General features: G+C 38.1%; 1 protein-coding gene across 1 annotated transcript; it reads right to left on the reverse strand.

Annotated features, from left to right (window-relative positions):
• Positions 1-9,014: 9,014 nt before the first annotated feature.
• On the reverse strand, positions 9,015-50,012 carry ntrk1 (neurotrophic tyrosine kinase, receptor, type 1). The gene is made up of 17 exons (XM_079836493.1): positions 49,523-50,012; positions 42,670-42,744; positions 42,082-42,153; positions 36,905-36,973; positions 36,563-36,714; positions 35,804-35,946; positions 35,401-35,539; positions 31,515-31,847; positions 31,408-31,425; positions 29,037-29,092; positions 28,839-28,941; positions 23,680-23,844; positions 23,459-23,589; positions 22,401-22,573; positions 16,074-16,314; positions 15,667-15,825; positions 9,015-11,583 (listed from the first exon to the last, which is right to left on the reverse strand). Exons 1-17 carry the CDS (start codon positions 49,699-49,701, stop codon positions 11,398-11,400), a joined length of 2,394 nt encoding a protein of 797 aa, XP_079692619.1. The 5' UTR covers positions 49,702-50,012; the 3' UTR covers positions 9,015-11,397.
• Positions 50,013-72,089: the final 22,077 nt, after the last annotated feature.

Consider the following 72,089-nt stretch of genomic DNA (forward strand, 5'->3'; position numbering starts at 1 on the left):
AATTTTTGTGATATCAATTTCAAATTTGGAACACTTGGTTAGACATATGGCTTTGATTTTATAGTAATTTTAGATTTAACATTTTTGTAAAATATATATTTTATATAAAATAAAAAATATTTAGTACAGTATTTTTTATTTACAGTAAATTTAAACTTCCATAACTTTTTCATACTTTCATATTTTGAATTGCTTTCACTACAGCAATAATCTGCCTTAAAGTGTCTGCTTTATAACAAGACCAAACTTTGGTCTATATTCCAAAGCATTCTTGAATTACAGCCCTTTAAGTTTGGATAGTGCATTTCCATGTGTATTCTCAAAAAGGGGGGTGACAGTTAAGGGTAAATCTCTTGACAAACTAAAAGACACAACATGACATTTGTATGTATTCAAAGTAAAAGATATAGATTACACTGAATGACAGTTTGCTTATTTTGCACAAGATAAGGATTTATTAAGTCCAAATGTCATGAAAACATGAAACTATGCTTCTAACCACAGGTCGAGAATATCGTTGCAACCACACAAGTTAGCGATGCTGTTTGCGAACGTTCGTTGGAACTATGGTTTTGGGAAACACCAATGCTTTTGGGAAAGGCACCCCTGGCCGAGCTGTGATATTAAACTAAACGCTATTGGCTATTTAAACAAATGGGAGTGGCTGTTTGATATGCCCCGCCCTGTCTTTCTGTTTCAGTGGAAATTAACAATTAAAAATTCTGCACATTTCAAGGCACTTCAGTGGACCTTTAATTTCAACATTTACTAATACATGATTAAAATCAAAGGTTGTATTTGTTAACATTAACGAAGATGAACAAATACAGTAACACTTATATTGCTCATGGTTAGAATGTCAGATGAAACCTTATTGTAAAGTGTTACCAACAAAATATGATGTTTGCATCATTACATATTAATGTTATCATAGCTTTAACTGGAAAATGATAGTAGCATTAATCAGGGATTTTATATTTGCATTAATATCATCATGAATAACACCATTAATCCAATTTTATGATGCGTGTGCATATCAAAATATACAATGGCAGAAAAGTATATATCTAGAATTACTGGCGTGTTGGTGAAATTCCGCCCCTTTAAATACTTGTTTTTGTAATGTCCCTTATTATCAATGGTGAATTATTTGGATTTACTGGAACGCCTTTGAATAATCTGTAACATGAATTAATTGTGGGGGGGAAAGGGCTATATTTCTAAAAACACATTTCCATTTTTACACTTTCGTACCTTGAATGCTAAATATTGTTTAGCTCATCTAAGCATCATTCTCCTACTAAACTGCATCTCATGGGAATATGGGGCTGCACTGGAGTCCTTCACTGTCGTTTAGATGTTTCTAGATATTCAGTGAGCAACTTCGAGTTTTATGTATCCTTCTCTGCATCAGGTCACATTTCTGTGGTATTGTTTTGTTCATTGCAGGTTTATGGCATACAATACAGAGTGTTTCATATTGAAGCACAAGGCTTTTGGTTTTATATTTAATTGCATTTTGTCAGTGCACTTGTCGATTTTGTGTTCCGGTGCAATGTAGTGCGTAGCTCAACACAGGTTCTTTGCTCATGCAACACTAGTTACGTTTTGTTCTTAAACCAAGCTGTTAACCTCCATCTCTCATTTTGTCCTTCAGTAGAACACTGCACTTTTTTTTGTCTGGCCCAACGGTGCAGGACAGGTACACACAGTAGTAGGCTTGTAATTTTGTGCAATTAATGCCACATAAAGGCAAAAGTTCAGCGGAACCTTTTCTAACAAGCTCTCAAGGTCGGTCACATGGTGGTAATGATATTTTAATGGTCGCTTATGAAAGGGATCTTGGGTTAAAAAGGACAAGTAGGTGTTTCAGTGGTTAGTGGCGGAAGGTTCTGCATTTTTCCAAATGCCTATTTGTAGTTCGACAGCAGAAATCCTCGCTCACTATTTGGTTTAAGTAGGTGTGTGTTTTTTCAGCTCCGGTCCTGATGGAGTCTGTTCTTCTGCTCAAAGAGGTTTAGATGTGAATGTGACTGGTGACAGTAGTATTTTGTGCACTAGCGTTAAATGAAACGTAAAAGGTTTTGGCATCCCAGTCCCTGTGTGTTTGTTGGCCCAAATGAATGTATTGCAGTTTTGGAAACTGTGTTCTTAAAGACCCGTTTAATGTTACAATGTAGCATTTAAAATTGCCAAGGAAATTCAAATTAGATGTAGTCATTTTATTTATTTATTTTAAAACCGTTCCAGAAATGTTGTTCTGTTTTTTTTTTTTAATGTTTTACTATAATGCTTCCCTTTAAATCCGAGAATTAAAATATGCAATCGTTATTGCAATGCCTTTTATTTTCCATTGTCATTTTTGAAATATTTTTGTAACAAATGTGAAAAATATGAAAGTGCTTAGAATTAAACTGACTCATTGTTCACTACAGTGTTTGTCCAGTGGTATCATTGAATGCGCAAATAGCATTATTGGCTTGCTACAAAACTGTATGAGCCAATTCTGTTCTTGTAATTCTGTTGTGTAACAGATTTTTAATAGTGTGTGTTTGCAGGATAATGAGGATGTGTGAATCATCAGCCCCCTGATAACGAAAATGTTTGGATTTCGTTCAACAACCCTTAACCCTACAATATTAAGTGTTTTTAAAAAAAATTCTAATGTTTGTGTAATTGCATAGTTTTATTACCTTTATTAATAATTTTAATTATTAATTATGTAATGAAATAAATAAATAAAACTAAAATATTTCTGCCTTAGAATTTGCAGTTGTCACACAGCAGGACTTTTAAAGTGAACTGAAAATAAAACATTTATTTATAAATACATACATGCCATTGTCTGTCTGAATACAACTGGCTGGAAAGTGAGCATTAAACGGTTAGTTCACCCAAAAATGAAAATGATGTCATTAATTACTCACTCTCATGTCTTTTCACACATGTGAGACTTTCGTTCATCTTCTGAACACAAAATTAAGATATTTTTGATGAAATCTGAGAGATTTCTGTCCCTCCATTGACAGTCATTGCAACTTCCAATTTCACGCTTCAAAAAGTTAATAAAGAGATTGTACGACTAATCCATACATATTTCATTTTTGGGTGAACTATCCCTTTAAAAACTGTTTAATGCAGGTAGTTCCAGTCAGTTTAATTACTGTTCTATATTAATGCGCTGTGCTTTCAAGCGGTGCTCACGCAGAGAAAAACATTCAGGGGTACAGAAACTTATCAACGCTGCCCCACGACTTTTATTAATAATAGCTTCGTTACTGAATCGCTAAATTATATTTCTCAGTAACATCAAGTAATTGAACTCACAGCACAGAGTTGCTGCACAGATGGAGGCAATAGGAGGGCGGAGCCAGGCTAGGCAATTTATACTCAGGTAACTTAATTCACATACGCATCTCTCTCTCTCTCTCTCTCTCTCTCTCTCTCTCTCTCTCTCTCTCTCTCTCTCTCTCTCTCTCTCTCTCTCTCTCTCTCTCTCTCTTTTTCAAATTCAAAGAAATACTAGAATTAATTCAAAGAAATGTAATCTCACCGCACTACTTTATATCTGTGTTTGATTCAAAGGAGCAACAAGCTAACGTTAGATCTAGCGTAAGTAACTAACGAACATAACCATACTTTTTTATGAGTGCAATCTCTATAGATATAGATAGATGGATGGATGGATGGATGGATGGATGGATGGATGGATGGATGGATGGATGGATGGATGGATGGATGGATGGATGGATGGATAGATAGATAGATAGATAGATAGATAGATAGATAGATAGATAGATAGATAGATAGATAGATAGATAGATAGATAGATAGATAGATAGATAGATAGATGGTATAGATCAGTGGTTCTCAAACTTTTTATACCAAGTACCACCTCAGAAAATATTTAGCTCTCAAAGTACCACCATAAAGACCAACATTAAAAGACATTAGCGTGGTAGGCTTTACTATTTAGCTACATCTCTGCACAGTTCAAAAACGAGGCATTTTATTCCTAATAAGAATATGTATTGTTGTCAACCACTTTAACATTGTAAATACACAGTTTGTACATTAACACTGCACTCTGCTTACATACAGGTAAATAAAATAATTGAATAATGATTAAATTAAAATGTGTTGTACCAAAAAATGTGTTGTACCTAAAAGTTAAATTAAAACTGTACTGTACTTAAATGTAAAAAAAAATTATTGCATTTTAACATTATTTTATTTAGTGATTCCTCTGCGTACCACTAGAGGCAGCTTGAGTACCACTAGTAGTATTCGTACCACACTTTGAGATAGATAGATAGATAGATAGATAGATAGATAGATAGATAGATAGATAGATAGATAGATAGATAGATAGATAGATAGATAGATAGATAGATAGATGGGGTCCTGGATACTGATTGGTCAAAACATTGTTTCAGGGAAACAAAATCTATTGTATGACTTCAGAAGACTTATTGTATTATTTTTATAATTAAATGTGTTTTTCTGTTTGAAGCTTGACAACCATCACTGTCCACATATGTGAAAATATCTGTATGAACATTTCTCTTTTGTTTCCCCGCTGAAAATAACGTTAGACATGAGGGTGAGTAAATACTGACAGAATTTTCATTTTGGGTGAACTGTCCCTTTAATTGTGCATCACAAGTCATTTTAGTGTATGAGGCAGGAATACACAGACTGCCTGGAAAAGGGGTGAAATGGAATAGTGGTCCAGACACACATGACCCGTGAGAATTGAGTTTAGGCACCGCAGAGGCAGTGATACCATTACCCAGAATGCATTACAGTTCTCTAGAGTCTCTGAGCTGAGGCAAAATAAATGTGTGGAAGCGATAGTAGGCCTATGTTGTCCCCAATAGCGATATACTGTGATAAGTGTTTGGCTTGCTTACTAAAGCACCCAGATATTTGTTCAGCACAGCATTCGTGAATAGCTGATTGTTGTCAAATGTTTACAGATGCCACATTTTAATTTAATGAAACAATTGCCTTTTTTCAGGCTATGGTACAGTGTGTTCATGGATGTATCAGTGTTGTAATCTGTATTAGCACTGAGGTTTCAACTTCACCTCCATCTGTCACCTTCTTCCAGCATCTCTTCTGTCCATCTGTTGGTTTCTGTAAAGATCCTCTTTATCTCTCATTACCTCTGCCATGTTATTTGCACTCTCAATTATGTCAGAAAATCTGACCTTTTATTCATAGAATCAATGTTACAAATTTGGGCAACACTTTATTACACTCTAAAAAAAAAAAGGTTCTATAATGCACCAAAAATGGTTCTTGGCTCGTAATCATAGGGGAACCTTTTTTAGTGCTATATAGCACCAATTTTGGTGCTTCAGTGGTTCTTCAGCGGTTCTTCAGAGGTTCTTCAGCGGTTCTTCAGAGGTTCTTCACCGGTTCTTTGACTAAGGTGCTATATAGCACCTCTGAAGAACCGCTGAAGAACCACTGAAGCACCAAAATTGGTGCTATATAGCACTAAAAAAGGTTCCCCTATGATTACGAGCCTTTTTTTTTAGAGTGTATAAGGTATCGTTTGATAACATATGTTAATGCATTAGCTATTAAAGGAACACTCCACTTTTTTTGAAAATAGACTCATTTTCCAACTCCCCTAGAGTTAAAGAGTTGAGTTTTACCGTTTTCAAATCCATTCAGCCGATCTCTGGGTCTGGCGGTAGCACTTTTAGCATAGCTTAGCATAGATCACTCAATCTGATTAGACCGTTAGCATCTCGCTCAAAAATGACCAAAGAGTTTTGATATTTTTCCTATTTAATACTTGACTCTTCTGTAGTTACATCGTGTACTAAGACCGATGGAAAATGAAAAGTTGTGATTTTCTAGGCCGACATGGCTAGGAACTATACTCTCATTCCTGCGTAATAATCAAGCGGCAACCTCCCGCAGTTTCTCTTGAAGCCAGTACGGAATTGATTTAAACTGCAATTCATCGACTGGCCACTAGAGGCTCCAGAAGGGAGCAAAATCTCATTGAGCTCCATGTTAAAATGGCCAACTTTACAGCGGGAATAAAACATGTTTACAGCCTGGTACAAATTGTGGTTTTGGTCCCATTAATTTTGCCCTTCATGACAACTGTGAGGGGGGTGAATTTTTTTTATAACTCATTCGTTTACATTATATAAAGCCTTAAAATTCTGCATAATTAAGGGCGTGGCCACTTTGAGTGACAGGTGGATAGCCATTTATCTGCTGTCTGTTAGTCATCGCGTCACCTCAGCTCCACCCACGTCTCGCCTCTTTGCCCATTTTCAATTATCCGGCCAGCTCGTCCCTACTTTACGCTTCAAAACTGCTCTTCAGAATCCTATGGGTGCCGTCACGGACACTACGTCCATATTTTTTTACAGTCTATGGTAATAATCAAGGAACTTTCCTGCCGTACCATGGGTGCAGCGGCACAATGATATTACGCAGCGCCTCTTTGGTCATTTTTGAGCGAGATGCTAACGGTCTAATCAGATTCAATGATCTATGCTAAGCTATGCTAAAAGTGCTACCGCCAGACCCAGAGATCGGCTGAATGGATTCGAAAACTCAACTGTTTAACTCTAGGGGAGTTGGAAAAGTGGAGTGTTCCTTTAACATGAACTAACAATGAGCAATCGATTTTTAAAAGCATTTATTCATCTTTGTTAACGTTAGTAAAAATCCAATTGCCCCACAAATGCAACTTTGGATTTTAAAAATGTATTAGTAAATGTTGAAATTACCATTGACTAATACTAATAAATGTTTTAGAAGTATTGCTTATTGCTAGTTCATGTTAACCAATATAGTTAACTAATTTTAACAAATAATGCTACTCAAATTTGCTTATTTGATTAGCAACCTAGAAATAGTGCAGAATCTCAAATATTTCTTCTTCATTTTACATCATAACATTACATTTTTCAAAAAAATATTTATTATTTATTTATTTCCAGGCCTAAATGAGATTTTGAATTCCACATTTTCAGTGTAGCCTCCGATTTCTGAGCGTCATATGATGTATAAGTAGTTTACATAAAACAACAGAAGGCATCTGCATTTGTTAAATTTGCATTGTACTTAATCATAAATAGAGCACAATATGAACATCATGCAGCAATAACGTGAGATAAACAATGAGGTTATGACATACAAAAAGCTGCCAAAAAAAGATTGCATAAAATCAGGTTTAATACAGCTACTGTACATTGTCCATCAACAAAGTCTATCCAAATTGTTATATTTATTTGTACAATGAAACAAATGATAGTGTGTCTGTCAGATGCTGATGCTCTGTGACCGTTATTGATGTTAAAGGAATATTTATCTTGACTTTCATCCTTTGAAAATGTACCGTGTTCTGATTCCCAACTGGAAACCAGTCGCTGTCATGGAAGATACATATTTTGTATTTAAAACACAAGGTAAGATTACAGTTGAATAAAAAATAGAAAATCAAGAGGAGAAAATAATTCAGTCACTAGACTATGTACAAGAGGCACAAGCCAGTACCTAAAAATGATGCACCCATTAATGAAATAAGAAAACGGTAAACAGTGACCACTGCAGCTTAACATGCTGTATGATAAATTAATATTCGATTGAGTGATTGATCTATGCCCTTGCACCAGTATTATCATGCTGGAATTCTGGCTGTGTTCGGAATTACATACTGCTCTGGTTTCTGCAGCATGTGGCTCTATAGTGGTTCGTCACATGGCAATTACAGCTCAAAATACATGGCCGTAACTGAAAGCACATGAGCAAAGATGGCATCATGCATGTTGTGTACTTACAGGCCTGCATGCGCTGGCTGAGCATTGAGATGAATGGGAATGCTCATGGAAAGCAGGTGTTATAGGTATTATAACTTTTTTTAACTAAGGCAAGATGCTACAGGCAAAATTTGTGCTTTTCCAGGCTCTGGTCAATTTCAGCAATCTCATGGCAATTCGTACAATTTACATTTTGGCGAATTTGTATGAATTTGTCTCTCATTCATATGTTTTTGTACGATCTGCTAACTGCTTATACCCCAGTGGCGGTTCGGTTGGGGTTAGGGGTGGGGTTAAGGGAGGACTTTCATGCTTACTTTTTTTTTTAAATCATACATTTTCGTATGCTTCACATCAAATTCATTTGAAATCTCCGCGTTGTAAAATTGTTGGGTTGTCACAATTTTGGGCTATTTTGCTTCCATAACGTGTCTTCTTCTGATAAGTGAAAAGAAAACATGAAAAAATATACATTTAAATGTTTATTTGTATTATTCTTTATCTATTTGTGTCTGTAGATTTCAATTACAATACATCTCTTTAAAGGCCGTTTACTCCTGCTGTCAGAAATGTCCACTTCAGTTGCACTACATACACCAAACTATATTCTGAATTAGGGCTGTGCGATATTGAAGAAAAATGCGATATGCGATATCCTTGTTAAAAATGCGATATTCGATATGCGATACGATATTGCTTTAAGTTTGTAAAATCTATTTAAATTATATTAAAAAAAAATATTTAAAAACAGAATGATATCATTTGTGTGTTGTTTCACATTCTTTGTGGGAAAAGAAAGCATCGGTTCTGGGAAAAGGAAGCATTGACAGTTCGAGTGTGTAACAAGACACGAAAAAAGAACGGCTTGTGCGCACATTTCGGTGTGTGTGGCAGACAGCACGAGACTGCAAGGAGTTGTTTTTCGCAAGTTATTGTGTTTAATAACTCTTTTTAACTTCAAGCAAGTCACATAAGTAACAGTCGTGCGCCCAGTCTTTTCTCTGCTATATGCGTCGTCCTAAAACATACACTTTTCACAATGTTGAAGTAGCCTATTAAAATCATTCAGATATTGCCTGCCCTTGCGATATGCATATTGCGATATTTCGATAATTTAGATATATTGCGCAGCCCTATTCTGAATCATTTTGTGGTTTGTTCATATAATTTCATTATATGAATAATTTTTATCTGGCTTTTGACAGTATTTTCTGATTTATGAAGTTATTCAAGAGATATCCAAAATCCTCTCTGTAAAAACCTTTAAAGGTGCACTGTGTAGTATTTATGAGGATCTATTGACAGAAATGCAATATAATATACATAACTATGTTTTTCAGTGGTGTATAAAGACCTTACTTAATGTACCGCTATGTTTTTATTACCTAAGCCATTTCAATCTTCATACACTGCAGGTCCCCTTATAGTGAAATCGCCATTTTGCGCCGTCATGTTTCTACGGTAGCCCTAAACGTACAAACTTCTCTACAGAGCGCTAGTCACTCTCTGCTCTCTGCGACGACGATATCTTTGTCCTTGTTTTGTATTACCCGTACTAAGTTTTACCAAGTTTTGTATTAAGATGTACTAAAAACTGAAAAGTTTTTCCCTTGCTTTTGTCGCATACAGACGACAACATTGTCAAAACGATCCCCGTCCACAACGATCCGCAAAACAACTAAAAACGCTGTATTCTGCTGCAAGGCCAGTAGTTGGAGATATCACTTTGCAGAAACACTACACGCCTATTGACTGAACATGTAATACGCATGTGCATGACACAGTTTTCACAAATTCACCTTTCTATTAGCCTGACAAGCCCACATCAAGATGTTGGGTCTGGGAACACACCATTGGCATTGCTCAATCCGAGGGGCGGGACAAACAGTTGTCTTTCAAATTCCCTCTGCACGCAATAGGATAGCGCTACAACCAACCAGAGCAACGAAACAAGGTGAAGCGGAGCTAGTTGATAGATTCGTATCCGGTCGGCACAACTCTGAACACATCTTCCTTTCTTAAGAATTGACTTCAGTGCCGTTCTTTGTTCTTTTCTCAAAGAAAAGCTTAACTCCAAGTCTTCCAGAGTCGTGGCCAAAACCGCTGTTCGTCAGCTTCTTTGTTTACAAGTAGCACGTGGAACCGCCGCAACTCTGCCGTCATTATGTTAAGCCCGCCCACCGACTCTATACACGATGTGATTGGCCTGACCAGAGTTTGGTTTTCCCAGTTCACAAGCCAACGGAGAGTTGCTAGACGACCCTGGCTGCAAATTACATTTGCTTACATGTACGTCTAGGTTTCTAGGCTACGTTTCTCTAGTTTACACAGAGACAACAACGGTATCGTTTTCAAAAACACGATTTCAAAAGCTTGCGTTTTCAGTTGTCGTGTAACTGAATGGCCAAAACGCATAAGTTTTCCATTTTTAGTAGAAGGCCGTCGTGTAAACGGCCCCTTAATGTGTTGTGATTAATAAACTAGGGAAAGAATGTTGATATCTATTATTTACAATTAGCATATTCACCTGTAGTCTCTTGCCTTAAGCATGCAATTCATGTGACAAACTACTGCTTGAAATGTTTACCGTTCCATACAACATACTCAATTAAAAAATAGTATGCTGTGTGTTAGTACTCCATTCCGTACACAGCCCATGTGTTTCCACTGTTGTTGTGTAGTTGCTGGCCTTGCTGATGCTTCTGATTTAGCAAATGAAGCAGAACTCGGGAGCCATAACAGGAAGCTGCTGTTAAACACTCAGAGATGTACAATACATGCATGTGAAGATCACGCATAACATGTTGATGTAATATATTCATAATCGCAAGACATTGAAAAGAAATGCAGTCAGCTTGGCACAACGTGTAAATCAACAACTAAAGAGTCTTTGTTTCGGGGACACATTATTTAGAATCTGCACATGATGGTTAAAGGTGAAGTATGTAATGTATGTGCCATTAAAGCAGCAAATGATAAAATAATGACCAGGAGTTGTATTACAGAAACTTCCAACATAAAAATTCTGTTGACTAAGTTGGAATGATTCTGTAATACAGGCCCAGGTTTCCACTTTCCCCGTCTCCCATTGGTCAGACAAAACAGCAAGTCCCTCCCCCAAAGTCACACCATTGGTTTAGGCACTGTTGTTGGGTCAGGCTGGGCGGAATGCTCAAATAAACAGAGCCACACTTTTTACATATATCGGGGAAATCAACTCTGAATATTAATCTGGATTGGGGGAAAATTACACACTTCACCTTTAATGAACTTTAATTACAAGACCTTGACATCAGTATCCTTATATAGAAAATCTAGTGTCTCTTCAGGGTTGAAGATCCATGAGCAATTTCCACTAATGCATGTTCAAAGTATCCACTGTTCATTTACTCAGTCCATTTCAAATTTAAACACATGGACACTATATTTACACTTTTAGTGGATTAAACGTACACATCACCAAACACCGTTCATACTGCACATCTGAGACAGTTTATGAATGCTGTCTGTCCACAACCCACCATTGACTTTCCTCCTCAGGCCAAATAACCTGCTGTCAGAAGCATGTCTTTTTTTTCCGTGCAGGTCCGACCGTGTGCCGCTACTCCAGGATGTCCAGATAGACAGGGGGGTTCTTGACGAGGGCCACGAGGCGGTTGTAGATGTCCTTGATGACGAGCCTCTGCTGCGGTTCTCTCTGCCAGCAGCCCTGCATGAGGAGGTGCATTTCCTTTGGGCAGGTACGTGGCCGTTCAAGCTCTCGTCCCTGCGTGATACATTCAATGGCCTGGAAAGAAGAAAATATTACAGTGATGCAAAAAGATGGTTAATCTGCAGTGTTTTATTCAATATTTCTAATATTTAATATATATTATGCCTGCAATATATACATCGAACAGGCATAATATTATGACAGGTGAAGTGAAAAACACTGATTATCTCTTCATCACGGCACCGGTTAGTGGGTGGGATATATTAGGCAGCAAGTGAACATTTTGTCCTCAAATTCGATGTGTTAGAAGCAGGAAAAATGGGCAAGCGTAAGGATTTGAGAAAGGATTTGCCAGCAGCTCTTGTGGGGTGTTCCAGTGGTCTGCGGTGGTCAGTATCTATCAAAAGTGATCCAAGGAAGGAACAGTGGTTAACTGGCGACAGGGTCATGGGCGGCCAAGGCTCATTGATGTACGAGGGGAGCGAAGGGTGGCCCGTGTGGTCCGATCAAACAGACGAGCTACTGTAGCTCAAATTGCTCAAGAAGTTAATGCTGGTTCTGATAGAAAGGTGTCAGAATACACAGTGCATCGCAGTTTGTTGCGAATGGGCTGCATAGCCACAGACCAGTCAGGGTGCCCATGCTGACCTCTCTGTGAGCATCAGAACTGCCCCACAGGGCAATGGAAGAAGGTGGCCTGGACTGATGAATCACATTTTCTTTTACATCACATGGATGGCCGGGTGCGTGGCAACCTTGGGTCCTGCCATCCATGTGGATGTTACTTTGACACCTACCTAAGCATTATTGCAGAACATATACATCCCAAGTCCGATCCACAGAGGCCCCACCTCGCAACTTACAGGATTTAAAAGATCTGCTGCTAACATCTTGGTGCCAGATACCACAGCACACCTTCAGAGGTCTTGTGGTAGACTTTCCTTCTTTGACCTTTTAAATTAAACTCCTCTTTTTTGCAGCTTTGCCTTTAATATTCCTGCATAAACATCCTTTTCATTTACAGAATAGAAATTGTTGACATGTAAAGGTGGGCAGTTCTGTAATAAGGTATTCAAGATGTTGGGAGCGGATACTTTCTGTCAATAAATGCTCTTTTATTTAGTGTGGAGGAATTTTTGAGTTCTGAAAGTTACAGTAAAAATAGATTTCTAAAGTTATGACCCCTTTTACTCTATTTTCTTCTGGCAGCAGCTTTCACTTTCTTCTCTCCAAGGCTATTCCTGGTGGCTATTTAAAACGCCAGTGACTTCAAGCCCTTATAGCATTGCCTCTTAATCAAATGAGGTGAAGAGACTGTCAGCACCACACAACATCATTCTGAAACGGGCTTTCAATCACTGCAATAAATTAACAAAAATTCCCATTGACCCCTCTGAAAGTCTGGCACCCTCTTTCCTCGCAGATGGAAAGTCACGAACGATCCGTCTCTGTCCCGTACAATTAGGCTCCCGATAATTAGCTGTGTCCATCATGGCTCGGGAAGGATTAGGTTAACAAGGTTAAACAACGTCGGCCCAAGGCGAAGATGAGGTTTAATCGGATTAAAATCGAGTCGGCGGGAAAGTGATCTACCTCTCTGTTGAAAGAAGAGAGGCCTCTCCAGCGTAATAGTGCAGTTGTGGTCACACCAGAGTCCACTTTTTGGTGCCTAATCTGAGAGGTCTGGATCACTCTGGAACCGAAAAATCTATTGATCTTCTGGTTCATAAGTGCTTAAGAGTGCAGTCTGATCCAGTCCAAAATGGATGTTCACATTACGATGAAGGTTGGGAATAGCTCTGTCTGTTTGCTTTAGCTCACTGACCAGCACTGATGCCATCAGACAGTCTAAATCACTTCTGTCATTGCAAGTAAACATTACAGGAGTCATTTACTGCCAAATGAAAATCCATTTACTCGCCCTCTAGTTGATCTAAACGGTTTTTTAGGGATATTTTGCAGAATGTTAAAGTTGATTTTTGTCCTCCAAAAAGGTACAAAACAGCACAAAAGCTTCATGAAAGTCTTAAATATAAGAACGTTACTATAAATAAATATGCTGGTTAATAAATTGGTTCCATAGCTTTTTATATGACAAATATTTAGATAAAGTTACAGATTTGAGGAGTTTTGTTTGAATCTACACTACCATTCAAAAGTTTTGGGTTGGTAAGATTTTTAAATGTTTTGAAAGAAGTCTCATTTGCTCACAAAAGCTGCATTTATTTAAAAAATACAGTATAATATTGTGAAATACACTCACCTAAAGGATTATTAGGAACACCATACTAATACTGTGTTTGACCCCCTTTCGCCTTCAGAACTGCCTTAATTCTACGTGGCATTGATTCAACAAGGTGCTGAAAGCATTCTTTAGAAATGTTGGTCCATATTGATAGGATAGCATCTTGCAGTTGATGGAGATTTGTGGGATGCACATCCAGGGCACGAAGCTCCCGTTCCACCACATCCCAAAGATGCTCTATTGGGTTGAGATCTGGTGACTGTGGGGGCCATTTTAGTACAGTGAACTCATTGTCATGTTCAAGAAACGAATTTGAAATGATTCGAGCTTTGTGACATGGTGCATTATCCTGCTGGAAGTAGCCATCAGAAGATGGGTACATAGTGGTCATAAAGGGATGGACATGGTCAGACACAATGCTCAGGTGGGCCGTGGCATTTAAACGATGCCCAATTGGCACTAAGGGGCCTAAAGTGTGCCAAGAAAACATCCCCCACACCATTACACCACCACCACCAGCCTGCACAGTGGTAACAAGGCATGATGAATCCATGTTCTTATTCTGTTTACGCCAAATTCTGACTCTACCATCTGAATGTCTCAACAGAAATCGAGACTCATCAGACCAGGCAACATTTTTCCAGTCTTCAACTGTCCAATTTTGGTGAGCTCGTGCAAATTGTAGCCTCTTTTTTCTATTTGTAGTGGAGATGAGTGATACCTGTTGGGGTCTGCTGCTGTTGTAGCCCATCCGCCTCAAGGTTGTGCGTGTTGTGGCTTCACAAATGCTTTGCTGCATATCTCGGTTGTAACGAGTGGTTATTTCAGTCAAAGTTGCTCTTCTATCAGCTTGAATCAGTCGGCCCATTCTCCTCTGACCTCTAGCATCAACAAGGCATTTTCGCCCACAGGACTGCCGCATACTGGATGTTTTTCCCTTTTCACACCATTTTTTGTAAACCCTAGAAATGGTTGTGCGTGAAAATCCCAGTAACTGAGCAGATTGTGAAATACTCAGACCGGCCCGTCTGGCACCAACAACCATGCAACGCTCAAAATGGCTTAAATCACCTTTCTTTCCCATTCTGACATTCAGTTTGGAGTTCAGGAGATTGTCTTGACCAGGACCACACCCCTAAATGCATTGAAGCAACTGCCATGTGATTGGTTGATTAGATAATTGCATTAATGAGAAATTGAACAGGTGTTCCTAATAATCCTTTAGGTGAGTGTATTATTACAATTGATAATAACTGTTTTCTATGTATGTAATATATTTTAATATATAATTTATTCCTGTGAGGCAAAGCTAGATTTTCAGCATCATTACTCAAGTCTGTCACATGTTCCTTCAGAAATCATTCTAATATGGTGATTTGCTGCTCAAGAAACATTTCTGATTATTATCGATGTTAAAAACAGTTGTGCTGCTTCATATTTTGTGGAAACCGTGATGCAGTTTTTCAGGATTCTTTAATGAATAGAACGTTTAAAAGAACAGTAATTACTTCAGTAACAGTAATGTCATCTTTGGTCAATTTAATGAATCCTTGTTGCATGAAACTATACATTTCTCTCTCTAAAAAAATCTTACTGACCCCAAACTTTTGAATGATAGTGTAACTTTAATTGAAACATTAAATATGCATGCATTGTTTACTATTTTTATCCTTAAAATACTACAAGAATCATTAATGAGATCAATCGGAACCCCAATTGTTGCATTTCTGATTTCCATCCATAAACAGGAATGACTTGAGTGTAAATGATGACAGAATTGTAATTTTTGTTTTTGTTTTGTGGTTGTGTTGTTTTAAACACTCAACAATGAATGAGTTTGACATTTAAATAGGGACAATTGTGCAGCCATAAATGGTTGACACTAACTTTGAGCATTAAATGTGGTACTGTACCTCACTGTTGGATAGCTGATACCACGGTTGTTTGCCGTAGGTGAAGATTTCCCAAAGGACCACTCCAAAGCTCCAGATGTCACTCTCTGTGGTGAACTTCCTGTACATTATGCTTTCTGGCGGCATCCAGCGAATGGGCAGCATCGTCCTCCCACCAACCTGATGACATGAACGAGAACAAATTACAACCAAACATCTCTGCTGTGGGTAAATATACAAAAACATAAAAAGGAAAGAAAGGCAAAATCACAATCTCAAATGTTTCTCCCAGACCTTAGTGAAATAGAGAAGTCAAACTGTAATCAAATTTGCACACACCACAGTTTGAGATCTCAATATGAACTCAGATATATTCCCAACAAAGACCAAGCGAATAACATCATTGATATTGAAATGACATGTTTTACCCTGTAGTAATCAGTGCTGTAAATGTCTCTCGACATCCCGAAGTCCCCGATCTTCACCACCAGCCCTTCTCCAACCAAACAGTTCCTGGTGGCCAGATCTCTGTGGACAAAATGAAGGGAAGCGAGGTACACCATGCCCGAGGCGATCTGAGCCGCGATTTGGAGCATCTGAGGAAGGGTCAACTGACCCATCAGAGGAACCTTCATCTCGTCCAAGATACGAGCATCTGGACCGTGAGCCCTGCACAAACACGACACGCATTATATAAAAGCTGCCTGAAAACATTAACCTGAGAAAAGAGATTTTGGATGTGTTCAGAATGGCATACTAGCATACTACTTATAATATTTTTGCAGTATGTGCATGTTATATACATTTTTTTACCCTACTAAGTTATTCTAGATGTGTAGTATACATTCAAAGCACACTACTGTCAGTGGTGCCATAGAAGAACCATTTTTGGTTCCAGAAAAAATCTTTCAGTGAGCAGTTTTTAGTGTGAAGAACACTTTAATAATCCAAAGAACCTTTTGTGCAATGGAAAGGTTTTATAGATGTGTTTTATGCATCTATGGTTCTTCATGGAATCATAGATACCAATAAAGAACCTTTATAGGAGTGTATGTGGAATACTGTATCCCACATTGCAATGCTCTCTACTTGATCCTCCACAAAGTTCTGCAGGAATTACATATTTTTGTAGACCAGAGAAGTTAACATGACCCTAGTTTCACGGAGCCAGACCTTCAGACTGAAGGCAGAAGGTCTGGACTCCATAGCAGCTTTCATTGGCCAACGACTGCCCAGAGGCCGTCTAACTGACATGTAAAGCAACCAATCACAGTTCATGTTTAGGGGTTTGAAATTGTAACGTCAATGTCCATATAATAACAGACCAGTGTGTAAAACTCTTATTTGGAGTCAATGCGAACTTTACATACATTTAAAAATCCAGCATTTAGGTGATCCTGATAAGTGCTCACAGTTTGGAGTCAAGGCATCTTTGTTTCCAGTCGGACCGTTTACATAAATTAACTACACAGTAGCTTCCGACATCTCTTTCAATCAGTATATAAAATGTACATGTTGGAAAGTTTGAGTTGGAATTTGAGTGTAATTTATAAACACAGTAAGGCTTGTGAAAGTGGACTAGCGGACAAGTTTAGCTGTTTAGTGTGATGACATTTAATGTCCCTTACAACCTCTATAGTTCCATTTAGTCACTTGTTAGCAACAGCCTTTTTCAAAACATGCAAAAGAAAAATTGTGTGGGGACGTGAAAACATCTTGAACTTGTGTTAACAACAGTTCAGGACGATGGAACTGGAAGTTCAAGAATGCTAACTTATTTCCAGGTTGTAGGACTCATTCCATCCTGCAGCACTTTATTTCCACCATAATAAATGAACTGGAAGTGACACCAACCATAATCTTGGCATGATATGATTATTCAAATATTTCACACTAAGAAAAAAAAATCTTTAAAGAACTGTTCACTGAAAGGTTCTTTGGGGAACCAAAAATGGTTCTGCTATGGCATCACAGCGAAAACCCCCTTTTGGAACCTTTATTTTTAAGGGTGTAGTGGTTAAAGGTCATTGGTAGTGCCAAGTTTGCATTAATTATACTGTCATGCTTTTGAGCAAACTCCAGATTGTATTAAGTGTACTGTAAGTCACATTGGATAAAAAACATCTGCTAAATGACAGCACAAGCACCATTGCTCTCCATTGCCTTGCGTGTCAGGCCTCAATGAGCAAACCACTGTCTCCATTCATCCTAATATACGCATGAGAACTCTCTGCCACTCGCTTGCCTTCTTTTCTGCTCTGAGGTTTAGTATGTGATCCCTATTAGTTTAGAAGGCAGGTGGCAGGATGGGGCAGCTGCAACCGAGACTGGAGCCACATCCATACACGTGAAAATGCGATTTCCATCTCCCCCTCAAACATTCACTTGTCCCCACTCCCAATCTGGCCCCAGCAACCACCTGGCAAACAGACTGGATCTTTACGCACCGAGACTCAGCTGTGCTGGACATATGGTCAGTCAGTCCCCCATCGGCCACCTCATACTTCAGTCAACTTTACATCTTAATTAAGACTGGAGCATCACAAAGCTGGATCCGCATTTGGGCTCCATTGCTCTTCTACTCAGTTTGGGCATTGAGTTTCAGTAGATGTAGATGGAAATATGGTAAATGGAAGGCTTTTAATTTTTATGTAACATATAAACCCAAAACATAATGCAGAAAGTTGACTAGCTGGCCAGATTATTAACTGTTAACACTTGAGAGGCTATATTAAAGTCTAGCTTGCGACCGTAACGCAGTCAATCCTACTAGCCACTTTGATGGGTTGAATTATATATAAGGTATATACATTTTTCAATTTTAATCTTTTAAAAAGGCATCTGAAATAATAAACTAAGAGCAATACATATTGGTACTGAAATATCTGAAAGGCTTCCAATACTCATTTTCCGCAGAATAGATACATGATACCAGCTTTGCTTTCTCGCTCTCTCATCTCTCCGACAGCGAGTTGACACCTTGCCTTACCTCACTCACTCGTTTCATTTGCTCTGGGTGAATATTGTTGGTGTTACAGGGTATGCGTATATAGCACATAATTGTACTCTTTCCCACAGATTTTGCGCTCAAATCCAAAGTATGCGCACAAAAATCCACATCTCAGTACTAAATTGAGTTCTTTTCCGCTGCTTATTGCGCCTGAACAGTTAAATACACACACACACACAAAAAAAAAGATAATTCCGGCTTTGGTGAGTATTCACATTCTAAGTTAGTTTAAATTAACGTAAACATATGAGGGGGGAAAAAACGCATGTGTAACAGTATAATGGATTCCTGGGACAGCAGCCTAATAAACCTGCTGCCAAATTATGAGATAATATACAAATATATATGGCAGTTTTTCCCGATGGTATCGATGTCAAAATTGTGGCTAGTGGATTTCCAAAGTTACTTGCCAATCAGCATTTTCACTGGCTGGTTAGCAAAAAAGTTAAAGGGTTAGTTTACCCCAAAATTTTAATTAGACCATGCTTTACTCACCCTCAAGTCATTCTAGGTGTATATGACATTCTTCTTTCAGACGAATAAAATGGGAGTTATATTAAAAATGTCCTGGCTCTTCCAATGCAGTGACTTGTTGGGTCATTTTTGAAGGCCATAAAAGTGCATCTATCCATCATATAACTGCTCCACACGGCTCCGGGGGGTTAATAAAGGCCTTCTGAAGTGAAGTGGCACGTTTGCCTAAGAAATAATATCCATATTTAAAACTTTATAGACTAAAATAACTAAACTAAAATAACCCCTGACGCGACGTATAGGAGCATCGCAAGCTTTGGTGCCTCTTGGGCAACAAACTCGAGCCCCTCTTCTCTTATATCGAAATCCTCCGCCATTTCTCTTTAAAAATTCTCGTTTTAGACTCTAATTCATGACCGGTGTTTGGTTTTGCTCTACCCTCTGCGCTTCTGCATTTGTCAATACCAAAGACTGTAAAAAAATATGGACGTAGTGTCCGTGACGTCACCCATAGGAGTCTGAAGAGCCGTTTTGAAGCGCAAAGTAGGGACGAGCTGGCCGTTGCCATCTTGTCAGTGCGTCATCTCTTGTCACTCCCGGATAATAGAAAATGGGCAAAGAGGCGGGACATGGCTGGAGCTGAAGTGATGCGATGACTAACAGACAGCAGATAAATGGCTATCCACCTGTCACTCAAAGTGGCCATGCTTAATTATGCAGGACTTTAAAGCTTTATATAATGTAAACGGATGCGTTATAAAAAAAATTCACCCCCCCTCACAGTTGTCATGATGGGCAAAATGAACTGTATAGTCCAAAACCACAATTTGTACCTGGCTGTAAACATGTTTTTTTCTGCTGTAAAGTTGGGCATTTTAACATGGGGCTCAATGAGATTCTGCTCCCTTCTGGAGCCTGTCCTTAGTGGCCAGTCGACGAATTGCAGTTTAAGTCACTTCCGTATTGGCTTCAAGAGAAACTGGGGGAGGTTGCCGCTTGGTCAATATGCATGTGTCAAGGGTTCAAGGGTCAACTTTTAGTGCAAGTCGACATGCGCACCACTGACCACCGTAAGCTAGTTATTTTAGTTTTAAATATGTATATTTTTTATATTTTTAAATGCGCCACTTCACTTCAGAATAGGGCTGAACGATTAATTGCATTTGCGATAATATCGCGATATGATATAACGCGATTTCCTAACCGCAAAGGCTGCGATTACAGTCTTGTCACGTGACACGCCAGAGTAAAGTCTGCAGAAGAAGCATCAACTTGGCACGTTACACATATCATATGCCTGGCCTAAAAGGAAAAAAAAAACTGTTTGTGTTTGATCTATCTAATATTGTGTTGTTCATACTATAGGCTACTATCATCTCTCCAATGATTCTGGATCGATTCTGAGCTTAGATTTTAACTGCAGGTGCGCGGTGGCGCTGCGTGTGTTTTAGAAACACCCGTATTCTGATTGCTTCCATTATATCTCTCTCTCACACACACATACACACAATCACGCACGAACCATAAAATAATATTTCATAACGTTCGGAAAGGTTGACGGCGCGAATCACAATGACATTCGCAGGCTTCTTTGCACAGGATAAGCGCTGTGAGAAACTTTGCTTGATGTCACGCTTACAGTGTGTGTTCTCGCCCGCCGGTATTTTCCTTACAAATGCTCAACGAAGGCTTCATTCATGTCGTTAGAAACTCACTGACAGAAGGCTTTCCATTTCAAATGCTCACGCGGCGCATTGTGAAGAGTGCTTGCGAGGACGCGTCTGTGCGCGTCTCAAAATGCTTTTATGACGCAAAATTAATGTAAACACCATCAGTAATGTTTAATGAATTAAACAGACAGGGCAAAAACATCTTATATTTCAAAAGAGATCTGTGCATTAGTGTGAATGCAGGTCTCCCGCTGTCTATGATGTCATCATTAATAATCAAACAACAGTAAAGCTGAGAAAGAGAAAAATCACACAGTTCAGACACTCTTAAATACTGAAAGCACTCTTTGTTCATTGCTTGTAATATGTTTTTTTTGTTTCTCTTTATGATTTACTACTTTATGTTTTGCAGCTATATTAGTTTATATATTTAAAATTATTAACATGCAATTGTTTTAATTTAAATGTTATAATGTGTAGTTATTTTAAAAAGCTTATAATTACATATATCATAATAAAAACATATTAATTATTAATATTAATCTTATTAATTTATTAAAAACTTAAAAAGGAAAAAGTTCAAGAATTGTTTTGGAATCGGATCGTGACTCCCAGAATCAGAATTGGATTGTGAGGTACCAATTAAAGATTTCCACCATTACTATACAATGATGTATTGTTGAATAATACAGAAGATAAAGAGTTTAAAAAATAATCGCATATTAAATCGCAATCGCAATATTGGTTAAAAAAATCGCAATTAGATTTTTTTCCAAAATCGTTCAGCCCTACTTCAGAAGGCCTTTATTAACCCCCCGGAGCTGTGTGGAGTAGTTACATGATGGATAGATGCAGTTGTATGGACTTTAAAAAAAATGACCCAACAATTCACTGCCATTGTAAAGCTTGGAAGAGCCAGGAAATTTTTAATATAACTCCAATTGTATTAGTCTGAAAGAAGAATGTCATATACACATGAGTAAATCATGGGGTAATAACATTTTTTGGGGTGAAATAACCCTTTAATGTCAAGCCCCGCTCCCAATTATTTTCCTAGAGGCTTTTTGCTATATCCCAGCAAGCAATTTTGCATTTAAAAGACGTCTAATAGCTTTCCAAACACAGCCCTGACATTTAGGCTAAAACCAGGCAAAATTTGGGCTGTCAATGAAAATTGAATAGACGTCTAACCATAGCCCAAGAATAGACTAGTCATCGAGAACATGAACATGTCAAAGAAATTAAACCAAACACCTTGTAATCACTGTTGACTTTGCCTACAGGATGGAATATCAGACATGTCGCAAAAACGTCATGTAACCAATTTCAAGATTATTTTGGCTTGAAGTGGGTTACTCATAGCTGGACTATATCAGGTCTGTAGTTAACCGAGAGGGCTGAAATGACGTGAAATGACGGCTATTGCTTGCTGGGGTCCAATGAAACATGTTTTTGTGTTTTTATGGTTGTCCCAAGTCAGCAAATATGGATAGGAGCTCTTTCTCTAAAGACTCTTTCAGCTGGTCAGTTTCTGACCGCTACACCACATTGTTGGCACTGTAGTTAATTCGCTGTGAGTGGCTGGTGGTTATTAGACTGACCTTAGAAAGCGATTGAGGTCTCCGTGTCGCATGTACTCAAACACCATGGCCAAAGGTTCTCCGTCTGTACACACGCCGTAGAACCGCACTATGTGTTCATGCTGCAGCACCGTGAGCAGCTCGGCCTCGCGCTGGAAGTCCTGTCGGGTGGACTCGCTGGCGACTTTCAAGGTCTACACATGAAGACAATCAGTACAGTGAACATATGACACCCAAAAAAGGTATTTGGATACTTTCAATTAAAAGCAACACAGGCAATGTATTCTGGGAAATAAACCTTTTTTTTTGATGAAAATTGCATTTGTAATTGAAATCCGTTTTAATGCTACTTCCTGACATTCAAATTAAAATTGCAATTCTTCATCCTGTTTGCTATTTCAATTCAAATTCAATTCAGTTTGAATTTAAAAGGCATTCTCAATTCAATTTTGAATGGTGCTCAACTCTGGTTTTATGATTTGCCACAGTATTATTTATTGATATTTTGTTATTTTCATTTTAATTTTTTTATAATTTTGGTGTGCTTTTGACATTTTTAGTAGTTTAGTTAGTAGTTATATACTTAATATATAATATATTAAATATTTATTTTTAGCTTCAGTTTTTTAGATTTCAGTTTGAGTAATTTTAGTACTAAATAATTTAAATTTTTTAGTTTTAAAATATTTTTTTTTCTTTTTTTATTAAGTTTGTTTTTAAGACATATTTTTTTGTTTCAGTTTACAAAAATGTTTTTAAATAGTTTTAGTTATCAATAACAACTTTGCTTTGCTAACATTTTGCCAGAATTGTGAAAACGTGATAGTCTTGGACAAATCAGGAAGAATGGGTTAAATATTACTAACCAATTAGTAATGTTTTGCATTGCTTGCCAGTGTTCTTGTTCAAATCAGTGTATATACATATAGCTGACATGTAGTTAAATATTTTAGCTTTTGTTGCTAGTTCAAATATATACTTCTAAATAGTAAAGAAATAGTCAAAAATAACCCTAACTTTTTCTTTCTTTTTTTTGAATGTAAGGTGTTAAGCCCTGATAAGCTAAAGCGTGATCATACCTTGATAGCTACCAGCATCTTGTCAGTATCAGGACAAAGGTTGGCACATTCTGCCAGGTAAACCTTGCCAAAAGCTCCTTCCCCCAGTTCCCACTTTAAAACAATGTCTTTTCTTTTAATGTGTTGGACACCTGCAAAATACAAAGAAAGAATTACTTTAATTTAGTACAAATTGAATCAGCATGCTGAAAACATGTGCGCTATTATTGTGAGACACTCACACATGTCTTTGTCCTTGATGATGCCACAGAAATACTGCGGATTCTCTACAAAACTGGACAAGCCAGAGTCCAGCGTGCTATCGTCTGAAGATGGAGGACTTGCCCCGAAGTTCATGAACCGGAGAGATACGGCCAGATCATCCTCAGTGCCTAGAACAGACGAACCTGTAGACACACAGACAGGAAGTGGTTCCCAAGAAGCTCTGGTTCGGCATTTTTTTCCCCTTTCTTCACATTTCCTGAGCCCTGTTAAGTTAATCAACTTATTGGCAATTATAGAGTCAACATCTAAAGAGCTCTACACAAATTCCTATGCAGTTTGACAATATCTCTCTTACTTAAGTTATCAAAAAAAAATAAAAATAGAAAGTTAAATAAAAAAATGTAAGTTGCTTGTCTGTGCAAAAAGTAGTACCATATATAATGTAACAAACTAAATATTCATATTCATGATAGCATATTGGGTCTGTATACTAGAAAATATTGCACAAGAATGATCATATTTCGGGGCCCATGGCATCTATATGATTGAAAACTCCAGATTTAGAAAATTAGTAGGCTAGAACTTTCCTCAGCAAGCTGCAGGTTTTAAGGTATCATGTGGCACAAATGATTACATAGTGTAATTTAATACTTGAAGTTTGGGTTTGTTCAAATCTGTAACCCTAAGTGAGAAGTAGTTGCCTTGGCAAACACCACTCGCAGTATGTTGTGTTGTATGTATGTAGTATTGTTTAAAATTGTTACTGCATGCAAAAAAAAAAAAAGCATCTACACAACAGATATCTAGCAGAATGTTTACTTGATCCGAAGCAAATCACCTCAGTTTTAGGAAGCAGAATTAAACGCAAAGGCCTCTCCTTCAAATCACAAAACCCACTCAAGCTATAACCGCAGAGACCCCAGACTGGGCAGAGAAGAGGAACGCAGGGAATAGAGGGCGAGAGGGGAGGGAGGCAATCAGGTCCACTTAGGCACTTTGTGAGCGGAGCGAGTGGACCTGAAAAGCCTGGCTCCATCACTCTTCTTTAATGGCTCACTCGCGGCTGGGGCTCCCGATGCTATTTACTTTGCATGCTGTAATTAAGACCTGGCAGCACTTTGCCGAGCTGTTAGCCTGACACTGTACAAAGTTACAGCTTAAAAGAGACCGAATTTCGCTCCCTTTTTTGTGCGTTACTTAAAAGCAACACAATGCCTCCTGTGGAACTCATTCAGATTTCAAAATAATAATGGAGAAAGTCATTTTGGCATGTGCTGTGATTGTGCTGTCTTTGGCTTTCTTGTTTAGCGATGACATTCTTCCACTGTTGCGTGAGTCGCACCTGGTTTGTTTCTGAGATGTGTTTGTTTCGTTTCGCTTCCTTTGAAAGACCACAAAACATCTTCATTTGAGACTTAAACTGATTTAGCTTTCTGATTAAGTAAAAATGTATGTGTCCTTAGCTGGATTTTGGGAGAAATAACAAGGTGTCTTTGTAAAAGGCACTCTAAATAAATAAATATATATATGTAGCACTTTTGACAGATGAAATGATAACATGAGATCAAGGCTTCAGTCATTTTAGGTGCCTGCAAAATAACGACAAATCCTACAAATGGTGGCCACTATATGTAGATCACATGACCATGACTGTCACATCAGCCAGTAATACACATAAAAGTAATAAAAAGTTACACTTTATTCCCGATAGTCCACTTTAGGCGTTCTATTAACTATAAGTAAATTTGCAAGTACATGGCAACTAACTCTCATTAGAGCAGAGGTATTCAATTAAAGTTCCAAGACGTCTGGTCTCCAGATTTCCTTCACAGCGGAGGTCCGGACAATACCTTTTTGGAACGGTTATACATTTCCAGGCAGCCGTAATGCTTTGAAAAAGAACAAAAATCTTAAACATTCAAAATAGTCATCAAAGATGAGAATCCTGGGCCCTGAGAGCCAAAGCAGTGATGTCTAAGAATTTTTACCAATACGGTATTTACCAAAAGAAAAAGTAAATATTTCTATCAACTGGATATGAATATAAAAAGGTTAGATCAGATGCTTTATTAGGCTATTTTAATGTATTTATTTTTACATTTAGAGACCTACGTGTATGGCACATAGAAGGCCTTGAGACTGAGAAAACTTACTGGAGGTGCAGGGTTTACCTCTTTAAAAAGTATTTTTATATTTTGCTCAACGTAATAAACTATTAAAAACAAACAACGTACATTATCTTATAAACAAAAATATCATTATGAGCACAAAATAAAGTTGCTATTAATTTTGTTTTATTTTCCCTTGTCAGTCTTTTCTTGCCATCTCTAAATTATTTACCAAATTCTAACATTGTTTATTATGAAATGCTCTTAATATGCTGATTAATAATGCTACATTTATGGGAAACGTAACTTGTTAGCTTGTTACAAACCTGTTTTAGTTAAACGGTCGGAGTCATTTGTATGACTGTGGCGTTTTAGCAAAAGTATCTACGTGCTTTGCGTTTTTAGCGAGAGAGAGAAGCAATGCAGATGGAGGGGAAAGGGCTTGAATGAAGCGTGTTGGCTCTTGATGTAAATATTAGAGGATCTTGTGCCGAAAGATCATTACTGTAAATGGTGTGAACTGCTCCTTTGTTTTGACGCACTGCTCACTTTAAACTCTAAAAAATGGTGCAATTATGTCCCGCAGCCTGGATAGAACCAAGCTGGGGTCCGGAACCGGACCATGGTCCGCCATTTGAATACCACTGCATTAGATTATTAGTAGACTGTTAGGTTAGGGTTAGTAGAATAAGTTGACCTGTACTTTCAAAGTTCATTTTAGTCAATCAAAAGGGACCATCAAAATAAAGTGTTATCAGATATTAAAGGGGTCATGAGTTGAGAAATCAACTTTTCATTCAGCTTTTGATATATAATAGGTCATGGTAATATAAGAATATCCGGTAACACTTTACAATAAGGTTGTATTAGTTAACATTAGTTAATGTATTAGTTAACATGAACTAACCATGAACAACACCTCTGTTCAGCATTAGTTCATCTTTGTTAAGGTTAGTTAATAAAAATTCAGCTGTTCATGGTTTGTTCATGTTAGTTCACAGTGCATTAACTAATGTTAGCAAGATTTTAATAATGCATTAGTAAATGTTGAAATGAAACATTAACAAAGATAAATAAATGCTTTATAAGTGCAGTTCATTATAATTCATGTTAAATAATGTAGTTAACTAATGAACCTTATTGTAAAGTGTTATTGAATATCCTGTAAGTTTCAGAGCTGAAAACTTCCTTGTTAGTCAAAGAAAAGCTTTTATTGACACCAGGCCCAGCAAACGCTCGATCTCAGAATATGTCAGGCTGTGACGTCCGAGTGTGGTGAAACGCCGCCTCAAGCCCGTCCACCGACTCGTGGAGCTAAACTGATCGCGCTACCGAGCAATAAACATGCCGAAGATAGCAAGATATTGCGCTGTGCCTGGTTGAGGAAGAACACAGTCGCTGCATAAGCTTCCTTTGGATTCTAATATTAGGAATGAGTGGTTGAACTTTATTTATAATGAAGTTCCAGCTCATGTGCGTAAGACATTGCACGTTTGTTCGCTTCATTTCACCGCGGAATCGATTGTAAACAAGATACAGGTCGAGACTGGATTTGCAGACATATTGAGATTAAAACACAATGCTGTGCCTTCTATATTGAATCCGACAGGAACGGTGCAACACACTTATGTGAGTAAAACATGTTTTTGATATGTGAAAATATTTCATTGTTATAGATCGTTTGATATCTACTGATTATGTTGCGGAAGTTTTGAACATGCTGATATGTCTGCAGTGAAGTTTTGCTGATGCACGTGCTTGTGCGTGTGTGTGTGTGTGTGTGTAAGTGATGCGCGGTTCGCGGATATATCCACCGATCGGGCAGGCCAAGTAATAAAAAATAACATTCATATTAATTGCGGGTGGATGAGAGATAAATAATTGTGTTTGTTTGATAAAGACACTTTGCGAGCCCTGTGGGCGGATTCCGGTTGCCGTTTCTCCACATTGGAAGTTTTCAAAAGAATTCCCCACATGTACTGATGGGGGAGCCGAAACTCATTATTATGCAAAACTGTTATCCAATCATAGCAGTGGACATTTACTTAAGTCTTCAGTGCGGCACGCCCATAAAAACCGAGCGTTCCAGGAGAGATGCTCAAAACCAGGGTAGAAAATAGCCTATTACTTATTCATTATGATGTTTTTGAATGTACAAACGCAAACGTAATAAGCTGACCTCAGACAACAGTATAAAAAAGCCAGTTCATGACCCCTTTAAGCAGTCAGTAATACTCTAATGAGAGTTAGTTGACATGTAGTTGCAAAGTTATAGCTAGAAGAATGTCTAAAGTGGAAAATCAAAATAATGTTAATCACAACCCATTTTACTTCCGTAATTGAGCAAACTAAGATGTTTACTGAGAAAAAATGGGTGGGGCTAGATTACATGCCAAATTGGATAGTTGGTGGGAAGATTTTGAAAAGTAAAAGGGATTTGTAGGGAACATCAGTTGAACAGGAAAGTTGTTTCAGAGCAAGGTTTAGGAGGCAAAATGTCGAGTAACATGCACAATATGCATTAAAAAAGTAAATATGGCCAGTTTTGATTTCATGTTGCCTTTTCACAAAGACTACTAAAATGGTGCACTCATACTGCTATGAATGGGAGAAACTGCATTAATGAGAGAGATTTTGCTTTTTGAAATATGTTATTTAAATGAGAGTTGGCCAAGAATTTCCCCTTTCAAGTTGGTCTTGCATGCCCGAAATAGCTGCACGGAGGCGTTGCAAATACGGCTGGTGAGTAATATTTTCGAGCAAAACAGGATATTTAATGACAATTCAGGCAGGGTGAGGCTTAATTATATCCGTTGTGAATTAATTTGATTGTGAAAAATGGGCATTACATGCTAAAATGGATACATCGATGGTGAGAGGTTGAACGGTAAAAGGGATTTGTAACATTAGCTGAAAAGGAAAGTTGTTTCAGAGCAGTGCAAAGCAAGGTTTAGGGAGCAAAATGTTTGTAGGAGTAACTTGCACAGTTAAAAAAAGGACCGAGCATCAATATGAATATACAGTAAATATGGGCGGTTTTGATTTCATGTTGACTAGGACGAACTTACGGTGGATGCCGAACTTGGAGTGCTGTCCACATTTATTGATGGCAACAACCATGATGAGCAGAAATGTGCAGGCAAACACTGCGAGACCCACCGCTACTGACACCTATGAATGTGCAAATGGACACAATTAGAGCGATAACAGTTATACAAGAATGTAAAAAATAACAGTATGTTGTGATCATACGTGACATCTCGTACCCCAAAAACTCTGTTCTCCAGTTTCTCCGTCTCCGTTGATCGGTTGGTGGGAGCTGCTAATGTTAAAACATTTAATGAAATGTTACTTTATCAACACTGCAAAAAAATATTTTCTTACTTAATATTTTTTCTTGTTTTACAGAACAAATATCGAATTATTTTTAAATCAATAAACATTTAATCGAGAAGCAAAATGACGTAAGATATTCAGTATGAAGGCACACATATTATGCCCTTTTACAAAGTTTTGATTTTGTTTTCAGGGTCTACTGAAATAGGTAATATTTGTCACATATTTGACATTGCTGCAGCACCTCTATTCTCAGTCTTTCAGTAACGCTCCCCTTCTTCACAATGTGCTCTGATTGGTCGGCTTGACCAGTGTTTTGTGATTGGTCAACAGCCTTGAGCGTTTCAACACACCACTGATTCAACTCAACCAGACCCCGCCCCTTTATTTTGTGTGTGCCTTGGGCAGGAATTATTTAAATGAGGAATATTTTGACGTGTTCGTTCCGGAGAAAACTCAAGATCACAATCTAGATGTTTTAGGGATGTAATGTTATTCCACTGACGAGGCAAGTTGTAGACCCAAGTGCAGTTTTATTCAATGTGAATCTTAACATAAATCTTAAATCAAATATGGAAGACTTGGCTTGGCATAAATCTCACCTAAACAGCAGGTTACAACATCAATAACAGACAACGACACACGGCAAACATGAGGGCTTAAATACACAGACTAATGACCAGACAAGTGACACCTGTGAACAGTGATGAGACAATTAGCAAAATGACATGACACAACACATGAGGGCATGGGAATCACATGACAATGAAACACATTACAAAACCAGGAAACTGAAAGAACAAGACAAACTTAGAAACATGACAGTAAACGTGATGAACTAAAAACATGAAACATGAACATGAACCAACACCAAAACACCCTGTGACGAGGGAGTTCAGAAACAGTGTGCACTGATATAGAGACAGTTGAAAATGTAAAAAAAAAAAAGCTTAATATGTCTTCTTTAAATTGATCATTTAATATTTAAGAAATGTAACAAAATTAAGAAAAATAATCTTGTTTTCCCTTTGAAAGTTTATTTTTTGACTCCATTGGCAGGTGTTTTAAGTAAAAATTAAGCGTCCGTTCTGGTCTCTCTCTTGAATCCAACACTTAAACTGCATTTTATCGACTGGCCGCTAGCTAGGCTCCAAAAGGTCAATCCCATAGACCCCCCATGTTAAAATCACAGACTGTAAAAAAAATTTATGGACGTAGTGTCCGTGACGTCACCCATAGGATTCTGATGAGCAGTTTTGAAGCGCAAAGTATGGACAAGATGGCCGTTGCCCTCTTGGCAGCGCGTCATCACATCGCGCGTCACTCCCAGATAACAGAAAATGGGCAAAAAGGCGGGATGTGGGCGGAGCTGAAGTGACGCTATGACTAACAGACAGCAGATAAATGGCTATCCACCTGTCACTCGAAGTGGCCACGCCCTTAATTATGCAGAACTTTAATGCTTTATATAATGTAAACGAACTAGTTATAAAAAAATTCACCCCCCTCACAGTTGTCATGATGGGCAAAATTAGCTGTATAGACCAAAACCACAATTTGTACCAGGCTGTAAACATGTTTTAATCTGCTGTAAAGTTGGCCATTTTAACATGGAGCTCAATGAGATTCTGCTCCCTTCTGGAGCCTGTCCCTAGTGGCCAGTCGATGAATTGCAGTTTAAGTCACTTCTGTATTGGCTTCAAGAGAAACTGCGGGAGGTTGCCGGCTTGCCGCATGGTTAAAATGCCCAACTTTACAGCATACAGCCTGGTACAAAAAGTGATTTTGGTCTATATGGCTAATTTTGCCCTTCATGACAACTGTAAGGGGGGTGATTTTTTTTATAACGCATCCGTTTAAATTATATTAAGCCTTTAAAGTTCTGCATAATTAAGCCCCGCCTCTTTGGCCATTTTAGGTTATCCGGGAGTGACGCGCTGTGGTGCACTGTCAAGATAGTGACGGCCAGCTCCGCCCATTTTTTTTGCTTCAAAAATGCTCATCAGAAACCTACGGGTGACGTCACGGACACTACTTCCTTTGTTTTATACAGTCTATGGTAAAAATTCACTTGAAACTTTTTATAAAACAAGACTTGTGTAATTTTACTTCTCAAGTAAATGTATCTTGATTTAGGGATGTTTAGGTATTTGTACTGGAAAACAAGACAAAAACACAGAAAGAAGGTAATTTTTTATTAATATTAATAAAAAAAGATTTTCTTTCTGTGTCTTTCTAAAAGAGTTAAAAGCCAATTGGACATTTGACCAACAACAGGAAGCCTTTTTTGGAGTAACTTACTTGTGTCATCAGGGAGGACTGGCATGTGGAGAGAGATCATAACAAAAAATTACTCAATGCACCACAAAGCAGCTGCAATACATCATACATCATGCAATACATCATACCAGGAATGATGCCTTCTGGGTCAAAGGGGTCAAAAGGATTTTCCATGAACTTCCCGATTGCCGTAGCCTGGTCCCTACCCAGTTTATTCTCCACGATGAGTGTGTAGTTGCCATTGTTCAGATGGGTGGGCTTGTTGAGGAACAGACAGCCGTGTTGAACAGAGCCATCGGCCGCGTCTCTGATCAAATCGGTGTAGGCGTAGCGGGTTTCGTTGAGAGGTGTGTTGTTGTACAACCATTTGATGGTGGCGGGAGGATTGCTGTCCACGGCAAATGGGAAACACCAGTGATGTTGTGGTTCTGAGTCCTTCAGAAACAAGATCCGCACTGAAACTAAACGCAGACGGGGAATGAGTTCAGTGAAGTGAGACATAATCACAGTCCATTAGGGAAGCACAATATCAGCCGATATTGGATATTTAATTGTTTCTGCCTATTTTGAGATCTAGATTACTTTTGATATCATCTTGGACTAATGTAAAGGGATTATGGCAAAGAACATTCTCTTAAAGTGCAATTTCCCTATAGGAATGCAAGTCAGAGTTGTGTGTGCACTTGGGTAGGGATCTGTGTGCATTTGAGGATAAAATGATTTTGGAAAAAAATTGAAATATTGAAACTTTAGTTTATTTGACTACCTAATCAGCCTCCCAGAGGTCTCTGCTCTGTTATTATGAGCAATTAATTTTAGTAGATTTCAAAAATAATTATTATTATAATTACGGTTTGTGATTTGTGCATGTGTTTTAGCGGGGGATTTTTTTAGCGTTTTTGTCACACTGACAGCATAAAAAAAAAAAAAGTACAAAAGACTAATCTTTATTCAATACTCTGTTATTATAAGCACTTATTCTTTTTTTATTCAAAACAGGGTTTTTTGTTGCTTTTATTTGGTTCATCTTAGATCTGACAGAAAGTAACAATAACGTAAATATAGTTATATACATAATATAAATAATATATATACACATACTAATATACATCAATACATTAAATCAGATTTTCAAGAAAAAAAGAAAACACCAGGTAAGCATAGTTATACACAAAAAACAATCAATAATAATAATAATAATAAAATAGGGAGGAAAAAAAGTATTAAATAAAAGTAGATATTTTTAAATTAGATTAAAAAAATAGAATTTATTATTATTAAATAATAACAACAAATTTAAAATAATTATTACAGATTTTTAATTATCATCTTTATTAAATGAAAGAATATTTTAAGAATATCCTTCATACTGTACATTATATTTATCCATTATTTGTGTGTGTGTGTGTGTGTGTGTGCGTGCGTGCGTGCGTGCGTGCGTGCGTGCGTGCGTGCGTGCGTGCGTGTGTGTGTGCACGTGCATGCTCGTGTGGGTGGGTGGCCAGGTTAACACTATTTTATGAGGACAAAATGTCCCCACAAAGATGGCAATATCCAAAATCCTTGTTCTTGTGGGGACATTTTTTACTAAGTGATGTTTTTTGAAAATTTAAAAGTGCAGAAGTTTTTTTGTGATGAGTAGGTTTAAGTGTAGTGGAATAGAATATACAGTTTGTATAGTATAAAATAATTATGTCCATGGAAAGTCCCCATAAAACATGGAAACCAGGTGTGTGTGTGTGTATATTTTATTGTTTGTCACACCGACAGCAACTGAATTGCTGAAGTCTCTGAGCTGTTGGTTTCTAGTCTCTACTCTTATTCAACTGCTGTATCACACTATCAGTCAGCAGATTACTGTCTGTATTCTTATTGGTAGTCAGTGCATTGCAGCCCATTTGTATAAAGTTGAATTTGTTAACTGCCGGAAATCATTGCTGTTAAAGAAGTTCACACAATGTTCCTGTATGAATAATGCTTTTCTATATCTAGTACCTGTTCTTCAGAATAGCTCAAATGACTGCCGCATCCGTCATAATTTTTTCCATGAATCAATGTGCTCAATCTTTACAGTAAACCTGTTGACCTGTTATAAATAATAAATCTCTGTCTGTTTAGGGGACCTAACCACAAGAGGCACTTGAGAGCCCGGTGAAGGTGGGATACAGGAAATGGTTCTTTTAGCTGGGAGAAGATGCTGATGCGCACAGCCCGGTCGCTGCTTCATAACCATTTCAGTGCTCTTAACCCGTGACCCTGCCTCCAGAAAGTGCTTCGCACGGAGAATCACAGTCATTTGTGTCATGGCCTAGAGTTCACGCTTGAAAAACCGTCCTCGTTACACCGGCCCGATGTTAACGGTTGAGCAAGTTCGAGAGCCATTTGTGAACTCCACTAATTGTGGCAATCAAAAGGAATTAAATAATTAAATCCATTAATTGGGTTGCGGTTAAGGTAGCTGGCCGAAGGTGAATCTGGAGCTACGGTTAGCACAGTACAGTACACTTAGTCCATAACTAACGCTAGGGAATTATATTATCGATTGGCGTCTGGGTTTAATAAAAGATGTTTCGGGTCAGAATTATGCCGTGGCAGCACCTGCGCGCTGTGGGCTATAACCGGCTGCTAATTTAAGAGCTAATTAAGCAGTGGCCGGCGACGAGCCCTTGTCCACCAGTCGCGTGATTCTGATGTAGACTAGCAGCTAGCACACTTGCTATCTGCCAATCGGTCCTCACAATTATATTTCCGGACTATGGGGGAGAGAAATCCATTAGTAGAGAACAAACAAGATCTGAAGACGGTTATCATCCCATTTTCCTGACAGTCATTATCGCTCCCCTGATGGCTATACATTTGTCTGAAGTCAAGCACTGTTTTTCTTCTTTCTGAAGAGGAGGTGATAAACAGTGATAATTGCTGTGGTGTGGAGTGCGGTCATATGGGAGGATTTTCGATGGAAAATTTCGACCGTTGCAATGCTGTTGCTTCTGTTAACAGCAGGGTTATTATCGTTAACTCCAATATTAAAAACACTTACATTTTAAATGGAAAAAAACTATAAATATTAGGTGAAACTAAATGAAAGCTGCCTTGGCAACTAAATAAATTTAAGCACTAAAATGTATAATCTTTTTTTAAATAATAAAACTGAAATAAAAAAGAAATCTAAATAGGCTTATTATAGTTAAATAAAACCAAAACTTAAAAATCTAACTGAAATAAATACATTTATATAATAATTTGTTCCCTTGTTTTACAAATTAGTACAACATGGCCACGATTTAGTAAATTGAGAGAACAAATTATTTTGTGCGCACAATTTACTTAAAATTAGAGAACAAATTATTATTAAATTAACAAATAAATTATATTACGGAGCCCTGCACAAGACATATATATATATACACACACATACATGCATATATGCTGACAAAACTATATATATATATAATTTTTTTTCGTCAGTATGTCTTGTGCAAGGCTTCGTAGTTTGAATTTACACTAAAATAAATATTAAAAAACTATTTAGACATTTTTAAAATATATATATATATATATATACACATGTAAAAAACAACAAAATTATTATGTTAAACTAAACTTAAAATAAAAATAAAAGCTAGTTCAAAATATTAATAAAATATAATAGTATAAAATAATAGGACAGTGAATAAGAAACGTCAAAAATAAATAAAATGGTACTTCCAACTTTATATCTCACAGTCTTGCAGTTGCTACTTTATATCTCATAGTGTGACTTTCTTATTTTAAACTTTATCGCACAGTTACCAATACCATATTTTTTTTTTTTTTTTTTTTTTTACTCATATCCATAGGAATTTCCTATTTATTCCTATTAATATTCCTATTTTCCATGGGAATCTCATTTGCCGTCACATTCAGATTTGAAAATGTGCTGGTACACATTTATGCTAAACACCTTGAAAATAGCAGCGTACAAGGTGAGAAAAAAATGTCAACAATTAAAGAACAAAAAATGCCAGTCCTTACATTCGATATCCAGCTGCACCGTGGCTTCGTCCATCCCAGCGCGATTCTCCGCCTCACAAGTGAGATTGTGCAGGTTGTCAAAAGAAGACACGCTCCTCATGTGGAGAACCAGCTCCTGGGTTGATCCCCAGATTACTTGCTGTGGAGAAAGATGAACTGACAAAGTAAACATCTCTGAAGTCCCTCAACAACGTCTGATCAACCAACCAGGGGTAAGTGACTTCAAGAACAGCCCTTTCAACCCATTTTACTATACATGTATTCATTTTGTCCAAAGTGACTTATGATTGTCACTTTGGACAAAACATACTAACAAATGATCTTGATCCAGGCAAATGCACTACTTTGGCCATTGATGCTTCATTGACAGCTTCTAATACAGTATCAAACCAGTGTCATGTACCTGCAGGGTCCAGCTGGAGTGTAGGTGCTCTGTTCTCCAGCGGATAATCGGTGTCGGTACTCCAGTCACTACACAGGTAAATGTCAGATTTCCACCTTCTTGAGTGGTCATTGTCGGTGGGTCAATTTTGACTTCAGGAACACCTGCAGAACAGGGAAAAAAACATTTCAATGTTTTTAGTTATAAGGACCCCAAACTTGAACTTATATAGTGATGGCCGATTTCAAAACACTGCTTCATGAAGCTTCAGAGCGTTATGAATCAGCGTATCGAATCGCTGATTCATAACGCTCTAAAGCTTCATAAAGCAGTTTAGAAATCGGCCATCACTATATAAGTCGTTATTTTGGGGGGTTTTGGCACACCAAAAATATTCTCGTCTCTTTAGAATATTAATATTGAACCACTGTACTCACATGAACTGATTTAAATATGTTTTTGCTGGCTATGCAGGCCTCACTGAGCCATCGGATTTCAACAAAAATGTATCTTAATTTGGTTTTACGGGTGTGGAACGGCATGAGGGTGAGTAATAAATTACATTATTTCCATTTTTGGGTGAACTAACCCTTTAAAGGTGATGTATTTTAATAATAATTAATGATTTATTTCGAACAGGTTTTCCAAACTCACAGTCACAGCGTTTACACTTTTCGAGGAAATCAATCTTGCTTATTGTCTCTGCCTATTTAATAGGGATAGAAGTAAAATCTCACACTTGGTCTTAGCATATGTTTCATTCCAGATAGGTGCACTTACTGCAGTTATCCATTTCAAATGAATCCAGCTGAATGCTGTTGCCATTGTAGATGCAGTTGTGTTGAGAATCAATATCGCTTTGTCTTTTTCTATGCCATTGCTGAAGCCAGTAAATGTCACATGAGCAGGTGAGTGGATTGTCCCTCAAAATTCTGTTCAAAAAAAGAAAGAAACAGATTTCTTATGATTGCGTCATGCTTTTAGCAAAATAACACATACCATAGGACCTCAAATCTATCAATTTCAATCTTCAATTTTTCAGACAGAGGTAAATAGTTTACATTTTTCAGTCTCAAATCACCAGCAGAGTAGAATAAATCTGTAAATCTCAGTGTTACTCACAGACTCAACAGAGGGACCAAATGGAACACCCTCCAACTGATGTGCTTCAGTAAATTAGAGGCCAGGTTTCTGTAAAAGAAGAGAAGATGTGAACCACATATGTAAAAGAGAGGCTATAGGCTGTGTTGTACAAAAGTTAAATAGACTCTTAATAAACAGGACTCGTTCCCTTTCAAAACACTATGTGTAAGACAGCTTGGATACAGAGAGTTTTATTCCTGTTTTGAGGAATTTTATCACATAACTAGATTTTTGTGAGATGAAAGCTAATTCAAAATATTAATAAATACTATTATAGCATATAAATAATACTAAAATAACACTGCCTGCAAGACATTCTGATAACTAGATATGGCTCCAGTAAACCCTTCAATGTGAGTGGGATTTTTGGCAGTTGTATTGTCTTCTAGGTGAAAATCTTTTGTCAACAATCACTTAGAAAAGTAATAGTACCACAATTTGAGGTATCGTTCATGTCCATAGCACAAAAATACAGGATGTTTTATGTTCTACAGAGTAAGGGCCGGTTCACACAGAACGTGTTTTTCCAATCCATTGCGCAAACACGCGCAGTGATAGATGGATGACATGTTTCACCATTGCGGAAAACATGTCTCTAGACCATTTTTTCTCTCGCTTCTCTAACCTAACGTTTTTTAACCACAAAAATGCATTCTGGGCCTTTCATAAAGAGCATAGTTATTTTTCCATTGTTTTTCAGTGGAAATGTATGTTTCAATGTAGACAGACATCTTTGACCACTGCTATCTTGTGACACAGCATTCTGAAAATGTGGCGCTCAAGTTAAAAAACGTTTAAATACCGTGTCTCTAGACCTTGCCCTTTTTTCATTCCACTAGCCTGCGTCTCGCGTTTTTAACAGCAAAAACATGTTAAATGCCCCTATAGGCCTATCTAAAGTCCCCTTGTAGTCAATAATTGTATCCCTTTGATCACCAAAATGACATATTTAAAGCTTTTTCCTGTGAAAAAAATGTATTCATGCCTTAAAATAGCTTGAATGTAACTCTACACCCTTGCTTCATTAGGTATACGCGGAGCCATGAATATGCAAATGAGCCCTGCCTCCACTCACTCATAGGCTCGTCTACAAGTCGATGTATCTGAATGGTAATGCATTTTATGATTCGCTCTCAACGTTGGACACATATCTGTAATTAATATGATTAGCCTTTGGCTTGACTACGTTATCAAACAGCTAATAATGTGTTGCTAACGTTACACAAACCATGTTCCTGTTCGCCATCTCAGAGTCAGACAGCTGCCTTCAAAAAGCAGCATCCTTAGAAGCGCTTTGAACAACTTAGAACGTCAGTGAAGAAAGGCATAGTTCATCATAACATCGTAATATACACTCACCTAAAGGATTATTAGGAACACCTGTTCAATTTCTCATTAATGCAATTATCTAATCAACCAATCACATGGCAGTTGCTTCAATGCATTTAGGGGTGTGGTCCTGGTCAAGACAATCTCCTGAACTCCAAACTGAATGTCAGAATGGGAAAGAAAGGTGATTTAAGCAATTTTGAGCGTGGCATGGTTGTTGGTGCCAGACGGGCCGGTCTGAGTATTTCACAATCTGCTCAGTTACTGGGATTTTCACGCACAACCATTACTATGGTTCACAAAGAATGGTGTGAAAAGGGAAAAACATCCAGTATGCGGCAGTCCTGTGGGCGAAAATACTTTGTTGATGCTAGAGGTCAGAGGAGAATGGGCCGACTGATTCAAGCTGATAGAAGAGCAACTTTGACTGAAATAACCACTCGTTACAACCGAGGTATGCAGCAAAGCATTTGTGAAGCCACAACACGCACAATCTTGAGGCGGATGGGCTACAACAGCAGAAGACCCCACCGGGTACCACTCATCTCCACTACAAATAGGAAAAAGAGGCTACAATTTGCACGAGCTCACCAAAATTGGACAGTTGAAGACTGGAAAAATGTTGCCTGGTCTGATGAGTCTCGATTTCTGTTGAGACATTCAGATGGTAGAGTCAGAATTTGGCGTAAACAGAATGAGAACATGGATCCATCATGCCTTGTTACCACTGTGCAGGCTGGTGGTGGTGGTGTAATGGTGTGGGGGATGTTTTCTTGGCACACTTTAGGCCCCTTAGTGCCAATTGGGCATCGTTTAAATGCCACGGCCCACCTGAGCATTGTGTCTGACCATGTCCATCCCTTTATGACCACCATGTACCCATCCTCTGATGGCTACTTCCAGCAGGATAATGTACCATGTCACAAAGCTTGAATCATTTCAAATTGGTTTCTTGAACATGACAATGAGTTCACTGTACTAAAATGGCCCCCACAGTCACCAGATCTCAACCCAATAGAGCATCTTTGGGATGTGGTGGGACGGGAGCTTCGTGCCCTGGATGTGCATCCCACAAATCTCCATCAACTGCAAGATGCTATCCTATCAATATGGGCCTACATTTCTAAAGAATGCTTTCAGAACCTTGTTGAATCAATGCCACGTAGAATTAAGGCAGTTCTGAAGGCGAAAGGGGGTCAAACACAGTATTAGTATGGTGTTCCTAATAATCCTTTAGGTGAGTGTATCATATGCATAATTCACCCGCTATATGTACTCGATTGACAGAAAAATATACCGGGATACCCTGGCCTCCCTTGAGACTCCCCTGGTTCAGAAAACAGTTAATGATATGCTAAAGCCCGCCCCCCTTGTAACGTGATTGGTTACAAGGTAGTTTTAAACAGCCGATTTTAAACAGCGTTTTTATTTCACTACAGTTTTAAGGAGAAAATACTCAGCAATGGTGTTGACTTGTGAATTTACACATGGTTTATCTTAACGCATATTAAAAACACCACATAGACATATAAACTGCATTAAAAACTTTCACCCAAGAGTTGTTTCAAATCTCTATCCTGAAGTATGAGCAGTAGCAAGCGGCACTAACAAGATTCAATGCAGCAAAATATTTCAAAGTAGCTCTGCATTTCTAAATAACACTGGCACACGTCTCTCTGTATTGGCTGACAACTGGACTCAAGCTTAATTAGTTGAGTGAATTTCTTCTCTTTCTCACAGAGATTTGAAAAGCGTGAGAGAGTGAATTTTGAAGGCCTGTGTGCCACAGACATAGTTTGATGGATTTTTTCGGGGATAATTTTGTGTACAGAAAGCTTCTCAATTCAAGGTTTCTGATTCAGAAATATTTGTCGTCTTGTTTATTTGAATTAGCGAGACCTGTGGAGGAGACGAAAGCTGAAATCTAAAGCTAAATAAAGAGAGATGACAACCAATGGGGACAATAACGGCTTGGCAGATATAGATTCTCTGTGGCAGGGCTAATGGGGGCCAGCAAGGGTTCAAATATTTGTTTTCCCTACTCCCAAAAGTTCATGTCAGATGGGTCGGCCATCGGGGCCTATCTATTACAGCTCGATTCTACCGTAGGGAGAGAGCGTCTGAGAATAGCAGCTGCCGTTTCATACTGGCGTCGAAGGGAGGGGGGAGGCCGTGGATTTAAATAAGCAAAGGATGGGTCAGGCGTATAAAAGATAGGCTCGTTTATTCTTATGATTTTTCATACTGTACATCCCCACCGCCATATGAAGCTTGCAGACACATCTGGTCCTCCGCACAGCCCTCTGTGAAATATTGATTGGGTGATAATGGACCCTTAGTGGAGTGTATTTATTATGCATCAGTTGTCAATAATACGCCAAAGTGGGCGAGTAAAAGGTGACTGCTGGATATGCTCTCATGTTTCCCCAGAACCCCCCCGTTCCCCCCTCCTGTGTGACCGCTTTCCCCCTCATCAACAACAGTGGGCATGTCGCACACACTGAGAGATAACGATTACAAGATAGTGGAGATAAGGGTCAACAACCTTTCAGCTAATATCATCAGTGTTTTGTTGATGCTGTGATTAGAAATCTTCCCTTCAGGAGGGAATAAACGTTGGCTCTTTTTAGCCCTAAAATGCATGATTAAGAATAGTTATGCTTCTATTTTTAAGTATATATCTGTTTTATTCTATTAAGACTTCTTGCTGTGGAGGTTCTATAAGGTTGTAGTGAAGTTTGATTTGTTGTATACATGATTTGAATGAGATCAAGGACATAGAAACCATTATTGTCCCCCTACTTTTTGGGGAAAGGTCATTATATTTTTATATTTTTCTGCTGTTTTTAAACTTCTTTTCCATCAAGTGATAATGCATGGTAATTAAATAAATAAATAAATGTGTTCCACATGGACACAACATGTTTTAAAGGGATAGTTCACCCCGAAAGGAAAATTCTGTCATCATTTACTTATCCTCAAGTTGTTCCAAACCTGTGTGTTTTTCTTTCTTCTGCTGAACACAAAAGAAGATAATTTGAATAATGTTGGTAACAAACAGTCGACGGTAGCCATTGACTTCCATAGTATGGAAAAAACATATATAAAAATTGTATATTCTGTCCTCCCATAAATTTTGCTTTTGAAAGGGAAACTCCTACAAATGCATATGCAATAAGGTCAACTGCAAAAATATGCCTTTTCAGTGCGATTTTTTTACCTAGTGTCTTTAGTAAATCCTGACAGTATTTTTTAATACCATAAGAGGGTTTGTGCCGGTGCAATCTGTTAGTAAATCTGGCCCTTGGTCTCGGCATACAGGTTTGGAATGACATGAAAGTGCATAATGACACAATTTTCATTTTTGGGTGAACTGTTCCTTTAAGACCTCGCAAAGGTCTGTCTCAGGGTTGCATTGCAAATAGCAAATCAGGTAGAACAACTGAATGTCATGTTGCACAATTAATATTCATGAGCCAAGCTGATTTTGTAATGTCTCCTGAATCCCACCAATTTTCTGATTTTTCTGATTCTTCCGCCCTTGATGACATGATGATCATGAACATCAAATCTCTTCAAATTTCTTTTTAATTAGGGGAAATAGATGCAATAAAATGATTTCTGGAAGTGAAATGTAAAAATGATTTCCTCAATAGTCATTTAGTTGCTAACTAACTTTAAAATGTGTCTAGGGTTTTTACCGCCTGAGACCAATAAAGCAGCTTCACTCATCAAAAGGGAAGAGGATTTGAAGTGATTGACAGGTACAAGTCCTGAGACCCAAGTGTATTGTGGGAAGGCCGGTCGTATATGTAAAGAACACTCACACATACTGCAGCTTGAAATTATGCTGGAAGGCATTTTCAGAGATGTACTCCAGCCCACAATCTATGACCGTCCTGAAAAATACATACACAAGTCAGTGAGGAATTTATAGTTCAAAATTTGGCGTCAGTACGATTTATTTATTTATGTATTTATTTATTGGAAATAAATCAATAATTTACTGTCAAATGTGACAGTAAAGACTTTACATTGTTAAAAATGATGTTATCATGCTTTCCACAAAAATGAAGCAGCAAAAACTGTTTTCAACAAATGTTTCTTGAGCAGCAAATCAGCATATTAGAATGATTTATGCAGGATCATGTGACACTGAAGACTGGAGTAATCATCACACAAATAAATTATATTTAAAATATATACAAAACAGTTATTTTATTCCACTACTTTACTACATTTTTGATTAAATAAATGCAGCCTGAGAGACTTCTTTGAAAAACATTTAAAAATTGTACAGACAGAAGTGTATATAGGAACTAAATGTAATATAGCAACATCTCATTTAAATTCAATTAAGTTACTTGAACATCTTTATTCAATCTTGGCCATCTTTTGTAAACTTAAATACTTACAGGTTCTTCAGTTCTCTGTAGTTGGCGAGGTCTATGTCTGTGATGTTGTCCAGGTTTGCTTGATTCTCTATGTAGCTAGAGGGATGAAATGAAAGAACAGATTGAAATTCAACTAAAATAATGCCATAATAATCATGCTCAATGTCATTCATTCAAATCTGAAACTATTTACTGTATGTTTCTGAAATATTTCATTGGTACACATTATTTCTGATTGTGCTTGCATGATCAAAATGCAAAAAAGCTTCATCTCTAAAATGACTTTCCTTTTCAGATTATGAAACCCTTTCAACCCTTCCCCTCCAACCACCCGACTGCAATCTGGTATGTGACGCCCCCTCATCTATTCTCATCCTACATTATTTTTCATTGAAAATCCTGTTTAAATCAGGAATCTGAATTTCATGTTTTCACAACTAATTATCTTGCTTTGTTGAAATATTGAAAGACATGGAAATGCATGACATAATGACATTTGTTCTTGAGATTTTATTGTACAAATATTTAAATACATTTATGTTCACTGGAGTACATTTAGCTTTAGCTCTTTGCTTCATTCAAGTGTGATTCCAAGTCTCTGTGAGGTATATTAAATAGTGCTGTGGCCTTGCAGCCATTAATATGAGGCAGCGGTCAGGAACTGATGGCTCGCAAGAAAAAGTCGCATAAAAAAATCTGTAAAATACACATCAACAGAGATTAACTTTTTACAGAAAAAGCAACCAATTACAATTCCTTTGTTGTACAGCCTACCAAAGTTAATGAAAAGTTTATAATAATAATATATTTTTTATAATAATAATAATAAGTACCGGCCAAAGCGCATGTTCAGTTCTCTTCGTGAATATCATGACAGCAATCAGCGGCAAACAACTTACGTTTCTGTGGTAACCTACAGATCCTGTACTCGGATTGAAGCAGCTTGTTTGTGGTAATGGCAAAAAGAAAGATTTTTAGAACAGCTGACTGGACTGTCTAACACAGGGGTGTCCAAAGTCGGTCCTGGAGGGCCACTGTCCTACAGAGTTTAGCTCTTACTTGCCTCAACACCTGTCTGGAAGTTTCTAGTATGCCTAATAAGACTTTGATTTGCTGATTCAGGTGTGTTTAATTGGGGTTGGAGCTAAACTCTGCAGGACAGTGGCCCTCCAGGAGCAGGATTGGACACCCCTGGTCTAACAAATGTTGCCAAGCAACATTTCAAAACATTTAACCAAGAGACACTATATTGCCAAAAGTATTGGGACACCCCTCCAAATCATTGAATTCAGGTGTTCCAATGGCTTCCATGGCCACAGGTGTATAAAATCAAGCACCTAGGCATGCAGACGCTTCTATAAATATTTGTGAAAGAATGGGTCGCTCTCAGGAGCTCAGTGAATTCAAGTGTGGTACCGTGATAGGTTGCCACCTGTGCAATAAGTCCATTCGTGAAATGTACTCACTACTAAATATACTACGGTCAACTATTAGTGGTGTTATAACAAGGTGGAAGCAATTGGGAACAACAGCAACTCACCCACGAAGTGGTAGGCCACGTAAAATCACACAGTGTGCAGAAGTCTCCAACTTTCTGTCAATGGCTACAGACTCCAAACTTCGTGTGACCTTCAGATTAGCTCAAGAACAGTGTGTAGAGAGCTTCATGGAATGGGTTTCCATGGCCGAGCGGCTGCATCCAAGCTTTACATCACCAAGAGCAATGCAAAGCATCGGATGCAGTGGGGTAAAGCACGCCGCCACTGGACTCTAGAGCAGTGGAGACGTGTTCTCTGGAGTGACCAATCACACTTCTCTGTCTGGCAATCTGATGGATGAGTCTGGGTTTGCCGGTTACCAGGAGAACGGTACTTGCCTGACTGCATTGTGCCAAGTGTAAAGTTTGTTGGAGGAGGATTATGGTGTGTAGTTGTTTTTCATGGGGTTGGGCTTGGCCCCTTAGTTCCAGTGAAAGGAACTCTTAATGCTCCAGCATACCAAGACATTTTGGACAATTTCATACTCCCAACTTTGTGGGAAAAGTTTGGGGATGGCCCCTTCCTGTTCCAACACGACTGCGCACCAGTGCACAAAGCGTCGGTCCATAAAGACATGGATGAGCGAGTTTGGTGTGGAGGAACTTGTCTGGCCTACACAAAGTCCTGACCTCAACCCGATAGAACACCTTTGGGATGAATTAGAGTGGAGACTGTGAGCCAGGCCTTCTCTTCCAGCAACAGTGCCTGATCTCACAAATGCGCTTCTAGAAGAATGGTCAAAAAATCCCATAAACTCACTCCTAAACCTTGTGGAAAGCCTTCCCAGAAGAGTTGAAGCTGTTATAACTGCAAAGGGTGGGCCAACTCCTTATTAAACCCTACAGATTAAGAATGGGAAGTCATTAAAGTTAATGTGCATGTAAAGGCAGGCGTCCCAAAACTTTTGGCATGTTCTATAAATGTTGTATTTATGATAATCCACGCATCTTTCAGTTGACGACACTGTTTGAAGTTATTAATAATGAAACATGAATGAACTAGAAAGTAAAGAGCAGGATGTACTGGATATTAAAAAGAAATATTAAAAGCCCAATAAGCCGTGAAAGCGAACTGAATCCGCTCCTGACAAGATGCTTTCTGAGTGCGCACTCCGAGTGGAAAAACAAGCAAAGTAGCCTTTATCTTTGTGCATAAATGGTCAAATACACACATAAATATGTCAAAATGCCAAGATGTTGGGTATTCACATAAACACAATGTACGCACTGTGCGTTGTTCTTTACTCACTTATTTACACACACACACACACACACACACACACACACACACACACACACACACACACACACACACACACACACACACAAAGAGGATTTATGTTCCTCAGTTGGTAACTCAACCTCACAATGAAAGCCCTGCACAATAATTCCATATTGCAACTTATTTATTGTTTGTTGCATGTTTGTTTTTAGTTGTCTATGGACCTAATATAGTTACTATCAGTGCTGGGTAGTAACTGTATAATTACGTAATCTTTTCAAAAATTTAGTACTTTTAATTAGATGATATTACATTTTAAATATTCATAATCAGACTACAGTTACTTTTTTATTGATCACATGATTACATTTTATTCTCACAATGTCAGTACATTTTGATTATAATTAATTGATTCTACTTGTTTGTTAAATATTCCTTTCTACTGCTTCTACATTCAGAAGGTCTTCCAGGTTTGTGGAATTGCCACTAGTCATATGCCTATTACTAAAAACTGAGACCCATGCAACATTTGATCACTGTTTTAGAGAAATCATTTGTCTTTTTAAGAAGTGTTTTCTCAACATTGCATATCTAATTAGCTATTGAGGAACACATTATTAGCCATGTAGGCTATCACTGTCTCTGGAAGGCGTTTGCCTTTCAAACACATTAAAATGTACAAATTCATGTAATTTCATATTCCCCAACTTTCTGTGTCAGTTGAACCTCTATGCCCTAATGCATTTACTTTTTTTACTCTTTGTATTTTTATATCAATATGGTACACAAATATCCTATTCAAATAAATGTGAGGAATGAGTTTTTAAAAAACGAGTAATTTTTTTACTGTGGCTCTTTTGGAAAAATGCATTAAACAAAAATGAAAATAAAAAATGGCTCTTTGGTCAAAAAAAGGTTCCAGACCACTGATAACACCATCAGTGAAGTATTTTGAAATTGATTACTTTTTCATTTCCACGCAAGCAGTTTTACTGAACAGTACTTGTAATTCCAGGAACGAGAACTCGGTTTCGTAATAGCTGAGTGAATCAAACTCAATAGTCACATTTGTCGGCTGCATACATCGAGGTTGCTACATTTCAGTACACTGACCATTACATTCCAATGTCATTAATAGGCAAAGCAAGGCTAGTTTATTTATATAGCACATTTCATACACAATGGTGATTGAAAGTGCTTTACAAAGAAAAGGTATTAAAATAATGATAAAATAATACAACAATTTATGCTTCACTAGGAATAACAGTAAATTTTATAATGGTTACTGTCCTGAAATATGACATCTTTCATTATGCATGTGGCTGACAAATGCGACGCAGCCTTCGAAAGACCCCTTATATATAAACATACATCATGCGTTCCATGATTCAATGCAACAAAGCTGCTTAGTTAAACAAATTTATCCACTTGACATTTGTGCAAAAGCCAAATAAACCAGAACTAATATCAGAAATATTTTTATACACCATCTTGACAAACTCATACAATGTTTAAGTACATATTAAATTAAATTCAATTGTTTTCCCTGATATTTCTGATAATTGCTGTAGTGCTTTTTTCATTGTCAATACATACTCAAGCATGTGCATATTATTGAAATATGGCCCTGAATTATGGCTTTTTTAAATTACAGCTTTAACAAGGTGGGATTTAATATACATGTACTTACAGTGTACTTACCAAAGAAAGTACTGGGTAATATATGATAACTACATGGGTTAAGGTAAGGTTCTTATTATTATTCAAGGTTAGTACCTAGTTATTATAATTATTATAATAAGTACATAGTGTGCACATGGGAAACAGGACTGTAAAGTGCTATCAATATAACCATTGTGTATTAAATGCAAACCAATGATTGATCACAAAATATTGACCAGTAGTGAGGCGTGGAATACACACACAGTCATGCTGATAATAATGAGCCTTCCTTATATCCTCTTACATAAATACTCTCTTCAAATATAGATGCTGATAACTAAAGACATTTCTACTGACTTCACTGGAATCTTTTGATCTGTGATTCTGTCCAGTTGTGTTCGAGAAGCACAAACAGATATTTATTAGCATCTGATTGACCCAGAGAGCCATAATGCAATTACAGAGCAGGTGGGACGACATCTCAAACTGCTTTGGCTTATTGAATCGAGTCGAGTGGGCAATATTTCATCTATTGTTTTCAGCGGGGCATTCACAAGCAATTCACAGAATGGAATTTACAGCATGATGAATGATGTATTTCTGCCGCTGGTATGAAGTTAATGGTCTCTTGTTTTCCTCCCTGGTAGAAGTGCTGTTCCTCTGTACTGTGCCCGTCTAACTAATACAGCGAAATGCTGCTTTTTTTACGGGCACAAAGTGTTCTGTGTAAACACGTGGTGAAAGAGCATTCTCATTTATTGATTGAATACTTGTAGTAAATGTAGAGACTCTACTGGAGTTCAGAGAATCACACTTGAGCAGGTGTACGGAGGCAAACAACAATGGCAGCCGCGCCGAACTTTACCACAAAAATACAGCGATGACGTCAGACATTGTGCGATTGCACATACTTAACACTTAATATCTGTCCTTTATTTGTATTATTAAATGATTCTAATTACTGAATGAAGCACTGATTGATCAGTTTTGATCTAAGATGATTTCAGTGCAACTTCCAAGAATAAAATCTCTTATAATTGAGTTCCATTATAATCATTGTTTGTCTAAAGGAAATGGCAGAAATCAAGAGTCATTTGAGTTGCATTTCATTTTGTCATGATCTATCCATTCTCATGTTGCTCGAATCTCATGACATTTTTCTACATAGGAAACGGGAGTTATCAAAATGTCAAAGCTGCTCTTTTCCGTATAATGAAATTGCTTGGAGTTTAAATTTAAGCTTGATTTATTCGAATATTAGAACCCAGGTTCCCTTTATGTTCCCTGCTTACTATGTAGAACCAAGTTTTTTTTAAATGTAATTTCTGTCTTATCTCTTCCAGGGCACCAATTGAACCAGATCCTGGAAACATGATCTCAAAAAACACATCTTGAGCATAATGATAAAGGTGGTACAATGGAAAGGCACATGATGGTATACAGTTCATCAAAAACAAATCTCCAGCATCTTTGAGTGAGACACCAGTATGGGCAGCGCACTGAGACCCAAACAAACACTATCAAGGTAACACGCATATAAATGCCACTGAAATAAATGCAAAAAAAACACTGACTGCATATAACACTCCAATGGACTTGATTAATAAGAAAATAAGATTCAGCATAACTTTAAAAAAAATATATGTAGAGACGAGGTGGATATTGTTATTGACTTCAGATTATGAGGTGAATTGTATTGTAGTTTAAAAGTACATTGGCTTTTTAAATATAATAAATCTAGGATTTCCTTCCATTAACAATAGCATTGTTTACACTGAAGGAAGGAGAAAGAGAGAGTGCATGAAACACAGTGAGATAAAGATTGTAAGAGGTGTGGTGATTATCCTACTATAAGCACAAGTGCATAAGTGCCATAATCATATCAACACCATACTGAATGAAGTGCAACATTCTGCAAGGCTTGGTATCACTGTTAAAACACCTGCACCTCTGGGAACCATCTGTCTGACTGTACACACATGAACATTAAGATGTTTTCTCACCATTTCCGAGAATAGATTATGTACCTGACACTCTTAAAAGCACTTAAAGAGAAGCTCAGCACCAGGCCACTTTCCTCCAGTCCTTGATTAGTTTTCAAGGATTTTCTTGATTTGGGAAAGTTCTGCTTCTTGCATTAGGTCCTGATTCCACAAATAAAATGAAATGTACTTAAAAGCCATAAAGGCAGGTCTGATGATAATTAGATTGGCCTGCCAGGAAAAACCTCTAGGCTAAACCAGGGAACGCATGCACAAACTATACATCCAAATGCCCAGATTTCTCCATGAAAATTCATGAAGGCCAATCACTTTGATTGAACTCGCAACCTGTTCCCTCTCCATCTCAAGCACTGCACTGAACTTCCACAGAAGTCTCAGCAACTTTCATCAAGCAGCTCTCCGTTTCCGTTAAACGTACAGCTTATCGAACAGTTTCAAAACTCAACTTACATTTCAGTGACGTTTTCGCTCTCCTGTGGCACCAACGCCGGGATGCTGGTGATCCCGTCCAACTCCAGGCATTGCAGCATGGCAAAGGAACAGCGGCAGGCACTTGGGCATCCGCTCAGGGCTGGTGCAACCATGACAAGAAGCAATACCACAACCGGGACCACCCTACGGTCAGCCATGGTGGGGTTTCGAGTGAGTTTGTTCTCCTGGAGGAAACTCCACCCTGCTGCAGGAACTCAGGACGTGAGGAGAAGCGGCTCTTCTCTTGGCCAGCACTCAGGGTTATGATCCCATCCAGGAGCTGAGCTATTGAGCTGTGTAGCAGGGCCCAGGGGAACGGTGGGCTGTTGCCTCCTCTCCTCCTCTCACTACCTCCCAGTCCGAGATGGAGAAAAGGAGGGGAGGGGCAAAGCAGTCCATTAGTTGAGTTTGAGTGTGAGATGAGAGAGAACAGTCGTCACCAGACACCTCTGTGACACTTGCAGAAGTGACTATAGCCAGGCGCATGAGCTGCAGGTGGTCACAGATAGATCGGAAGTGCAAATACGGGTTAAAGCTGACAATGAACTTTGAGCTCATGAGGCAAAACAACTCATGACTCATTGATGTAGAAAGGGTGCCATTTCCCCAATTCCTCTCCCCCCTCCTCTGGGACTGTCCAGTGTTCATCTAAAAGTGACATGCAATTCCCCTATAGAAGAAATTCCCCTATAGCTAAACGGGGCGTCTCCACTTTGAACCCTAGGAGTCTCATCGGACGACATCTCACCCCTTATATCACTTGGGAATAAGATCTTTAGTGTTCCACCAGACAGACTCCAGCCTTTGAATATGCTTTAATCACGTCCAGAAGGACCTCGTATCAATCACAGAGAATCCCTTTGACAAATAGAGTACGACAGTTTTTATAGAATAGGAGCATGGCAAAGGTGACTTGATTCATTACATGATTTTTCCCCAACATGATTGGTTCTTCATATGTATAATTATCTGTTACTAGGTAAAAGCAAATTTCGATTCCTTGATACTTCAGCTGTTGTTAGGTCATGAGGTTATATATTTAGGCAGTCTAGTTTTGTTTCCTCTTTTAATTCTCAGACACACTAACTTTGGCCAAAATGTTGGAGACTTTTAGTTTTCAAAAGCATATATACGTTGTCTGGCTATCACCAGACCAAGCTCAATTTAAGATTGAACATTGATCTGGGGAGTCTGCTATGTATTTTCTACTGCACAAGAGGCGTGATAAACTAGTATAAAATAAATGACTCTGTACGCAATTGGATAGTCCTTCAACCAATCAGACCACAAGAGGTGTGATCAACGGACAACGACCATAGACCCATAGACGGCAACGACCCATAGACGGCAACGACCCATCGCTTCTCTATCCGTCATCGTATGAAACCCGGCAATAACGCGCCAGGTGGATAAGCCAGTCTGTGATTGGTTCCCGCAAAAGTGTAACAGAAGCAGTAGAAATTAATGTACATGTTTCCAGACTGAGTTGCAGGGCGAAATCAAATCGCAGGCAGATCAGGCTGGGTTTACCCAGTCTAATATATATGTTAACCCTGCAAGAAAATTATTAATTTAAAGGATTAATTCACTTTAAAATGAAAATTAGCCCATGATTTACTCACCCTCAAGCTATCCTAGGTGTATATGACATTCTTCTTTCAGACGAACACAATCAGTGTTATATTAATAAATATCCTGGCTCTTCCGTATTCAACTTACAAAGAAAGTGTAACGCCTCTCGCAGTTTAAAACGCTTATGCTACATCCGACGTCATATGTCGTGCCAGTTACACTTTTTCCGTAAGTTGAATACGGAAGGGGGCCTGCGGAAGCTAGATATTTTACTTTACTTAATTTTTCTTACAAAAACCCATCGATTCACTTCAGAAGGCCTTTATTAACCCATTTTTGAGTTTCAAACTTGTTGGCCTCATTCACTGCATTATAAAGCGTGGAAGTTTCAGGATATTTATTAATATATATGTCATATACACTGTTACGATTCACCAGTGAGAGTGCCCGTGATTACCACCAGAGGGCACTCCACCCTGGACTTTCACTCCATCTAGGACTACATTACCCATAATCCTTTGCCCGGACTCTTCAGAACTCATTGTTTACACCTGTGTCTCATTTACCTCTGCCTATATCTAGCCTGTTCACCCTGGGTGTACCTCATTCAGTTCCTTAGCTCCCGAGCTTGTGAATCAGTATATCGTGTACACGAGTTCAGGCACTGGTAAGGAAAGTAAAAGACGCTGGCTCACTGTTCATTGGGACACTGATGACTCTATTTCCGGCGACGTGACAACGTCCTCATTGTACAACATCATTTCTGGTATATGAACAACAGCAGAGCTTTCTGACATTACTTGTAATGTTATTTGAAGTACATTAAACTTTGCTTGTTACATATACGTGCAACATTTCAACCGTATATAAATTATAAATGTTAGCTAGATTGTGTTCATTAGCCTACCTGTCTAACGATGTATGTTTATGTTGAAATATAATATAATAATGATTTCTGTTTTTAAAAACACATATCGCGTGTCGTTATCGGTCATTATGTGTAGTGAGTTGGCTCACGTGATTTGAGTTTCGCGCATTAGAACTTCCGTTAAGGGAATATAGTGAGCATCGGTGCACCCTGGGTTTTGCGGTGCATTGTGGGACTTTTTAGGGAGCAAACATTTCAGTGCACTGGAAGGATTTTGCGATTGAGACAGCCCTTAATATGGCCAACTCTCTGATCAGTGCCCTGACTACTGAACTAGGGAGCTGATTGAGACGCACCCCCTGTCATTCACTGTGAGGTTTTGTATGTCACACTGCATCTCTGAGTGTTTTTGTCTCTTGGTTTGTTGGATTAACCTTTTGCCTCTGTCCCCTGATTTGTTTGTTTTGACTGCCTGCCTGTTTATTGACCCATTGCCTGTACATTGGATTACGTGTCTGGATTGTCCCTCTAATAAAGCTGCATTTGGATCTCCAACCCAAAGTCTCGGAGCAGCTACGTAACATACACCTAGGATGGCTTGAGGGTGAGTAAATAATGGGATAGTTTTAAAGGAACACAGCGAGTTCGATAAGTCCATACATATCATTCTCATCTCCGTGCGTGCCATAACTCTGTCTGACGTACCCACCGCTAGCCTAGTTTAGCACAAAGACTGGAGGTAAATGGCTCCAGCTAGCCTACTGCTCAATAAGTGACAAAATAACGCCAACATTTTCCTATTTACATGTTGTGATGTGTATAGTTACATCATGTACTAAGACAGACGGAAAGTGAAAAGCTGCGATTGGTTTTTGTTTTTTTCTTTCTAGGCCGATATGGCTAGGGACTATACTCTCATTCCTGCATAATGATCAAGGAACTTTGCTGCCGTACCGTACGTGTTTTTTCATCCTACTAAGAGAAACAATGTGAAGTTGAATGTTTAGTTACTGGTTTGATTTACTGACACATAAACATCAATAAATGATTTCGAGACAAAAGCCCTATTCGGACGGGATTTGTTTAACATGGAGAGGTGGGGTAAAGTAATTATTACCAGAGCTTCTCAGTGATTTTAGTCCTGTCCGAATGTGGCATCTCAGTAATCATTACGGACAATGTCAGTAAAGATTACGGCGACTTTTACCTCCTGTAAAAAGGTCCAGAAAAATTACCTCAGGTAATACTAATCCCGTGCGAATAGACCTGCTGTAAATATATATGTAAATATATATGTCATTTACAGTTTAAAAGTAGTTTTCCGCAGTTTTTCAAGTATGGAGGCGCTTGCAAAAGCATTCAGTTGCTTTGGCGGTGGGGCAAGTCTATGGCAAACCTCAAGTGTTTTCTGCTTACCATTCAGATAAAAAAAATAAAAGGTCGCAAGCCCTTGTCAGAGGCACAAAACTTCTTTTAGCTTTAGATAAGTGCCTATTACCAACAGAATCCAATCAGAATTGAATTATTAAATCGTTCGACAGGATGTATATAGGTTATATATAGATGATATGTGTTTGCGCACGTGATATCAAGAAGCAACTTAATACGCACATGACAACAGGGAGGTGATGGTGGTGCGTAAATCGAGTTAATAGTTACCCCTCCCACTTCTGCTAATTTTACTGAGATTTCTTATCCCGTGCGAATTGGCCATTAATATTACAGACGTCCTGTGGAACAATTACATTACCCTACTATCTACTCTTGTAAAACTAATCCCGTCCGAATAGGGCTTAAGACATGTGACTTTACATGAATATTCATATTAGAAATCACTTGTGATTTTGGTTAGACACGTACACATAATCAGTACATATCAAACGATCTAAAGCAGTGGTGACACAGTAAAAACTTTTTGCTCACCTAAGTGTTACTTACAGGATATTCTTATAGTATGATGACCTCTTACATGTCAAAAACTCAAGGAAAATGTTATTTCTCAATAAGTTATGTTTGGTATCGTCTAAAATGTTTCATTGCAATTGTCATGTAAAAGAATACATGAAAGTCTTAATTTAACCTCACTGCTTTCTAGGAGATCCAACTGAGATATTAGATGCGGGTATAATTTTTGTCTTGGATTTTTCCTGATAAAATAAGTAAAAATAGACTCCAATGTTACAATAGTTAAAGGTATCAGAGGAAAACGATATTGCTCAGAGGCTGCTCTTTCACAGCTCAGGAGACTTAATGGAGATCTCAGATGTGAGTATCAATTCCGTCTTTAATTTTTCCTGCTAAAATTCCTTAGGTAAACGCTAAATGAATGCGAGAAACAAAACTTAGATCATTTGGAAATGTTTGATGAGAAATGTTTGAGTTCACATTAAGATCTTTGACATCTTGATTTCAGACTTTGAGGTCCTATGCACAGTTTGAGATCATTTGAGGTCACTTTCTCAGCAGAGTAAATCTGAGAAGCAGGAGACTCAAGCAAATGTCTCCATTTGCTCTCCATTTAATATTATTGCTGTCTTGGAAAAACAATTGATATTATGAAGATAACTAACTTATTTTTGTCTGAGAGAAAAGACAAGTGCTCAGAAGTTGCTCTTTTATTGCTTTTACAGTAAGCACACATTTTTACTCAGATGTTTCTCTTAAAATCTAATGAAGGAAATCGACAAAGTGTGAATATAGCCTTAAAATGTCACAAACTGCTCTGGGACTTTGGTTGAGGATCCAAATGCAGTATTTATTGAGGGTAATCCAGAATCGTATAACCAGTATAACGTTCAGAGTTGCAGTGTGACATGAGATGGATTAAACTTTCGCCGTATCCGGTCGGCAAACCTCCGAACACATCTTCCTTTCTTAAGAATGACTTCAGTGCTGTTCTTTTCTCAAAGAAAAGCTTAACTCCAAGTCTTCCAGAGTCGCGGCCAAAGCCGTTTCGAAAGACCGCTGTTCGTCAGCTTCTTTGTTTACAAGTATAGCACGGGGAACTGCGGCAACTCTGCCATCATTATGTTAAGCCCGCCCACCGACTCTATACACGATGTGATTGGCCTGACCGGAGTTTAGTTTTTCCAGCTCGCAAGCCAACGGAGAGTTGCTATACGACCCTGGGAGCGCTAGGGAGCGTCTAGATTTCTAGGCTAATGATTCCAGGTAACGGGTTATGGAAAGTGTAGGAGACGGGAGAAGTGCCCTCTAGTGGAAATCAAGGGCACTCCGGTTGGTGGATGTAACCGTACATAACTTAAAGCTCAATAATTTGATGAGAAACAGGAGTTCATATCGAGATCTTTTAATTTTGATCGCAGACTTGGGCAAATCCGAGCACAGTTTGAGATGCTTTGAAATCTCTTGTGAAACTTTAGATGAGACGCCCAAGTTTAATGCATATTTTTATAAGGAGAAGCCCAAGAAATTTCATATTAGGTGGTCTTAAATACTATAAATACGAGCTGTCTATTGAGCACGTCCTGATTTTGCCAAGTTAAATGTGTTCCTCGGTCAACTTATTTTCTTGATCCTGGAACAATGTTCCTCTACGAAAATGTAGTCCTAAGCACATCCTACCCCTAAACCTATCCCTAAAATCAGAGTGAAATAATAGATGTTCCAGCACCAAACCCTGGTTTTAAACCTAAACTCAACATAAACTGTAAACCTGTCCCTCAGTGGATAGTATAACTAAAATCTAATGAGAAATATTTGAGCTTTTGATTGCAAGAATCTTGTCGAATTTAAGCGGATATTATGATATCTCTTATGAAAATCCAAATTAAATTGCATTTCAAATCTCATTTTGTTCTCGGCTGATTTTTAAAGAGATCTCATGGGTTTTTTTCCACAGTGTGTTACAGATCCAGCTGTGCCTGTTGTAATTTTCCATGTGATTTGTACCGTCAGCTCAGAGACACTCAAGGCTTTCTGGTACTGAAAGGGTACAAGAGGAGGATGGATGTTGTTGGCCGACTGCTGTGATTGCAGAGTCTCATCCTCCCATAAGGGATAAATATTGTGCCCCGCCTCCCTCTCAGAGAGTCTCCATACACACAGCAGTAAGGTCATAGTGCCCTGACCACAATTACTGGCAGGACCCGAGCAGACCCTTCTTCTGCTGCAATAAGGACATAGTGATGGCTCCAGACTTCCTCCTCTTGTTCCCTCTTCATCAGGATCAACAGAGAAAGATATAGTTGGAGAGCGAGGGAGAGAGAGAATGAGGGGGAGAGTGAAAAATCCATCTATGGTGGTTTTCTATCCCGTGGCCCTAAAATGGCAACTGTAGAGTTTGGACGGTTCTCTCGTGCTCTTTAAAAGCTCAGCTTGTGAAGAGGCTTTTAAGACCATTTCGTAGATTCCGGACTCTATTATTACCGCAGTTGTTTACCTCTTTACATCTAGCTGTGTACCTGTGTGCTTCCACAATCCATTGATTTCTTTTAGTCCATTCTCACTCTCTTAGAAAGAGAGAAAACCGTCAGCATGAGGAGAGGCCGGCTGTTGATACTCCCTCGGTGTGCTTTAAAGAACGACTCGCAGAGACATCCATGCTGACCATTACACGGGTCCTGTGAATTTAGGGAATCGTTCAAGTAAAAATGTCAGATTCTGTCATAATTTACTCTCTCTTATGTTGTTCCAAACCTTTACAGAAAGGGTAATTTTAGTAATATATTGGGAGATTGTTCCATTTAAATACAATGAAGGGGAACTAGAGCGTTCAAGCTTCAAAAATGACACAAAAATAAGGTCTTCTGAAGCCATTGTTTCGGTGAGTCAGGGAGAATCAGATCAGTCTGATTCTGTCATTATTTTCGGCGTGCCCTCCCAGTCCATTAAAGTTAGGCGTAGGAAGTATGAGTGATTTTAAACAGGATATGCTGAATAAGTCTGTCAAGCCAATCAGAGTAGAGAATAATTCAATTACAGGCCAAATTCACCACTCCCACACAACAAAACTACTGCTAATGGGCTGCAGCTTCCAAATACAAAGGAAACCCCGGTCTTCTACTCAAAGGCTGCAAGTCTTCAGAATTGAATACTGTTTTTCCGCAGGGTATATACAAAGTCCCCTTAAAGGGTTAGTTCACCCAAAAATTATGTCATTAATTACTTAATTACTCATGTCGTTCCAAACCTGTAAGACCTTTGTTCATCTTCAGAACACAAATGAAGATATTTTTTATTAAATCCAAGAGCTCTCTGACCCCTCCATAGACAGCAATTTAATTACCACTTTCAACGTCCAGAAAGGTAGGAAAGATATCATTAAAATAGGACTACAGTGGTTCAACCTTAACTTTTTGAAGTGACAAGAATACTTTTTGTGTGCAAAAAAACCCCAAAATAACAATCTCTTCTCGTCTGTGTCAGTCTCCTACGCTGTTGACGTAGTAAATACAGTGCAGCACTTCCAAAGAGATGCATCAGAATGCCGGCTTACCATTGGCCGATGCTGTTCATGTGATCACGACGCATGCGTGTGATGCTGATGCAGGAGCTAGCCAATGGTAAGCCGGCATTCTGACATACAGCTCTGGAAAAAATTAAGAGACCACTTAACATTGATTTCTCGCCCACTGTAGTCACATGGACTATTTTAATGATGTCTTTCCTACCTTTCTGGACTTTGAAAGTTAATTATACACTCTAAAAAATGCTGGGATTAGCAATTGGGTTGTTCTAAGCAAACATTTAACCCAACCGCTGGGTTAAAACGACACATTCACTGGGTTAAAACAACCCAATTGCTGGGTTAGTCAGTTTTCAACCCAACTTGGGTTGTTTTTAACCCATCATTTTTTAGAGTGTATTGCTGTCTATGGAGGAAATTCTCCAAAAGTGTTCACTAAGCATATGATTAAACTTCATATTTAAAATCACCACCAACAACTGTCTCATAAACTTATGTTCAAAAAGAGTTTAAAAGCTTGTTTTTAATGTTAGACCAGCCAATTTGCATGCACAGTCATGAGAGCGAGTCTGGAAACACTGCCTGTTTCCAGAGCAACCGGAGCTTTTAACGGCAGCTGTGACTTGACTTTGACGATGACTTTACTAATCAACAGTTGGCTCTTTCATTTAGAAGGCGGAGCTTATTCACCATATTGGGTGTTGGGCACCATATTCTCCCATTGATGAGTAATCAGAGTGCACCGTCTTCCTATATATAAAGTCTTTGGTATATACTACATACAGCATGCTAATTGTTTTTTAGTATGTGAAAAAGTATTCAATATACAGTGAAACTTGTTTCAAACAGTACGCTACATTATTGTCACATATCCTCATGGAATTGCATGTTTAATTCAGAAAGTGCCATCCATTTATCTCTGAAATAAATAAATAAATATGCTTATTTATTTATTGAAAATGTAATTTTATTAAAAAATGTCTTACATTTTGATATATATATATTTAATTTTTCATTTTTAATAATTATATTTATACATTTTGTTTAAAATGATTTATTTAAAATTCAGTTTTATTTAACCCTCATTTTTGACCCCAAAAAATTTACATTTTGTTTTTTTAGAATTTTTTTACTTCATCAGAAACGTACAACACTTGGTAAAGGTTTTGGCACTTGCTGTGTGAACACACACACACACACAAATGTTTTTATTTTTTCCTGTTTCTCATGGTTTGGAGCAACATAAGGGTGGGTAAATGATGACAGAACTATCCCTTTAAATATGTCTTACATTTTGGCATATTTTATTTATTTAAATTATTTATTTTTAGTCAATTTATTTAAAAATGTCTTTAAACGTTGCCATTTATTTAAAATGTCTTTTAATTATTTGTTTCAAAAACATTTACATTTTATGTAAAAATGCCTTAATATATATTGCATTCAATGTTAATCATTTTGAATCATTTTAGCAATTTCTGGTCTTGAAGGTGCAGTGTGTACATTTTAGCGGCATCTAGTGGTGAGGTTGCAAATTACAACCACCCACCGCTCACCCCTCCCTTTCGAAGAACATAGAGAAGCTACGGTGGCTGACTCAGGACAAAGATGTCGTCGTCTGAGACCGCAGAGAGTACCTAGCGCTCCGTAGAGCAGTTTGTCTGTTTAGGGCTACTGTAGAAACATGGCGGCGCAAAATGGCGACTTCGCTGTAAGGGGACCCGCAGTGTATATAGATAGAAATGGCTCATTCCAAGGTAATAAAAACATAACGGTTCATTATATAAGGTCTTTATACACCACTGAAAACATAGTATATTATATTGCATTTCTGTCAATAGATCCTCATAAATATTACACACTGCACCTTTTAACTTGCTTTTTTTCGAAGCAGCAGTGAAATCTGAACCTGGAGAGATATAAAGACATATTATGGCAGAAGGGGAGAGTAGTGACCTGGCTGCAGGTTACTCAATCCACATCAAACTAATGTCCTGCCACAGAGAGAGAGAGACCAGTGCGGAGTGGACTGTAGTAAAAGCACTCCTGGAACTGGTACAAGGAAAGGCTTTTACACCTGCAGTGGTTAATATATGCTGTCCACTGCCACACACAATAAAGCAAACCATCGACCTGTATGCGCTACATTTACATATCCGGTTAAGTTATGAGCAATGTCAAAATAAAATAACACCGCAAGTTTGTGAATTTATTGCAACTTCTAAAATGTGACCCTTTCACCTCAGTATTAAAAATATTGTTTAGTGGTTATTAATGCGATGATATGTGGTTGTTCTGGGTCGTTTTTAGGCAGGCAAATCAAAGCAAGCAATGTACCAGCATTGTTCAGTTAGCAGAGCATTTAGATGAACAGTATACACATGGTTTTTATGTAAAAAAAAAAAAAAAAAAAAAAAAAAAGTAAATCACAACAACAAATAGGCTGCTAAGATGTGTTTTGCTGAGCAGTGCAGGGTGTGGCCATCTCCGGTTCAGCAGTGTTTGCCTCATCTTCTTCTCACATCATCTCTACCAGGAACCAAACCCCATCAACACCCAAATCATAGTATTCAGAGCAGCAGTGTTAGTGAGACTCGCTGGGGTAAACCTGGGATCGATTGGCTCATGCTGCTGGGGGTTTTGGTAATGTAACTGAATCTAGGTTCTCTCATTAGGGACACGAGAAGCCCGTCTTCATGCAGATGAGCCGAAACTCGAGGAGCAGTTCGCCAAAGACTAATGAACATGCAGCATCTCCTCTCATGCCTCCATTCTGGCTCGCTCTTACAGTTGTCTCCATTTCTACCTCTTTGGTATGTATTAGCTCACTCTTACAGTCTTATTTCCATTGCACCTCTTAACTGCACCTCTAAACTATTATTATTATTTCCCTCCTAATAGTAACACTGTAAGACAATTACTATCTAAATTAACAATTTAAAGGCCCTCTGAAGTGCCTTGAAACACACCGTTATTCTATAATATTCTATAATATATCCTGTGTTGACGTAATTTCCACTGAAACAGGAAGACAGGCCGGGAGATATCAATTAGCTCCTCCCCTTTTTTTAAACATCCAATAGCGGTTTGTTTATGTCACAGCAGAGCCGCTGAGCTCGGTAAAGCCGTAGTTTCCGGAAAAAAAAAAAGCTGCAGTTTCCTCTAGGCTCCTAACCTCCAAGGGTGCTTTCACACTGCCGCTTTTGGTGCACACCCCGGTTCAATTGACGTCAGACTTTGGTTCGTTTGGATGATGTGAACGCTGTCTTCTGAACTCGGGTGCGCACCCACAAACTGCACCCGTGTCCGCTTAAAATGGTTGGTCTGGGGTACGGTTCATATGAACTCCGGTACGGTTCGCTGCTGATATGAACGCAATCGTACTAAATCATGGAAGTGAACCCGCTATTGTATGAATTGCTAAAAATGCGGGTTTGTGTGTTGTTCACTCACTTTTCTGATGAGCGTGACTGACGTACTGCAAACAGAGAGCTGTAAATCTCAATTCTGCTCGCCTTCAGCGTTTTTTAGAGCATTTGCGGCAGATAAATGCAAGTGCCATTACGTACTGAAGCTTTGGAAACAACCAATGGTTCAAAAACAGAAATATAAAAGTGAAGTGAGCAACGCTATGCATTTGCCTACTTCTCCAGTGGCGTAGTTACCAAACAACGGGGTAAAAAGCTGCTGCTTGGACGTAAACGCACCACGGTTGTGTGTGAAAACTCACATGGAAAGAACCTATATGAGGATATATGCGCATATATGAAACCTATATGCTGCATATATACAGCATATATGCATATATATGCCGCATATATGCATATATATGCCGCATATAGGCAAAATTGAGGTGCATATATGTGCATATACAGGCCATATAGGTCTCCTGTATTGCGTCTTAATATTCACATATAAGCCCTATACATACAAGATATGTCTCCTATATAGCTCATGGCAGGATCTGGTCATTTTGTTGCTCATATCTCACTTTGGCAACTGTCATACATGTTGCTTAGCTCATATTATCTATTATCAATGCAATAACTAAGAACTAACTAAAATGTTATGGAATTTAACTATGGAAATTAGGTGAGAGGAGATGGAAAGCTATGATGTCTACACGTTTTCCTGAAACATTTACAAGGTCGATTCTTTCTTGTATGAAGTTGTATTCTTTCTTGTATGAAGAAAAGAAGGAAATGTATAACAAAATGGTTTGTTGTTTTTTTTATTTTGTTAATCAAGCCTTTTTTCCAATTTCAAGTCACTTCCAGATTCACATTACAGCTCATACACATCCACACATTCATCATTACATCCACCAAATGCAATGCAAAATGCAATGTTTTCTGTATTGTCTTAATGCAGTTTCTAGATGAATATGGCTGAAAGGTCATTACAGTCTAAATGTAGCAAGAAAAAAAAGTATATAGGTGCATATATACGTGCATATATGTACCTATATAGGTATATGTATATACGTGTATATATGTTCACATATATGTACATATAATCTAGGAAAACGGCCAATTATATATACGTCACATATATTAAAAACCTATATTAAAACATATATGTTCATATAGATTATTTCCATGTGGGAAGTGACCGATTTCAGCGGCAGCTTCAGTATCTATTTATAATGTTGGGGGCGGGACGCTTTAGATTCTAGAGAGGATTTGATTGGAGGGAAAATCTGATGAGAAGCTGATGTGCAGAGTGATGTCATCAAAATTATTGATCCATATTGGTGGAAGTTTTGAATGCTCTTATCTGCTAAATTCACATTTGGTCTTGAAGCACACTAGCTTATAGATAACAGTAAGGCCAACACATTCATGCTTAAAGCCAAGAAAAGTCCATTTTGATTTCATTGGGTTTTTAAAGAATAAGGGCCGGATTTATAGGCATTCCTTGGATTTGCGAGCATAGTGCACTTTTTTAAATTATTATATTGTTAATTTCACTCTAATAAAACACACTGCAAGATACTTTCTAAACAATTTAAATAGTGGGCACAAACCTTCTATCATCCATAAATTATTACTATTGGTCACCCTTTGCATCTGTCTGTGGGAAACCTATTAAAAAGAGCTTGTGACTGAACCTCGTATCTCTATTGGATCCTCAAACTGTCAGTCGAACCTCATAACTCCACCCACCTCCATCGTGGAGGAAGTGCCACACGCACACGCCGTTTGCAGTGGATCGTCTCTGCTTGTTTGCAGTGCACGGGTAAATAATGAACTGTTTCTTTGAATAAGTTCAGCGTTTTCTTTACTCAAGAAACATTATATATAAAGGCTAATATCTTATGTATTTGAGGAGCGTAGAAGAGCATCTTTGTCTAGCATTTGTCTGAGACGTGTGTATATAGCCTTTGCGAAGCTCTTCATCTTTTATATAACATGAGATTTTGGCCAAATGACAAAAAACGAGTCCCTACATAGCTGCAATAAACTTTACAATCTTTAAGTTGATAAAAACAAAAACATGCCTATGGCACAAATGTGAGGTAAATCCGTCCCTGAGCATAGCGATTTCATTATGTGTCCTTTTTATTTTTAAGAAGGCGCTATCATCAGCTGCACGGCTTCCTTGCAAATATTCGAATAAAAGTGCTATTAAAAATTGCAATTAATGAATCAAAAATGTATTCACTCTGTATAGACATCTTATGTATCTCATCAGGTTTGGTCTTGGTGCGCATCCATTCAATTACTATAATGCATCATTTTAAAATATCCCAATTACATGAGTGACCTCAATACAAAAATAGCTTTTAATTTCTTTAAATGAAAGGACCCCAAAAAGACCAAGGCTGTTTTGTGGCTGTTTCAAGGGGCTCAGGGTCGATTGCCATTCACAAGAAGATATGAAATGTCTTCTCTGATCCTTGAAGAAACTGCAAATAACAAACAGGTCTTTTCATTTCTTCATATCTGCTTTAATAACAACTCTCATGCAACTTTATTTATTTATTTTCAGAAAGTTTTTCAGCTCTGTGCAGTTGCTTGCTATTATGAAGTACCTGGTGAACATGTTGGGGAAATTTAATAAATAACTTGTTTCTTATTTGTGAAACACTACATGCTAAAAGTAGTGAAACAGCATTCCCTCGTGTATTTAATATAAAGTCATTAAGTCATTTTTTGTGCATGAACACCATGATATAAATTTGTGTTTAAAATATGAATTTGATATTTTTATGTATTCAATACATTTGCACATGATGGGGATATGGAACTGCTCTGCATGTTAAGAGTGGCCCTACCTCTATTATCATAATTTTAAATCCTATGGAGATTATTACATAATGTTTTTGTGATGGACTAATGAGATTAAACACAAACCTTTTTCATCTTCTCAGTGTTGGATGGAGATCAATCCTTTCGGTGGTTTGGCATTTGAGGCTGAACATTAACCAAATATCTGGGTGAGTGCATTTTCTTTGATTAATCTCATAACCTACCAAGGGTTAAAGGTCTATGGGCAATATGGCTTGATGCATTATATTATCTTATGCATAATGATTTATTCATAAGTCCACAATGATTTTGCAGTAAATGGAAGCTATTCCCAAACACAACGGTGGAACGTTGCCTTTTCTGTCATTATTGAAACGAAGCAAACTAAAAGAAATCTGACCTGTGCATTAAAATAAAGCAATAATACTGATGTAATGAGGTCACAGGTGTATGTTTGTGGAGTCATTTACAATGGCTTTGAACGAGGCTCAGCCAGTCAGAATCAAGGACCGGAACTATCCGTTTTATAATTCTCTTTAACAAATGCCATAGTCGTAATGAATCACAAAACCCTATGGGTTTTTATAGCCTAATGGGTGTTTTTATTTTATTTATAAGGAAGAGTAAAATAAAGTAAATGGGCAATACAAAAATGCAACAATATGTATCGAGGATAGTGACAATCTGTATTGTGTACAGTTCACACAAAATAAAATTTACAGTGTGTGGAAAAGGAGTTAGTTAGGAGTTTGTGTCAGTACTACCATTAATAGTGTTGAATATAATGTAAAATAATGCAATGGGGTAATATGTTGCAACCTCCCGTGGTCTCTCTTGAAACCAACACGGAAGTGACTTAAACTGCAATTCATCGACTGGCCGCTAAGGACAGGCTCCAGAAGGGAGCAGAATCTCATTGAGCCCCATGTTAAAATGCCCAACTTTACAACAGAAAAAAACATGTTTACAGCCAGGTACAAATTGTGGTTTTGGTCTGTATAGCTAATTTTGCCCTTCATAACAACTGTGAGGGACTCATCTGTTTAAATTATATGAAGCCTTAAAGTTCTGCATAATTAAGGGCGTGGCCACTTGAGTGACAGGTGGATAGCCACTATGGGCCATCCACATCCCGCCTCTTCAAATTGGACGCGCGTATAAATTGAGCGTTTGAAGCGAAATAGACGCACGTTCAAGGTGTTCCAGGAGAAATATGTCATAAAACAACACCTTGCCTCTTTTAATTTTCATTAAAAATATATATTAAACATTAATAGCCACACAAATGTGGTCCAGGCAACTCCTACATTATCTTCACTGCATGTATATTTAAATATCCTTAAAAAATAAAGTTATGAAACTTCTCTTTGCCTTCAGTCAAAACGATATGGCAGACAACAAATTATAGATTCATGACACCAAAGATCGCCGGTTAGAGCCACACAAGACGAACCACTACAGGACATCAGAGCCAGCGGCAAACGTCAGAAGGACTAGCCGAGGAAAGGCTGCTCTCGCTGGGTTAATGAGCGCTGAGCGCCCGGTGATCGCCTGGATCTCACAACTCCAAAAACGCAACATAATTTTTTTTAAAATAAGCACTCTCTTTATAAATAAACCACAGATTTGAGCTTTAAACAACTACATTCTCACCTGAAAAAGTCTACATTTTACAAAACTACATTTTGTGACACAATAGTAGTATTTTTAAATTATGCAGGGTTTCTCATCATGTCACTTTACCACGTGACAGCAGAAAGCAGGCTCTTGATTGGTTCACGCGGTGCGAATTGACGCCAAAGTTCAAAATTTTCAACTCGGGCGTCAGACGCGAATTCGCTTCAAACGCGTGAATGCACAAAAAGCACCACTCAAGCATTACGCGCGTATCGCGCAAGATCGTCAATTCGCGTCAAGTTCCCGTCATTCGCACGAACTGGACGCGCGAATGAAGCGGAATCGCGTCCATCGCGCCACAGTACCTCCAGACGCGCGTCAACTCGCCTTACCATTGACTTAACATTGAAATCACTCACTCCTGTCGCTCTATTCGCGTTTGGTGTGAACGCAGCATCAGGCTTCAAAACTGCTCTTCGGAAACCTACGGGTGACATCACAGATATTACGTCCATATTTTTTTATGGACGTAGTATCCGTGATGTCACCGGTAGGTTAAAATAATGTCGGTCTCCGGCCGACATTATTTTAAATATATCTAGTTAGTGACAGAGTGCAAGCATATTCGTCTAAAATAATTCTGTATTTTCATCTTCAGAATCATGAATATTTTAGCTGTGCTTTAGGTTACCAACACTAGGTCCAAGCCTATTCATTTCCACCCTCAATGTAATACCAAATTTAGCATTTTAATCAACAGTAAAAAAAAATGTATAACCTTTTACCATATGTCTTGTAGTATCGCAATAATATTGTATCGTGAGTTCAGTACCGTGATATGCATTGAATCGTGACACAAGGGTATTGTTACACGCCTAGTACGTTTCTGTTTAAAAATGCATAACTTTTGCTATGGTTACGCCTGGCTTCCACACTACTCTGTATTTTTCGACACTCGAAAAGGGAGACTTTTGGAAACTCAGCGCATGACTGCCCACATTCACATTTCTGACCTTTCCTGATTCGTCAAGCCCCCATCATATGAGCATAACACTACTGGAAGACGACAATAACAGACCAGCCTCGGCGACCGTGTAAACAATAGCATGGAGACGAAACTGCAAGCTTTACTGACTTTGTTGTCCTTTTTTAGCCGCCATTGTGCAGTTTAATGTATAATACTGCAGCTGCATACATGCGCAAAAGGCCAGCTATTATGAGAGCAATTGGCAACCAATCTCATTTCAAGCAGCGTAACATGGAACACGCATGCCCAGTGTGTGTGAATGGTCATGTGACATGCGTTTTCACCCGTGTAGTGTGGAACACTTTTCTGAAACACAGAGGAAACGCCTGTATGGATGAGGATCGTTTTCATTTAACAGCGCTGTGTTAAAACGAATACACACTAGTTTGGAAATCCTAAGTTGAAGCACTAAAACTCAAATAAAAATAAATCAAAGCTACTGTAAATAGAAATTTTGAATATAATTTAGTGCTCCCAGCTTTGTAATGTAGTCGTTCTAAAAGCGACAATGATATTTCACCTCAGATCTTGAAATTCAAACTGAACAAACAAGTATATTCTATGACAAAGATTGTTTTAGTAACTCAGTATGTATTTTTATTAATGTTTAAATGGTGTAATCTTTGTGAATTTGATTATGCACTTATCCATTTTCTTGCAAGTGCCGTCGAGATTAATCTCTGGTGCCGTACACTTGCCGCGAGAGCCTGTCCACATGCTGTTCTGATTGGCTGTGGTTTGATTTATTTTGTCGCGTCTGGAGTGGACAGACAAATTGCTTGACACTGGAATCTTATCACATCGCGTATAGTTAGGACACGGTGTAAGGAGTGTTTTATGGCTCAACGCCAAATAAGAGCAACTTTTTAACAGTATTTAACTTTTATACGGTAATATGTCACATTACAGAAGTAAAATTATTTGCAAACACCATTTCATGTTGACTTTAAATGCACAACTAACCTATCGGGATTATATATTTTATCGTTTTATGTTTTTATATTTCTCTTTTTAATATGTTACTTGGGAAGCAGAATATTTCCCACCTAGTAGCCAAAAAAAGTTTGTAAAGTGTAAAATGACACTGCATGTCACGTCTTCTGGGAATATAACACAGATGGGTAGCGTCATGGTACACTTGTTCATCCTTAAAAGCAGCCTATGCTTGTTCACTTTCGAGATCAGATTTGCAGGCTTCCTCTTTATAGCAGTTTAAAAAAAAAAAAAAAAAACTTAAAAACATCTATAAATGTGGTTTTTCATAAGATGACTCACTGAGCTGATAATGAATCATTGGCAGGAAAAAACTTAAGTTGGATGTGATCTAAATGCACTTGAGCTGCTGTAATTCTGCTAAAAGACTGTAAACAACAGACTGAATTAGCACGCATTTGCTTTTTACGTCATTCACCATGACAAACTCTTGCTCAAGGTCTTGGAAGGATGAGAAACGTTTGAGTTCATATTGAGTCCATATAGCTTTTTTTGTGGTATTTTTGAGCCACAAACTCATCAAAAGCCATTTATTCATCCAGTAATGAAAACTATACACTACTGTTTAAAAAGTTTGGGGACTTTTTAAGAAATTCATACTTGTATTGATCAAGTATACATTAAATTGATCAAAAGTGAAAGTAAAAACATTGCAAAAGATGTCTATTGCTAATAAATGCTGTTCTTTGGAACTTTCTATTCATTCTAATCTTTCTATTCAAAGAATCCTGAAAAAATGTTTTCTGTTTTCAATAAATGTTTCTTGAACAGCATATCATATTAGAATGATTTCTGAAGGACCATGTGACACTGAAGACTGGCGTAATGATGCTGAAAATTCAGCTTTGAGATCACAGGAATACATTACATTTTAAAATATATTCAAATTGAAAAAAAAGCTTTTTGGATTGTAATAATATTTAACTAATTTTACTGTATTTTTTTTTTTTAATAAATGCAGCCTTGGTGTGCAGAGACTTTTTTTCAAAAACATTTAAAAAATAAAAAATTTACTAGTGAGTGCAGGGCACTATAGTTCATTTATGTAAGTGAGGGTAGCAAAATAAAGTAAACTGTGACATATTATACCCAAAAATTCTTCATACAGTGGATTACCAGTAAAATTGATAAAAAATTGGGACCAAAAATAATGTTGTGTATGTGGTTTTTACATTTAAAAACCTCATAATGAATAAGTAATAGGCTATTTTTTTAGCCTAGCTCTTGAAACGCTCTGTTTTTATGGGTGTGCTGCACTGAAGACTTGGAAGAAAACGCCCACTGCTATGATTGGATAACTGTTTTGCATATTATAATGAGTTTCATGGGGAATTGTTTTGAAAACTTCTAATGTGGAAAAACGGCAACCGGAATGATTCGTCCCGCAGGGCTCGCAAAATGTCTTTATCAAACAAACACAATGATTTATATCTCATCCACCCGCGTTTGATTGGAATGTTATTTTTTATTACTTGGCCTACCCGTATATAACTGCAAACCGCGCATAACTAACACACACGCGCACACACACACACACATACAAGCCAAGTACGTGCACCAGCAAAACTTCACTGCAGACAAATCAGCATGTTCAAAAATTCTGCGATTTTGTATTTTTCCTTTAAATATCAAGTCAAGAGAGTGAACAACGCACATCAAGAAAGGAATGTTAAGAAAGGAGCCCGTCAGGGAGTAGCAGTGATGGCAAAATAAAGTTTTTAAAAATTATGTTTTGACATATTATATACTGTGACTTACAGTAAAATTTATTAAAATTTGGGACCAAAAATTATTCAGACACTTTGACCATGTTTTGCTTTAGTGTTTTTTCTTTAATTGTTAATTCGACCTTTTACACCACAGACTGACCAAAATGAAGCATTGCTTGGTCATTGGTGGACCTAAATTGGTACTAATTGTGTACTTAAATTTAACAGCTGATTGGTTGATTTTAATCCATTACATACCTTTCTATCGAAGATTACATTATCAAGATTAATTTGTTCTGACACAGTTTAACTGTCATATTTTATTACCATTTTCAAAATTATAGCGAATAAACTGTGATAATGTGGAAATGTTTGAAGGTGTGTGAATAAATTTTGGTTTGACTGTATATATATATATATATAATGAATTATATGGTAACACTTTACAATAAGGTTCATTAGTTAACTACGTTAGTTAACATGAACTAATAAATAACTGCACTTATGCATTTATTTATCTTTGTTAATGTAAATTTCAATCACGCATTATTAAAATCTTGCTAACATTAGTTAATGCACTGGTGAACTAACATGAACAAACCATGAACAGCTGTATTTTTATTAACTAAAATTAACAAAAATTAACTAATGCTGAACAGAGGTGTTATTCATGCTAACTAATGTTAACTAATACAACCTTATTGTTAAGTGTTACCAATTATATTTATGATATTATCCTTTTAAATGAGCATTGCTGCACGGCGCATGCCACACATTTCCAGCCCATCTATTTTACTGTGTTTACTAGTAGCTACTGACCTCTTCAATTGTCTGTCTAAACACACCACTGACCCTTGTAAGCAGATTTTCCGCTCCCGGTCAGAGCGCGGCTGTGCCAACAGGGACAGATCGATAGCGGCCGAGCCTGACATTGATCATGGCTAGAGATAGTCTCATCGTTCAGATGTACTCGCAACATGTTTGTGTAGTGGCTACATGAGCCCAAACCAGATTCTAGCAGATATCAATCACCGTCCGTCCAGTCTCTCTGCCAGTACTCCGCTCCCCCCTGCTTCTGTTATTCACTGTCGAACAAACAAGATGTCTGCGGATGGAAAGGAAGAAGGATTAGATACAACAGGGAGGTATTGAAAGGGAATTTATGAGGAAAAATAATAAGGTGTGTGTGTGAGAGAGAGAGAGAAAGAGAGAGAGAGATGATTTGTGGGCCTCTCGTGTGCTAGCATTACAAGAATGGCCCTCATGGGTGGCATGAAAAGGCTCTTGATTGTAAGGAGTGGTAACTTGATATTCGAGCTCCTTGCCCTGATAGATTTATTTACATTCAGCGCCTCAGCCCTGTCTAGAGAGAGAGAGAGAGAGAGAGAGAGAGAAAAGGCATCACTGTTTGATCATGATCATGTTTTGATTGAAGCTCTTTGTGCTTCTTGCACTATTGCACTAATTATTTCTAGACCTGGACGGATTTTATGATTTGCGTGTAAAATTCTCAAATTTACTTTAATGTCAACATGAAATTGATCTTCTTAAAACACATTTGTCTTGTTATATCCCTGCTCCATTGTGCTTCTAGGTCTATATACTTTGAGACAGCTAAGCATTCCCACACTAATACATTTTCTTTTTTCTTTTTCTCTCCGTTTTGGCCTTCCGTCCACACAGAAGATGGCGTTTTTGTCTAACGAAAACTGAGCTTTTTGAAAATACTTTCCCAAGTGGATAAATTTGAAAAGGCCGTTTTCTCGTTGTAGTGTGGACCTTGAAAACGGAGGTATTTGAAAAGGATGACACATGTTTAGTCATGTGACTAGGTGTGTATTTATACCGCTGTCTGCTGTGTCCCTTCGAAGAGGCCACGCCTTCGAAGGTCAGACTAAGCGTTGTTAAATGGGACGGTCTAGCCTACGGAGGACTGTTCTTGTCGCCTAGCAACTGTGACAGCTGCCGTTGATGAGTGGCGGTAACGTTTGTACTGAGCTGCGTCCCAATTCAGAGGCTGCATCCTTCGAAGGGGGTATTCAAAGGCCGATTGCGCCACCGCAGCGTGACAGGCTGCTCCAAAAGCGTCCTTCGTTTCCCATGAAGTGAAGGATACAGATGGATCCTTTGCGGCCTTGCCTACCCCACGTTTCATTGCGCACCAGTGACAACCGGATATAACCGGAAACTGCCGAATTACACTTTTGAACGCAAGTATTGGGTCCTAACCATAGACTGTAAAAAAATATGGATATAGTGTCCGTGACGTCACCCATAGGATTCTGATGAGCAGTTTTGAAGCGCAAAGTATGGACGAGCTGGCCGTTGCCCTCTTGGCAGCGCGTCATCGCGCGTCACTCCCAGATAACAGAAAATGGGCAAAAAGGCGGGAGGTGGGCGGAACTGAAGTGACGCGATGACTAACAGACAGCAGATAAATGGCTATCCACCTGTCACTCAAAGTGGCCACGCCCTTAATTATGCAGAACTTTAATGCTTTATATAATTTAAACGAATGAGTTATTAAAAAAATTCACCCCCCTCACAGTTGTCATGAAGGGCAAAATTAGCCGTATAGACCAAAACCACAATTTGTACCAGGCTGTAAACATCTTTTAATCTGCTGTAAAGTTGGGCATTTTAACATGGGGCTCAATGAGATTCTGCTCCCTTCTGGAGCCTGTCCCTAGCGGCCAGTCGATGAATTGCAGTTTAAGTAATTTCCGTATTGGCTTCAAGAGAAACTGCGAGAGGTTGCCACTTGGTCCCAACACACTCAAATATCTGATACAAATGTAAAAAATATATTTTTTAAAACTTTTCATATGTTGACATATCTTACTAATATGCGATTTATATATAGTTAAAGTCTTTCTTATATAGATATTGACCATGGTGAACATATTTAGGCAGTTTGTGAACCCTTTTTGTTTTCAGACAGTTTAATATAATTTTTTTTTTTAAAGTCCAGTACAAAGGCTACTGCCACTCGTCAATGGAAGCTGTCACAGTTGCTAGGCGACAAGAACAGTCCTCCGTAGGCTAGACCGTGCCATTTAAAGGGATAGTTCACCCTGAAAT

The sequence above is a fragment of the Gobio gobio genome, assembly GCF_949357685.1.
Source record: "Gobio gobio genome assembly, chromosome: 15".
Taxonomy (NCBI): domain Eukaryota; kingdom Metazoa; phylum Chordata; class Actinopteri; order Cypriniformes; family Gobionidae; genus Gobio; species Gobio gobio.

Coding starts and splice junctions, on each gene's coding strand:
- ntrk1 (XM_079836493.1), bottom strand. CDS start 49,701: ATGGCTGACCGTAGGGTGGTCCCGGTTGTGGTATTGCTTCTTGTCATG. Junction 22,574..23,458: donor AGATGCTGGTAGCTATCAAG/GTATGATCACGC, acceptor CTTCATGTGTAG/ACCTTGAAAGTCGCCAGCGA. Junction 11,584..15,666: donor ATCAGCTATCCAACAGTGAG/GTACAGTACCAC, acceptor TCTTCTTTCCAG/GCCATTGAATGTATCACGCA.